A 72,089-nucleotide genomic window follows, 5' to 3' on the forward strand; every position below is an offset into this window, starting at 1 on the left:
TCATGCCTCAGTGTCCATTTCATGCCTCAGTGTCCATTTCATGCCTCAGTGTCCATTGCACGCCTCAGTGCCCATTGCACGCCTCAATGTCCATTGCATGCCTCAGTGTCCATTGCATATCTCAGTGTCCATTGCATACCTCAGTGTCCATTGCATACCTCAGTGTCCATTGCATATCTCAGTGTCCATTGCATATCTCAGTGTCCATTGCATGCCTCAGTGTCCATTGCATGCCTCAGTGTCCATTGCATGCCTCAGTGTCCATTGCATGCCTCAGTGTCCATTACATGCCTCAGTGTCCATTGCATACCTCAGTGTCCATTGCATATCTCAGTGTCCATTGCATATCTCAGTGTCCATTGCATGCCTCAGTGTCCATTGCATAACTTAGTGTCCATTGCATACATCAGTGTCCACATTGCAACCTCCCTGTGCCGATCTGCATAGCTGATCTCCGTGTCATTCAGTCAGACGGCAGCCATTCCAGTGTACAAAAGCCGTGCCTCCACCTTGTCCTCGTCCATGATAGGCGGAACACTCAGTTTCCCAGCAGTCATTGTAAAGTGTTCCACCTATCACGGACATCCTCTCATCCTCGTCCATGGGATGAGGACGAGAGGACATCCGTGATAGGCGGAACACCGACTCACTGCTGGGAAACTGAATGTTCCCCTATCATGGACGAGGACAAGGTGGAGGCACGGCTTTTGTACACTGGAATGGTCACCGTCTGACTGCATGACACGGAGATCAGGTAGGCAGACAGCAGTGACTCGACTATAAGCCGAGGGGGGCACTTTCAGCACAAAAAATGTGCTGAAAAAACTCGGCTTATACTCGAGTATATACGGTACATTGGATATATATAATATTATTTTTAATATACAAGTTTACTTTTTTGTGTGTTGTTATTGTAATGTGAATACAGTAGGTGCCTTTTGAAGGTTATTAAAATAACATATTATGAGTACAACGTTTATATTTTCTATATTTATATAATTTAATTGTGGTTTTGCCTTCTTGATTTGTTTTCCATGTATTCATTTACTGTATATATGAAGTCATAAGTCTCCAGTCTAACCACTAACCACTCCACTATCGCCATAAGTCTTTAAACAGAGAAGTGACGAAGTGTTATTTACCCAGTTCCATTTAAAACTGCACTGGGTAAAGTAAGGCCAGATGGCCTTTGCGCTTGTAAATGTCTGTGAATAGGGATAAGCTCAAAGTTCAGTCCAGACCAGACTTTTACTGTTCGGGCGTTTATCTAAACGCTGGGCTTTTTATCTGTTCAGTTGAGCGTCATATAAAATAGCGATATTTCTACCACTACTATCTATTAACCCTTTCACTGTCATTTTTGTGGTTTTTGGCACATATGTTTAACCACTTCAGCCCCGGAAGATTTTACCCCCTTCCTGACCAGAGCACTTTTTACAATTTGGCACTCGCTTTAACTGACAATTGCGCGGTCATGCGATGCTGCACCCAAACAAAATTTGTCCTTTTATTACCCACAAATCAAGTATTCTTTTGGTGGTATTATAAACAAAAAAAAAGCGACAATTTTGAAAAAAAAAACTATTTTTACTTTTTGCTATAATAAATATCCCCAAATAAAAAAAAAACAAAAAACAAATTTCCTCATCAGTTTAGGCCAATATATATTATTCTACATATTTTTGGTAAAAAAATCGCAATAAGTGTATATTGACTGGTTTGCACAAAAGTTATAGCGTCTGCAAACTATGGGAAAGATTGCATTTTTAATTTTTTTTTTTTTACTAGAAATGGCGGTGATCTGCGATTTTTAGCTGTATTGCGACATTGTGGTGGACAGATCTGAGACTTTTGACACTTTTTTTTAGACCATTGGCATATACAGCAATCAGTGCTATATAAATGCACTGATTACTGTGTAAATGGCAGGGAAGGGGTTAACACTAGGGGGCGATCAAGGGGTTAAATGTGTTCCCTAGGGAGGTGTTTCTGTGGGGGGAGGGGAATGATTGGGAGTACAAAGAGATTGCTGTTCCTGATCACTAGGGGGCGATCAAAGGGTTAAATGTGTTCCCTCAGTGTGTTCTAACTGTGGAGGGATAGAATTGACTAGGAGAGGGGACATATCGTTTTTCCTACTTAGTAGGAACAAACGATATGTCTCCTCTCCTCTGATAGCACAGGGATTTGTGTGTTTACACACACAAATCCCCATGCTGGCACTCGTGCACATGATCGCACGTGGCCGGAGGTCCCCCTGCCGTGCAGCCCTCTGGTGGCTAAAAAAGGGTAGGACGTAGCCATATGGGATTTTGTCCAGGGGAGCCATTCTGCTGCGTGACATGGTCCGGAACTGGTTAAAAAATTGTTTTAGCCCTGATGATTGAAAAAAAAAAAAAAAACATATTTTCTGAAAACAGGCACCCTAGAGAATAAAATATTGGTAGTTCCAATTTTTATGTTACATTTCAGAAAAAAAATACAGTTAATTAAAGGGCACAATTAAAGTTAATTTTAGTGCACGCAAACACAATAAATTACCAGTTTTTCATTTAAAAATATAAATGATGAGGTTGCGCCAAGTAAAAAGATACCCAACATGTGAAGCCTTAAAATTGCATGCGCCTATGAAAAGGCAACAAACTTCAGTATCCAGATTTTCCCAAGGTGGTGCTTTAAAAGCCCCTACAGGTCATTGGTTTAGAGCTACGCAGGAGCTCTGGTGCTAAAATGATTGTTCTCACTTCAGTGTGCGCGGCGTTATGTAACAAGTGTATTGTAATCAACGTGTGACGCGTGTGTTTTCATTAAACATGTGTGTATGTGGGGGTGCCTCCAAAATTATTTTGGGGGGGGGTTTGTGTGCCGAGTTGTAGCTTTAATTTGATTTATTTTGTATTGTAACAATATTGTCATCATATAATGGACCAAAAGTCCCCATGAGATGATTTTTTGGTGACAGGTTCTCTTTAATGAGACCCCAGGGTTCTATAAGACCTTGATGTCTCACCTGTCTTTACATTAATCTAAAGTAGTGCATATCGCATATGCATTCGATTCTTCCCCGGCCAGTATGGTGGGGAAAGGGAGACCTGGAAGTGAGGTCATACACATCGCTTACAGGTCAACAAGAAGAAGGGGAAAAGAGCAGAAGCATGTCCACTCAGCTCCCTCCCTTCTACCTGATGGTGCCTGTCATGTCGGTCCTGGGCCCACAGATGGGCAAGCAGAACCCGAGATACATGGTGGGGGTGCACCTGTGGAGGAGGGGGCTGCCATTTCCAGGGAGTTTGGAAGCAATCAGAAGTGATTACTTTCAGATAGCTGCAGCCACCAGGAGTGTATGTAAAACCCTCCCACTCTCAGTTCCATACAGTATACGGACCTGCCAGTAAAAAGGGTAAAGGCCCCTGTCAATGGTTGCTTAGGAAGCCAGTGACATCACCTGTCCCTATTCATTTACTGTTTGGGAATCCCTGGCCATGTAAACGAAGGGGCAGGGATAACTTTGACATCACTCTCCAAATATGTCCACTTTTTAGTGAATGAGTACTATATTTAGTGAATGGGTACTATAACCCTTGCCTGCAGACCTCCACAGCTACTTGACCAGGATGGTGGCCACACTCATCCCACCCTTTCCTGGATAAAGGTCTGGTATGGATTTTTGAGGGTGTCCTCATGCTTTTTTTTGTGGGGTTCTCCCTTTAAATTCATACCAGAATTTGGCAATTGGAATTTGGGGCACCCCATGTGTTTTGTTTTTTTTTGTTGTTCTTTTTATGCGAGGTCCCCTCCAGACCAAACCCACATTAAGGATAAGGATCTGGTATGTATTTTTAGGGAGATTTTTTTTTTGTGTGGGGGTCCTCTAATAACATCTCATCGAGGATAAGGATCTAGGGAGCTGTCATTAACAGGCAATTTAAATGTCATTCATTTTTCTTTTGTAAATGTCATCATTGTTGCAGTAGGGTGTATGCATCATACAGATGCACCACTTTACAGGCAGGTTCAGAGAACCCACAGGCATGTTATTAAATGTGATACTAAAGTCTCAGTTTTTTTTTTCCTATATATAGTAACAGTTTTGACCACTTGAGCTCCGGAAGGTTTTACCACCATCATGACCAGACCATTTTTTGCGGTACGGCACTGCGTTACTTTAACCGCTTGCCGACCGCTTCACGCAGATATACTGCGGCAGAATGGCACGTAGAGGCAAACTAACGTACCTTTGTGTTTCCCCTTTAAAAGGCGGCCTGCGGGCGCGTACGCGCCCGCGGCAAGGTCCGTGAGTAGGATCGTGGGTCCCGTGGACTCGATGTCCGTGGGGATACCCGCGATCGTCTCACGGAGAGAAAGAACTGGGAAATGCTGATGTAAACAATCATTTCCCCGTTCTGCCTAATGACACTGATCACAGCTCCCTGTAATCGGGACCGGTGATCAGTGACGTGTCACACGTAGCCCCTCCCCCCACAGTTAGAATCATTCCCTAGGACACACTTAACCCCTTAACTGCCCCCTAGTGGTTAACCCCTTCACTGCCAGTGTCATTTACACAGGAATCAGTGCATTTGAATAGCACTGATTGCTGTATAAATGACAATGATCCCAAAAATGTGTCAAAATGTCCCATGTGTCCACCATAATGTCGCAGTCACAATGAAAATCGCTGATCGCCGCCATTATTAATAAAAATTATTAACAAAATTATTAATAAAAATGCCATAAAACTATCCCCCATTTTGTAGACGCTATAACTTTTGCACAAACCAATCAATAAACGCTTATTGGGACTTTTTTTACCAAAAATATGTAGAAGAATACGTATCGGCCTAAACTGAGGGAAAAAAATGTTTTTTATATATATTTTTTGGGTATATTTATTATAGCAAAACATTAAAAAAAGTGCGTTTTTTTTTTTTTTTTTTTTAAATCGATGCTCTTTTTTTGTGTATAGCACAAAAGATAAAAAAACTGCAGAGGTGATCAAATACCACCAAAAGAAAGCTCTATTTGTGGGGAAAAAAAGGACGTCAATTTTGTTTGGGAGCCATGTCGCACGACCGCGCAATTGTCAGTTAAAGAGGCGCAGTGCCAAATCGCAAAAAGTGCTCTGGTCTTTGGCCAGCCAAATGGTCCGGGGCTGAAGTGGTTAACTGACAATTGGGGAGTTGTGCAAAACTGAACACAAATACAATTTTTGTCCTTTTTTTCCCCACAAATAGAGCTTTCTTTTGGTGGTATTTGATCACCTCTGCAGTTTTTCATTTTTTGCTCTATAAAACAAAAAAAAATAGAGACAATTTTGAAAAAAAAAAAAAAAACAATATTTTTTACTTTCTGCTATAAAACAAATCCAATATATTTTATTTATTTTTTAAATCAAATTTCTTCATCAATTTAGGCCAATATGTATTCTGCTACATGACTTTGGTCAAAAAAAATCCCAATAAGCGTATATTGATTGGTTTGTGCAAAAGTTATAGCGTCAAAAAAATAGGGTATATTTTTATTTATCTATTTACTAGTAATGCTGGTGATCAACCACTTATAGTGGGACTGTGATATTATGGCGAACAAATTTGACACCTAACTGATACTTTTGACACTAAAACAGTGATCAGTGCTAAAAAATATACACTGTCACTGTACTACTGACACTGGCAGGGAAGGGGTTAACATCAAGGGTGATCAAATAGTTAAATGTGTGCCTGACCAGTGCTTTACTACTGTGGGGGAGGTGCTTGTCAGTCAAACTATTACAGCCCTGAAAATGGAAAAATGGCTTGGTTACAAAGGGGTAGTACAGGTTGGTACTCAAGTGGTTAATAACATTTCATACTTTTAATTGGAATTCATTGTTCCTTGTCTAAATAAGAAAAATAGTCTTCATCATTCCCCACTCTATCCAAAAAAATAAAAAATAAATACAGTAAATACAGTAAAGTGTTGTCTTTACATAGACTTTCAGTGCTTCTACTGTGAACTTGAGGATGAGTTGCTCCAGGTATCTGCAGCTACAGAGGTCAGTAGGGGGTTCATTTAAAGCTCATTTACTGCTTGCCAAGAATATGTAAATCTCCATCGTCCGGCCACAGGTCTACTTTAGATAAAACATTCTTGGTAACTTTGCTTGCCTGGCCAAACAGATGTTTTTGTAAATATTTCAGTCTCTCTTTGAGTTAATGGAAGCATCCAGATTGTGTTACCTGTGACATTAGAATGTCAGCATAGAACTGGAATAAAAGACAAGACACTTTAACTGCTTGACATCTTTTATTTATGTTTACTACACTGTTATCAAGTCCATTTGTGTTTCAAGAATACATAAAGAAAAGTATAATATTGTCAAAATGAAAGCATTCAGTGGCTAAATAAACACAATAAAAAAAATAAAAGCTTTTACCACTTTAACCACTTTAGCCCCGGAAGGATTTGCCCCCTTAATGACAAGGCCATTTTGTGCGATATGGCACTGTGTCACTTTAACCCACAAATAGAGCTTTCTTTTGGTGGTATTTGATCACCTGTGCGTTTTTTATTTTTTGCGCTATAAACAAAAAAAGAGCGATTTAAAAAAAAAAAAAAAACAATATTTTTTTACTTTTTGCTATAATAAATATCCCCCAAAAAATATAAAAAAACCCAATTTCTTCCTCAGTTTAAGTAGATATGTATTCTTCTACATATTTTTGGTAAACAAATCTCAATAATCGTATATTGATTGGTTTGCGCAAAAGTTATAGTGTCTACAAAATAGGGGATATATTTATGGCATTTTGATTATAATTTTTTTTTCTTTACTAGTAATGGTGGCGATCTGCGATTTTTAGGGGGACTGCGACATTGCGGCGGACAGATTGGACACTTTTGACACTTTTTTGGGACCATTAACATTTATACAGCGATCAGAGCTAGAAATAGCCACTGATTACTGTATAAATGTCACTGGCAGGGAAGGGGTTAACACTAGGGGGTGATCAAAGGTTTAAATGTGTGTCCTAGGTAGTGATTCTAACTCTGGGGGGGATGGGACCGATCCTTGTTATACTTAGTATGAACAACAGATCAGTCTCCTCTTCCCTGACAGAACGGAGATGTGTCTGTTTACATTGACAGATCTCTGTTCTGTCTCTCTCAGGAGCGATCGTGGGTGCGCGCCCCCTAGTGGTCTTAAAGGGGCCGATGTTTAGCTATGGTGATTTGCCCAGGAGAGCCAACTTGCCGCAGTATATGGTCTTCTAGTGGTTAAAGCTCCATTTTCAGGAATTATAACAGATATAAAGATGAAAATGTCTACGTGATTTAGTCATATAAAAGTGTTCCAGCCATCAGTACCATGATGAACAAAATAAAACGACTACAATTATAACAATAAGAAGAAGAAGACATTAAACTACTACAATATTTCTCTACTTACATTTATTAATAAGAGAAATTCCAACGCAGAATTTAGAAATGAACATATATTCTATTTGTCATGATTTACAGTGCTTCCCTAGACAAGCCTTTTTTATGGTTTGCATAGAACAGTGAATGGTTAGAATCTCTACTTTATTTTCCTATTTGTGTCCTATTTGGGAGATTTTACTTCTTGTTCTGTGTACAAAACATGATGTTTATGGACATTTCTTCAAATTGAAATTAAATCCCATTTTAGTTGTCCTTGAAGCAGGTTTCCCCTTTATTTCTATTCTAGTAACAACTGTAACAATTTTGATTTTTCATCCCTTTAATAGTACAATTCATGGAGAGGGTGAATTTCCCCAGAAAGGCGACAGAGAACAATAAACACCAGAGAAAGTGAAACAGACTGGAGCTCCACACTGATGAACTAAAGTCCAAAAATAAGTTTATTCCAATAAAAGTTCTGTAGAATCTGTACAAATATTCAATGGGTTTCAGGGGTTCAAAGGTACCCCTTCTTTAGAACTTGAGAATAAATGGAGAGTCTTAGTTATTGGACTTGGGCTAGGAAAGGCTATACTCAACAGCAGCTGTTGGTTGCATTGGATATTTATTTGGATTCCACATTCAAGGAAATGCTTTTGTTTTCTTGGTTTCAGTTCTTAGGAGTGGAACTCCAGTCCATATGTCTTTCTCCAGTCACAGTCCATGAGAGCCTTTAAAGTAGGAGAACACTATCACATCATCATCATTTCCACACCATCAGGTGGAAATAGATACAGATCAGGGGTTCAGTTATCTTCCCTTCCAGCAATAAAAAACAGACCAGGGTTCTAACACTTCTGCATTCTGATTTGTAGGAACACCTGGATGGATTATGCTTTGTTGTCAGCAAAATCCTTATTAAGCATGCCTGCCTGTATTTATCTCACATATTTTTATCATCTTTATTGCCCTGAAGAACTGAAAGGTTGTAAATAAAACAATCAGTGACAGCTAGATTATTCTTGGGAGAGTGTTTTCTGTGCATTTCTCTATAGCACTCACCATTTTAAAGAAAATAAAAGCCTTCTGTATGGGTTGAGAATATATCTATCAAATCCATAACGATACACCATTTCTAAGCTGTAAAGAGCATGCTCTTTGGTTATTTCCTTCCAGTAATAGGGCAGTACAGCTGGCTCACATTCATATTCTTTTGCAAACTCCTCATTAAACTTCACAAAAACGAACTTCCAGTAGTATGTTGACCTAGTGAACATGAAAGGTCTTATCTCCCAATCTGGGTAAATTTCTTTGTACTTTTTATATTCGTGAAATTCCCACTCTGTATCTGGATTCTTGAATTTGTCTCTGGAAGACACAGAAGTGGTGCAGATCTCAGTGGCCAGTGTGTTTGCTTCATCCATTTTTAATCTTCCCAATCCCTCTGGTCTGTGGAGAAAAGCAGAGTGTTCTTGATGATTTTCACCTCCGTCCTCACAGGGAGCTTTACAGAATGGGCACTGCTTCCTGCAACCAATCACCTTCCTGAGCAGTTCCTCCTGAGGCTTCGGAGTGACCGCTTCAAGTATACACTCAATTTCTATAGCCTGCACCTCTGACAAAATACTTTTTTGTTTTTCCTTTAGCAATGACATGATGTATGATGAGAACTTTGCAACATTTGCTTTGTTGTGGAATGTGATGAGCTTCAATCCCTGCTTGCTAATTACTAAATCTCTGTTTAGCATCTCACAAACATTGTCTAAATATTTGCCTATATCTTCACTCTGGAGACACCTTTCATCACTAAGAACATCTGCGATCCTTTTCTCAATGGAATTGAAAATTTCCTCTTTGAATCTTGTGAGATTCGATACATTTCGGTATTTGTTTAAGATGTACTGTAGTATCCAGTCAGCTAAAAATTCTTCGTATGAGTGAATGTAGCGGAGATATTTCTTAAATGACATTTCTTCCAGGAGACTCTGCAAGACGGTAAACTGAAAACATTTTCTGCTCGTGAAGACCTCCTTGTCAGAACTGCTTAGAATATCATCAACAATTTTTCCACCAATCTGTTTAAAAATGTACTCAACAATAGCCGGCTCCAGATAGCTCTCATAGAAGAGTTTGGCTCTGCTCTGACATTCATCTTTTTCTTGGAAAATGTTCTGAAACATTAAAAAATACTGAGGCTTCAGTTTATTCAGGCACATTTTAGGGTCATTCTCCTCTATGAATTTCTCATGCATCTTTTCAAACTTTTGAGCTGCATTTCCTAAAATGTAAAGTTTGATATCCAACTCAAATTTTGTAGAGAATTTTAGCTTTTTACGGTCAGTTTCCTCCAACTTTTCATTGATCATGTGCAGCAAATCCTTACAGTACACATCTGTATAATCTTCTGAACTGTTCATCTTTCCTGTCACATATTTATTGCAACTATCAATCAATAGTTGTGCAAAATCTTCAGATTTTTTATTGGGACCTTGAATATAATTTGTAACAGCTTCCAATGGTTTGGTCCAGAAGGAATCAATATACTTTTTGTTCATTTCAAATGTTTTTGTAGAGGTCACTAAACGGTTAATTTGTTTTATTTTTTCTTGTACAGCGGGACTTTTATTCTTCATGTCTAGCTTGAGTTCCGATAACATTTTCCCACTAACATTGCTTGTATTTATTTTGTCAAAGTGTAAACCTGACAGTGTATTTTCCCACATTTTGTCAAACTCTTTCTGTAATTCATCGTCACTGACTTCTCTCCTCCTACTGTTGATTTGCAGTAATTCTGTGATTTTATCTTCCATTAATTTCTGGTATCTGTTCTGCATATTTTGAATCTCTATCTTTCCTTTCTGGATAGAAACAGCCTCCTCGCACTTTTTTAGTGTGCTGTTTTCATGACTCTCTATTAGAGAAGTTATACTTAAAAAAAACTGTGTCCTGAATTCTTCTATTAGATGGGCATTCTCTGCTTTATTTTCATAATAGCTTTCTAGCAATTTCAGCATGTTTTTTTTTTCTTCTTGTAGAATGTCTTGAAGTTCCTGTTTGAATTTATCACATGTCTCTGCAATAAGAGTGTCTGTAGACTGATTTTTAATAAATGTGTATGTGCCGCTAAACCAATTGTGCACCTTTTGGCTCAGTTGCCATTCCCATTGTTTGAACTGAATGCAAAGTTTGTTGTAAGCATCTGCTACCAGGGTGTTTTTGAAACTAAATATAAATGTTTCATACTTAACTGCTGTCCATAAATCTTCCATCCAGGTTTTGAATTCATGAATCTTGAGTGGTTTGAAATTATTTTTGTCAGTTTTCATGAAGTCAAATAAAGACATTTTTAACTCAAAAACATGCTCACTGTAGCCAATATTGACTGAAGCCATAGGCGACACTCCTTGAAATAATGCTGGAATGTACCAGTTGTGTTTCTCAAAATCATAATCCATGACATCACGAAAAGTCATTATATCAGTCTTCTTTTCCATTTTTGCTGCTACTTCTGTCATTTTGTCCAAGAGATCAAGAATTTTCTTCCTGTCTCTCATGTTCATTTCATGAGCAGATATGTCACTGACACTCTGATGTACAAACTGGCAGTTGGGTTTTTTTCCTACTTCTTTAATCCGAAGAAAAGCATGGACCACAATCTGTAAAATGTCGTTCATTTCTGTACTGGCTTCCATGGCCATGGTGAATATGGTAATGTCACTCAAACCTGCCACCAGTGTGGCCAGCTCATTGTCATGTTCATAACTGTCCTCCAAATAGGCCAACTCTGGAGCTTTCAGCCCCTCAGTGTCAATCACCAGGATGAAGTCACAGCCCAGCTCCTCCTGGAAGCTCTCTTTCACTTTTAGAAAGGTCATGAAGGCTCCTCGTGTGCATCGTCCACTGGCCACAGGGAACTGCAGACCAAACATGGTGTTCAAAAGGGTGGACTTCCCAGTACTCTGAACCCCCAGTACAGATATCACTCCCATTTTGCGTTGTCCCCCTGTCTTCTTGTCCAGCTCAGTCAGAATATCAGTTATCCATTGTATAGGGATGTTAGAAACATCTCCATCAACCAGCTCCACTGGAAATCCTTCCATCAAGAGATCCGCAAATATTCCTGGAAGTCTCAGAAATTGTTTTTTCTGTTCTCCATCACTGATGCATCTAGTTGCGTAACACTCAGCCTCATATATTTGTCCTATCTCCCGTATGAAGTGTTCGATTCCTAAAGAGCTGCTATAGATACTTTGATCTAGCTGCTTCAGTTCTTCGCTGTTCAGCCTGGTACACTCCATATATTTTTTTTGTAACTGAAAAAAATTATTTCTAGCCATTGAATCCAACAGAAGCTTTGTCCATTTTAAAAAGAACTGTCTCTCTTTCTGAGTCAAATTAGTTATTGCATTTATAAACAACAGTATGCTCTCTGGTATGTCTTGCTCATGTTGCTTAGTGCGTAATAAAGACCAACGTGATTCCAGTTCAGATTTATATTCTTCTGTATCTTTTCCTCCTTGCTTTTTCATTCTGCACATCTCCTTTTCTATTTTAGACAATTCTTTCCATGGATGTCCTTGTATCAGTGTTTTCTTAAACTCTTCAACATCACCTATTGTGGAGATAACATTACGAACAAAGTCTGCTGCTTTTTGACATTCAGGAGAGTTTTCATCAACACGTATTGAAAGTTTATCTATTTCTTTACTCACATTCTCCAAGGTTACTTGTTTTTTGTTGTTTGAGGAACAAATGCATTGTTGTATTTTCTTAACAAACTCTGTATTATTTCCTTTGTCTTTATTTACTATCACATTTGTTTTATCAATGCTTAACTCTGACATCAGATTTTGCAGATATTTCCGTGTCTCTGGCTTCATTTGATATCCTGGAGTAAAAATCAGAAAAAAACGGCTGTGAGTATTCTTTCAGGATGATAACAGCCTGAACTGTGCCTCAGAAATATTCTCAATGAATATAAATACAGCTGATGAGACTCGAGTCTGAAACATGAACTGGTCCCAGTTGGACTCCAGGTCTCCGCGTAAGTTAGCCACTGCGATGGGCTCTGGGAAAACATCAGACTTACCACAGGGAAAATACCAGGACATTTCCACCAGTCCATCAGATATTTTCCTCTCAATGTTTCCCCCTTCCATATCATGGTAAATGAAGTAGCTGTTACATTGCTGAACTGGATTAAGAACTTGGTTCAGGACTTTAGATTTGGATAATTTGTTTTCCCCCAGCCTAACAAAAGAAAAAATGGACATGGAAATATTCACTAAATTCTCCTCTTTGAACCCTTTACTGTCAGCTAGTGACTGAGGTCTCCATTTCTTCACTATATCTCTCATTGCCCAAAGCATGAGGGTGCAGTGTGACTCATCACCAGGAGGGAGCAGCAAAGGGACAGCAAACTGACACATGGCCATTTTGGTTACAATCTCTTGTTGTAGAAAACTGTCTGAACAATGAAGAAGAGCACACAGGACATCCAAGGGGTGAACTGATGGTGGGGAACGTTTAACTTGTATTTCTAAGAAGTCTAATGAGTTATCATCTTCATTTGCGTCTACACTTGAATTATTTTCAATGACTGTGTTTCTTGCAGTTATGTTCACAGCCATTAACTTCTGTAGGACATGTTGGGGAAGGTCTTCTATCTTCTGGGGTTTCTTATTCTCTAGATTCTCTGGACCAATGCAAAGAACATTGTTCAATGTTAGTTTTGACTTCTCATCACTGTTCAATTTCAGCTGTGTTAGGAGGTCTAGGAAAATCTTTCTTCTGTCTGCAAAACACAAGAGCACATATTAGTGTTCAATACAAAAAAAAATCCTGTTTGAAAGACGTTTTGCAAATATCTGAAAAATCCAAATAAAAATCTTTGAATTGGAAAAAAAAATAAAAAAATATCTGAAAGATGTTTTACATATAAATGTTCACAGGAAACAAGGATGGGCCAATCTGAGAAAAATCTATTTTATGGGTAGTTTGACATAATCTTGTCATTACGATCTGATATTACAGTCTTTGGACAATTATGTTTAAAGTTACCAGTGACTCTATAATGTTCACATATCCATATAGGCAGTTCCTTGCACTGCATAGTTTTTAGTAAATCTAAAGGCGATTATAATATCAGATTGTAAAGTGTATAATCAGTTTATTCTGCTCCTGTGATCGAGTTTGCTGTTGCAATTGACCAATATGATTTTTTTTCCCACTTCTTTATTAGAACAAGAAAATAAAATAATTTACAAATAATACATTTGCGTAGGAAATGTCAGGTGTGGTTGACAATCTTACAAACAGTTATTTGGTCAGACATCCCATAAACAATATGTTACATGCTGAGACACATATTGGCACGTATAGCGTGGAAATAATAAAATCATGCATGATACATCATGTAATTATTTTACCCCAGTACATAGATGATATGTCGAAAACAATAAAAGTAAATAATCACTAAACAGCAAACATCCACTTTCCCTCGGCACTCATGAATCTGTTCAAATCAACAGGTCACAGACCCTTCAGATGCTGCTATTAAGTGAATCAGGAAGTAATATGTCTACACAGCCCTTTCACACTGGGGCAGGGGCGGCGTTGGCTTTACCGTCGGTATTCGGCCGCTAGCTGGGCGGTTTTACCCCTCGCTAGCGGCCGAGAAAGGGTTAAAAACCACCGCAAAGCGCCTCTGCAGAGGCGCTTTGCTGGCAATATAGCCGAGCTGCCCCATTGATTTAAATGGGTAGGAGCGGTGTATACATGCTTCTGGGCCCACCCACGCGCCGCAGCGGCGCCGGCCTCTGGAACGGAGGACCACGAGGTAGCACTCTAACGCATACCTGTCGGCCAGGAGGGCCAGCAGGTGGCTGTAAAATGAACCCCAAAACATTTCGTCTGCCCCATAAATACCCTCTCCCAGAATGCAACTCGGAGGAGTACCTCCACCGAGTTGTCTCCGGGACAGAGGAGCACTCTTACGCTTCGACACGTTGCCTTTCCAACACCAGCTAATGGTAACAGTGACACCCACCGACTCAGTGTGGAACCACACGCAACGTCAGCCAAGCTGGAACAGAGGCAAATCTAACTTCCCTAAAGAGCAATTCACTAAATTTACCATTTATCAGATGGTAGATCACAAATCTACCAGTGCTACATACATATATATATATATATATATATATATATATATATAAAAAAAACCAGCACAATGTCCTCATTATAAACAAGAATAAAAAAGTCTCTAGAGTAATCAGCTGTAACAAAATAACTAACAGTGCGTGGGGGAGTGTTGAAATTTTTTTAATTATAATGAATTTCTCAAAATCTCCATCCCTTCACCACACCACATGGGACACTGCTCCCTTAAGATTTTACACTCACCAGAAATCAGGTGAAAATCAGCCTTAAACTCCACAAATAAGCAGACTTCCTCCTCTGGTCATCGGATCATGGTACGATCTACCTCTTCTAACGTAATTTCACCAGTATTAGGTCTGTATGGGTTCACACTAAGTTCTATCCTGGAATACCAGACTCCAATACATTGCTACTGGATCCCAAGCTCCTCAGCGATCATGCCCAAAGGATAAAGAAGCTCTCATAGCATAATTCTGTTTTAAACAGTTTTTAGTTAAACCCCAAATCCCCTTTACATATTGCACTTACAAATATAGGATTAAAAACGAGCATGTAAAGAGTAGCTTGCCTGCCTGGTGTCACTCCACCGCTCCTAGTATTGAAAGGATCGCAGCCATGCCCGGGTTGAGCTCCACAAGGGTAGACAAGCTGAGTGGCCATGTAGCCCTATCTTAACGCATATTGTCGTAGACTTCATCAGAGGGTGTGGCTACACGGCACGGCTCACTCTATTTATGGGCTGTCTTCAGGTAATTTAACAATGCACTGAACTCGGGTGGGGTGGTCCTCATCCACTGTTTTGCTATGACTTTTCTTGCAGAAAAGAGTGTTTTGTTCAGAAATATTTTAGTAAATGTGTCCATATCAGGTTATGGGTATATTCCCAAAAGACACGACTTACACGGAGTGTAAGGTAAGGGGAGAACCCTTGGTGTCATGAAGAAACTGTACAATCTGTGTCCAAAAGCCATGGATCTTGGGACAGCTCCAGAGTAGGTGATAAAATGTTTCTATTACCTGGTTACACATCATACAGTTAGCAGGTTGGTCACATTTATACTTAGATACTCTAAGTGGAGTAAGGTAAGAACGGTGAATTATATAGATCTGCGTGAGACAATCAGAAAGTTTAGGAGAAAATAATTTGCAGGTGTCTAGAGCATCACTCCATTCCTCATCCTCCGTTGCTCCTATATCCTCCTCTTATCTAGCTTCCAATGCATATGCTGACCTGGAGGAGGAAGGTAGTAGCAAGATGTTATAAAAAACAGAAATCAGTTTTTTGGGGTCAGTTTTTTATCACCTGCATAAAGGTGTTAGTGTCCAGTTAAGGGGTACAAGCCGGGAATTGTGCTCTGAAAGCATGTTGAGCATCGAGGCCAGCATCCTGGAACAACAGGCAGATGCAGCAGACTGGAGCAGCAGGCAGGTGCAGCAGACTGGAGACTGGAACAGACAGGAACAGCAGGCAGGTGCAGCAGACTGGAGCAGCAGACTGGAGACTGGAACAGACTGGAAGGAGATTCCCACTGGACTGGGACTCAGAAGGGTCAGACAAGCTGGGTCATACACAGACAGGAGTACTGGAACAAGGCAGAGGCAGAAGCAGGGTCACTGGAACAAGCTGGGTCGGTATCAGGCAGGCAGCAGAAAGACCAGAGGAGCAGCCAGGAGCAATGTCAAGACAGGCCAGGGTCAGATGCAGGCATACAGATGGGATAGTCAGAGGTAAGCCGGGTAATACACAGGAACTGGTTCAGATAGCAGGGTCTACATGGGAATGCTGTAGATCAGACAGCAATGTTTCTGTGTGTCAGCCTGGTTTAAATAGCCCATCAGGCATCAGGGGCCGCACGCGCGGGCTTCCATGCGTGCACGTGCATGCTCACGCATGCGCATTGGCACCCGCAATCACACACCAGCTAGACCGGATCTTCTGTTACTGGCAGGATCTTCTTGACATTGCCCCCCCCCAAGGGGCAGCCTCTGAATGCTGAACCGGGCTAACTTATCAGGATGTGACCTCCTGAAAAATTGGATCTGACTCTTAGCATGGATGTTACCTTCAGGTTCCCATGAGTTCTCTTCAGGTCCGTATCCCTTCCATTTAATCAAAAATTTGATTTGGATACTTCTCTTCCTACAATCCAGGATTGCTTCCACTTCAAATTCCTCTCTCCTGCTATTACAGGCTCTGGAGGATCCAAATTCCGGTCTGGAAAAGAGTTGGGAACAGAGGGTTTCAATAGCGTCACATGAAAGACGGGGTGAATCCTGAGTGAGTCTGGAAATTCCAGCTCATAGGCCACCTTGTTAATTTTACTCTTTACAAGAAATGGATCCATAAACTTAGGGCCCAGTTTTTTTGAAGGGCATGCCAACCCTAGGTTTGTCGTGGACAACCACACTAAATTACCGGGTTCAAGCATTATTTCTCCTCATCTTTTCCTGTCGAAGACTTCTTTGTTATGTTCCTGTCTTTGCCATGGTTTCTTACAGCAATTTGTTATTGGAGCTGAAAAAATGTATTGTTTCAAGGACAGCTGGTACAGAGCATTCTGGGATGGAGTTAGGCAAAAATGATGGGTGGAAGCCATAGTTGGCAAAAAATGGAGTTTGTTTCGTGGGCGAGATGGGTGGAGTTGTTGTAGGCGAACTCGGCCAATGCAAGCAGGGAGATCCAACCATCTTGGGAAAATTATGAGAAACAAGGCAAGTATTGTTTGAGAGTCTGGTTGGTCCTCTCCATCTGCCCGATTGTCTGTGGATGGTAGGCGGAGGAGAATGATAGTTCAATTCCAAGAGCCTCATATAATGCCTTCCAGAATCTGGAGGTAAATTGTACTCCCCGATCCGAGACAAAGTTAGCCGGCACTCCATGAAATTGAATGATTTCTCTGATAAAGACTTGCGCTGTTTCAGGAGCTGAGGGCGTTCCTTTCATTAGGATGAAGTGTGCCATTTTAGACAATCGGTCCACCGCCACAAAGATGGTGCTATGACCCTCTGCCGGGGACAATTCAACAATAAAGTCTATGGATAACATCTTCCATGGTCTGTCTGGGACAGGCAATGGTTTTAGCAATCCCCAGGCCTTGGTTCTACTATTTTTGCTTCGAATGTAAGTGGTGCAGGATTCCACATATCTTTTACAGTCTTCAACTACTTAAGGCCACCAAAATGTGCGTTGCACAAGATAAGCAGTTTTAGTTATACAGAAGTGTCCAGCCAGTACATGGTCATGTCAGAGTTCCAGTATAGTGACCCGCAGAGTCTAGGGTACGAAGATCTTGTTTTTGTACCAGAACAGAACATCTCTGGCTCGTAACTCTGTTCCAGCGGGGGGTGCTAACCTCGTGGAAGCTTGTTTGATTTGTGAGAACAAATCTTCTTGTACCAAAAGAACATTTCCTGGAGACAGGATGGTGTCCGTGGGAGAGATTTCCTTAAAATTCGAGACAAGGTGTCAGGCTTCGTATTTTTCGAGCCAGGCCTGTAGGTGACTTGGAAAGAAAACCTGGAGAAAAATAATGCCCACGTGACTTGACGTGGCCTTAATCACTTTGCAGATCTTAGGTACTCCAGATTTTTATGATCTGTATAGATCAGGATTGGGTGGGCTGCTCCTTCTAACAGGTATCGCCATTCCTCCAGTGCGGACTTAATTGCCAACAGTTCTCGGTCTCCCACGTCATAGCTCCTCTCTGCTGTTGATAACTTACAAAGAAGAAAGCAATTGGGTGTAACAGGGCTTTGGTCCCCTGTCGTTGGTAAAGTACTGCTCCAACAGCGATTTCAGAGGCGTCAACCTCCAGGACAAATGGCAGAGTATAGTCGGGATGCTTCAAGACAGAGGCAGAGGTGAACAGTCTCTTAAGGGATTCAAAAGCAGTCTGAGCCTCTGGAGATCAATGGAAATGGACTCCCTGTTTGGTTAGCTGAGTAATAGGGGCGATGATGGCTGAGAACCCTTTAATACATTTTCGATAGAAATTAGCAAATCCTACAAAGCGTTGGATTCCTTTCTTGTCAGTGGGAACTGGTCAATCTAGGATTGCAGCAATTTTTTGAGGGTCCATCTTGATTCCTTCAATTGAGATGATTAGTCCCAGAAATTAGATACTTCTTTGCTTGAACGCATATTTCAGGCTTAGCATACAGGCCGTACTGCCGGAGCCGAGCTAACACACATCTGACATGCTTGCTGTGAGAGTCAAGGGAAGATGACAAGATCAGGATATTGTCCAAGTATATGATGACGAACAGATCCAAATAATCTCGAAAAATATATCATTGATGAAGTACTGGAATGTAGCAGGGACATTGCACAACCTGAAGAGCATCACCAGATATTCAAAGTGCCCGAATCTAGTGCGAAAAGCTGTCTTCCGCTCATCTCCCTCTCTGATGCAGACCAAGCTGTAGGCCCCTCAGAGATAGAGTTTGGTAAAAACGGTAGCAGCTCCCAGTCTCAGAAACAGTTTGGGCACCAAGGGGAGAGGGTATTGATTCTTACGATGATTGTGTTAAGCTCTCGGTAATCGGTGCAAGGCCGTAGGGTGTGATCTTTCTTTTCGACAAAAAAGATACCTGCTCCTGCCGGGGATGTGGATGGGCAGGTGAACCCTTTTTCTAGAATCTCGTCAATGTACTCCTTTAATGTTCCCAGCTCCAACTCTGTTAACGGGAAGATTCTCCCAAAAGGGACTTCGGCTCCCGGAAGGAGCTAAATGGGACAGTCGTAGGCCCGGTGGGATGGATGGGTCTCTGCTCCCTTTTTACTGAAAATGTCGATAAGGTCATGATAGGCTTCTGGGACAGATTGGCATATTTCTGTGTCGGTGTCTAGGCACAACAGGGTAGGTGGTTCACAGGCATTTTAGGGAGACAGAACTGCTGACAGTAAGGAGATGGGAACGTGATCTCCCCCTTGGCCCAATTGATATGTGGATTGTGGGCCTGCAGCCATGGCATGCCAAGGATGACTGGTAATAAGGGTGAGGCAATGATATCCAAGCTTAATAGTTCTTGGTGTAAACTGGCAATGGTGACAGGTAGTGGCGTGGTTTCCTGCGTAACTGGTCCAGACTTAATAGCTGATCCATCAGCCAGATGAATAGAAAGTCCTTGGGCCTTGAACAATAAAGGAACCTGGTGTTTGGCTGCAAAGGATGAGTCCTTAAAGCAGCTACAGGCTCCTGAATCAATAATGGCGGAGACTTGTAAAGTCCTTCCTGGAAGCTGCAACAAGATAGAGAGAGCAAGGTGAGAAGAGGATTTGTCCACAGCAGATGCATGATCAGAGGAAATTGACAGGTGCTTACGAAGCTTGGCAGGACAAGTTCTGATGTAATGCCCAGGTTCTCCACAATACAGGCACAGGTTATTCAACTGACGACATTGGCGTTCTTCCACTGTAAGGGAAGGGTGGAGTACCCCCAGTTGCATGGGTTCAGATGTGTCAGGTGTGGAAGCTGGCTGTGCTAAAGTCAATCTGTACGGTTAAATTCACAAGTGCATCCAAGGTCTGGGGTACCCCAACTCGGGCCAGTTCATCTTTTAAAGGGTCCGACAGTCCCATACGGAACTGGTAACGGAGGGCGGCATCATTCCTGTTGGTGTCCGCGATCCAACGTCTGAACTCAGCGACATAATCTTTCCTTGCTGTAGAGTATGCAGTGCGGCTTCTGTGGTTGTGGAAAGCTGAGGGTCCTCGTACAACTGGGCCATAGCATCAAAAAAGTTGGTCAGGTTAGTTAAAACTTCTGCCTTCTGTTCCAAGAGTCGGTGATCCTAGGTTTGGGGTTCACCCTGAAGCAGGGAGACTACAAAGCCCACTTTAGTGGCTTCTAGGGAGAAGGTACATGGCTTTAGAGCGAAATACAGTTCACATGCATTGCGGAACGCCCTGAATTTAATATGTTCCCCGGATAACTTTTCAGGAGTGAGAACTCTTTGTTCAGGAGGAAGCATAACTATTGCAGGAGGGGAGGCTGTACTAGCTGAAGAAGCGGAGGTATGAGGTGACCCCTGGGTGCCAGTTGAATATAAAAGTGCTAGGACCCGTTTCTCCAATCGGGTGTAGCCTTCTTGAAGGTTTTTAACAGCCTGTGTCAGGCCTGCCAGATGTTGACATAGTTCCTCCATAGGAGAGGCTCCTCGTTCAGCGCAGACATGGCTGTTTGATTCTGTCACCTACCTAGTAGATGAGCCTGAACTGCAAAGGAAGGCCTCTCTTACTCCTCTGACTCGAGGCCCCCGATAGAGTAAACACGGGACACAGGAGTGTAGAGTAGCACGAGTGCCTGCCAGGATCAACAGCAGGGAGGATAGTCCTGCATTCCAGAAGGCACTGTGCAGGGAAGTCAGCAGACTGGAACAACAGGCAGGTGCAGCAGACTGGAGACTGGAGCAGCAGACAGGAGACTGGAACAGACTGGAGCAGCAGGCAGGTGCAGCAAACTGAAGACTGAAATAGCAGACTGGAGACTGGAACAGCAGGCAGGTGCAGCAGACTGGAGACTGGAACAGACTGGAAGGAGATTCCCACTGGACTGAGACTCAGAAGGGTCAGACAAGCCGGGTCATACACAGACAGGAGTACTGGAACAAGGCAGAGGGAAAAGAAGGGTCACTGGAACAAGCCGGGTCGGTATCAGGCAGGCAGCAGAAGGACCAGAGGAGCAGGCAGGAGCAACGTCAAGACAGGCCAGGGTTAGATGTAGGCAGACAGCTGGGATAGTCAGAGGCAAGCTGGGTAATACACAGGAACAGGTTCAGAAAGCAGGGTATACACGGGAATGCTGTAGATCAGACAGCAATATTTCTGTGTGTCAGCCTGGTTTAAATAGCCCGCCTGGCGGCAGGGCCCACTGCTCGTGCATGTGCATTGGCACCCGCAATCGCGCACCAGCTAGACCGGATCTTCTGCTACTGGCAGGATCTTCCTGACAGTGCCACAGCGGAGTATGTTAATGCCTTAGGGGTAGTTGAAGCTTGTCTGTTACAATGTCCCATATGCGCCTATAGTGGTAGAGTAGTGATGTCCCATCGATTCTGCGCCCCTCACTCGCCCAGTGACTGCAAGAAATGGATCCCCTGTTGAGTGCGGCCATTTAGGACACAAAAAGGTCAAAAATCTAACCCTGCCAATTTTATCTATGTGAAACAACTGTGACCTTTGTGCTGCTAGGTAGTACATGTTGAGATCCGGTAAAGCTGTCCCACCCAGATGTGTGGGATTTTTCAACTTGCCCCAGGGAAGTTTATGTCTACTCTTTCCCCATATAAACTTCTTAAAGCGGAGTTCCACACAAAAATGGAACTTCCGCTTTTCGGAACCCTCCCCCCCTCCGGTGTCACATTTGGCACCTTTCAGGGGGGAGGGGGGTGCAGATACCTGTCTAAGACAGGTATTTGCACCCACTTCCGGCATAGACTCCCATGGGAGTCTATGCTTCTTCCTGTCCCTCCGCGCTGTCTCCTGGGAAACACACAGCTCCCAGGAGATAGCGGGGACCAGTTACGATGCGCAGCGCGACTCGCGCATGCGCAGTAGGGAACCGGGAAGTGAAGCCGCAACGCTTCACTTCCTGATTCCCTCACCTAGGATGGCGGCGGCAGCTGGCGAGAACCGAGCGGGTTCTCTGCGGCGCCTGCCGACATCGCTGGACCCTGGGACAGGTAAGTGGCCATGTATTAAAAGTCAGCAGCTGCAGTATTTGTAGCTGCTGGCTTTTAATATTTTTTTTTTTAGGTTGATGTAGGTGGACCCCCGCTTTAAGCAGGACCTCCATGGATTTGAAATGTCTAATCACCAGGTAGACCGGGGAGTGCCAGAGCACGTACAAGATTTTGGGCAACAACACCATTTTAACAAGGATTATGCGCCCCATAACTTCTAATGGTAACCTGGCCCATGACTGGGTCTTGTGCTTGAGCATTGCAAATAGGGGTTGTATAGTGAGCATAATGTAGTCAGCAGGTGCGTGAGTGATTCGTATGCCCAGATACTTGATGCAGTCTACCCTTTGTAAAGGAAGATGGGCCTGAGTCTGTGGTGTTGGGAAGCTGTCTAAGTATTTGAGATTTATCCCAAATAATTTTGAGTCCTGAGAAGGAGCCAAAATGTTCTATCATAGCCAGGGCTGTGGGTAGTGCTTCTGTGGAGCCATTGATGTATAAGAGGGTGTCGTCAGCATATGTGCTAACCTTCGCGGTCAAAGATCCTACATGCAGCCCCACTACACCTGGATGAGAGTGTAGTGCTATGGATAAGGGTTCCACTGCAAGGGCATACAACGTACAGTGTAGCAAAGAAAAGGGGCATTAGGATTCTGGTAGATGTGGGTCTAGGAATCAGTACAATTGAGGCCTTTCACATAGAAGCGGGTAATGAGGAGTCCTCAAAAATATGACTATAAAGCTTAAGGTGTTTAGGAACCAAAAATTCTGGTTAATATAGTTCCACTGGGAGGCCATCAGAACCCGGCGATTTAGATCAGGGAAATTTCACTATGGCTTCAGCTATCTCCTCTGCTGACAACGGTTTCTCTAACTCCGCCGTTTGTTGCGCCGTGAGTTGTGGGAGCTGCACCTTATTAAAGTGGTTGTAAACCCTTTACAACCACTTTAAACTACAGGCAAGCCAATAATTAGGCTTTCCTGTAGCTGCCCCTGATATCTCCTAAACCTGCACGGTTTAGGAGATATCCCTGTATTTGCATGTGGCGAAGTCATGCGGCACAGGCGCACTTAAGCCAACTAAAGCAATGGCACATACGTGGCGTTGCTTCAGTTGTACTGTGCCATTCGCGGCGGCTCCCGCGCGCATGCGTGGGAGTGACGTCATCGCGGCTCCAGCCAATCACAGCGCTGGAGCCATGATACCCGAAAGCAAGCCCCGGGTGACATGTCGGCGGCCTGAGGGGGAGACGAGAACGGCTGCGGGGGCTTCGTTCTTGGGTAAGTAATTCATAATGAGCTAGTATGCATACTAGCTCATTATGCCTTTATCTTGCAGGGTGTGTTTTTAGTTTTTTTTTTGCAGGAGGGTTACCTTCTTCTTTAAGAAAAGAATCAATAGTAGAGTTGTCTTCCGGGACCGTGGAAGTATATAGCGAGGCAAAGAAGTCCCTGAAAATGTCAGTAAGTTTCCTAGGCTCACACACAAGCTCACCTCCCCGGGAACTAAGTGAGATCACTACCGCTGGTCTCTCCTCGCAGTGCACCAAATAAGCCAATAGTTTACCGGCCCTTTCTCCATGTTCAAATAATTTCTGTTTATGAAAGAACAATTTACATTTGGACTTTTCATATTGCAGTTGTGTGATGACCCTAGAATATAACCTATAAGTGTTCGCCCTGTCTACCGACGGGTTGTCTATAAACGCTCGTTCAGCCACTACCAAGTCAGCTCTCACTTTCTCCATATCAGTTTCAGAAGCTCTTTTCAATCTATTTATACGCATTACCACGGTAGATCTAGCATGTAGCTTAAACGCATCCAAAACAGTGTGTAGTGGAGCTGCCCCCGCATTGTCTAGGAAGTAGTGCCCCCAGTCCGTCAGAATGTCATCATCTTCAGGAAGTAATGTGAACCAGAAGGGATTTAACCTCCACATGGCTGTGCGGCAGGGCTAACGTGGCCCAACAGGGACTGTGGTCCAAGAGTGACCTGGGAGAGAAGCATGCATCCTGTAATCTGGGTAGTAGTGAGCTGGAGATAAGGATTAAGTCTATTCTAGACATAGAGTGATGCAAAGAGGAGAAACATGAAAAGGCTTGGGCATCGGGATGCACAGATCTCCATGTATCAATAAGGTTGAAGCCAGCAATTAGTTTTGCAAATCTGGTTGACTTGGGGGGAGTTTGTACTGGTAAGTTTGTGTGTAGTTTATCCAGGCTAGGGTTAAGGGTCATGTTGAAGTCGCCCAACCAGACAGCCGGAGCTGTTGGGTGCAATGCCATAAAACTAAAGACATCAGATAGAAGTGCAGAATTGAAAGGTGGAAGGAGATAAAATGTCAATATCCAACATGGTTCCCCATATATAGCTGCATGCAAAAAAACACCCAACCAGTGGATCAACCTCAGAACCCCAGGGCTCAAAATTAGTGGATTTAGCTATAAGTACAGAAACGCCTCTAGAATGGGTGGTATGGGCAGAATGGTATGCCTAGCCTATCCAAGGGCGTTTAAGCGCCAAGTGTAAATGACCTTCTATATGGGTTTCTACCAGCATTATTATGTCAGCTCGCTGTTTTAAGGAAGGAGAATACAGCTGACTTCTTAAAAAAGAGGCCATCGATCAAACAGGAAGAATTGTGAGGCTCCAGGGTTCTTGGTGTCCACGTCACATCTTATATATATGTATGAAGAGTGCAGAGAAAAAACTCTCAGCAATGACCCATATTGTTTGCTGTACCATATATCGCTGACCTGTACTCTGCATAACAACATGTCTTTAACCAACTTAAAATATAACCCCGCCCCCCCCGCTTTGCACTGTCCCCGTGTGCGGGCATCATACCCAAACTGCCAACATGTGGACAACATTGTCCAACCTGTGAAACAAACATAAAGTAACCACTGTATGCATGTGACAAAAATAAGTGAAACTGGGAGCATTCACCTCTGACACCCAGACAATTTCCTGTGGAGTCCCCCAGGGTTCACCCTTGTCGCCAGTGCTGTTCAACATCTACATCCGCCCACTCCTCAAAATCTTAAAAAAATCAGACCTCTGCTTCCACTCATACCCTGACGATACCCAAATCTACTTTCGCATCACCGGACAAAAAGACCACCATCAACAACTAGAGAAGTGTCTCACTTTGATAGATGACTGGATGACCATTGGTTCCCTCAAACTCAACGGGTCAAAAACAGAACTTCTCCTCCTACACGCTAACCAAAATCCTGAATCCAAGACTCCATGGATACCTCCCACCATCTTCGGACAGACCATCTCTCCGAGCACCAAAGCCAAGAGTCTCGGAGTTATCTTTGACTCAGAAATGACAATGAATGCACAAATAGGTTCAGTAGTTAGCGGTTCTCACCATCTCCTCCGCCTGCTACGCAGACTCATTCCCTTTATCCCAGAAAAGGACAAAGCAGCAGTAGTTGGAACAATCATCAATTCCCGTCTTGACTACGCAAACTCACTCTACATAGGCTTACCCCAATATCAGCTTGCGCGCCTACAGGCCATTCAAAACGCGGCGGCAAGACTGATAACAGGAAAAAAACCCTGGGAGTCCATCTCCCTATCCCTGAGGAGCCTACATTGGCTAACGGTAAAGAATCGGATCACAGTCAAGATGCTCTGCCTCACCCACAAATGCATACAAGGTAACGCCCCTCAATACCGCCGAGAGAAAATAAAACACTAAACACCTAATCGCAATTTGCGATCATCCAACCAAAACCTCCTCCTCGTTCCCAAATACCGATACAAAGCAAGGGGAGAACGCAGATTCACAGTCCAGGGACCTCGGCTATGGAATACTCTTCCAACTCACATCCGCATGGAAGAAAACCATCTGGCCTTCAGGAAAAAACTCAAAGCCTTCCTCTTCTAAGAAGCTGTTCAAAACTAAACCCATTTAGCGCCTTGAGGCGATTCAGTTCGCATTTGCAGCGATTTAAAAATCATTCATTCATTCATTCATTCAAGTACAGATGAGTACAGTGCAGCTGTGGAAAGAAAGGATATAGAGTAGAACATGCCTGTTAGTATGTTCCAGCACTGGTCTCATAAAAATTCAAGTGGGGTGAAACTTCACTGTTTAACGAAACACAACTTAGGACAAAGCCCACGTGGTGAGATGAACATCTTAGAGAGTTACTTGTCCGCTTCCGCCGGAAAGAACTGCATGCTGGACTAGTACAATAAAAAGGGTGAGGAAAATGGTCTGACCCTGGGATGGCTAGATGATTCCAGACTCATCTATAATAGTTAATAGTGTGGATGCTGGCAATTGTTGGGCAACAGTGACCCCCAGTGGCAGATGTAGGTGAACACCGGAGATATTTCAGCTGAATATGCATCTGTATGGATGGAGATGACGTAGTAAACCTCCTAATGTCTAGTCAGTAGTAAATCAGACAGGAGATTAAATCCTTGCGTTCATGGAGAATATGGGGTATAGAGAGCAATGAGTAATCCAGTAGCATTGAGGGGAATAAAATGAGTAAGGAGAGGTCCCAGTACCAGGACAGGTGCAGTAGGGTGCCCACGTGTCCCGGATCAGGCAAGCTAAATGTATCTAAATTTATCTAACAAAAACACACCCATAGTTGCCAACAGTCCCGATTTTCCCGGGACAATCCCGAATTTGGGACCTCGTCCCGATTTAAGATTGTCCCGATAATTTTCCCGGGGTTTTGAGTTTGTCCCGAGAAAATCGGGAATGTTTTTGCTAAAAACCGGCAGCGGCTACACAAACATGGCCGCCGCCGCCACCACGAGTGTTATTCCCCCTTGTGTTCAGTGCAGAGGAGAGGGGCAGCCAATCGGCTTCTCTCTTCAGTGTGCCTATTGGCTGCAGGGATTGGCGGCCCCACCCCGCTCTCCACTGAACACAAGGAGGATGTAATCATCTGCCGCTGCCCTTCCATTTCAGCTGCACAGAGAGATCATCCCAGGTGTCTTTTGGATGAGGTACAGGGAGAGATGGAGCTGGCTTCTGTTAGACCAGGCTCCGCTGGGGACTCATGATGTGAGGGGGGCTCCGCTGGAGACTCCTGATGTGAGGAGGGGGCTCCGCTGGGGACTCCTGATGTAAGGGGGGGTCCGCTGGGGATTCCTGATGTGAGGAGGGGGCTCCGCTGGGGACTCCTGATGTAAGGGGGGGTCCGCTGGGGACTCCTGATGTAAGGGGGGGTCCGCTGGGGACTCCTGATGTAAGGGGGGTCCACTGGAGACTCGTGATGTGAGGGGGGCTCCGCTGGGGACTTCTGATGTAAAGAGGGGCTCCGCTGGGGACTCCTGATGTGAGGGGGCTCCGCTGGGGACTCCTGATGTAAAGGGGGGCTCCGCTGGGGACTCCTGATGTAAGGGGGGGCTCCGCTGGGGACTCCTGATGTGAGAGGGGGCTCCGCTGGGGACTCCTGATGTGAGAGGGGGCTCCGCTGGGGACTCCTGATGTGAGGAGGGGCTCCGCTGGGGACTCCTGATGTGAGGGGGGCTCCGCTGGGGACTCCTGATGTGAGGGGGGTTCGCTGGGGACTCCTGATGTGAGGGGGGTCCGCTGGGGACTCCTGGAGTGAGGAGGGTCTGCTGGGGACTCCTGATGTAAAGGGGGGCTCCGCTGGGGACTCCTAATGTGAGGGGGGTCCGCTGGGGACTCCTGGTGTGAGGGGGGTCCACTGCGGACTCCTGATGTGAGGGGGGGTCCATTGGGGACTCCTGGTGTGAGGGGGGCTCCGCTGGGGACTCCTGATGTGAGAGGGGCTCCGCTGGGGACTCCTGATGTGAGGGGGCTCCGCTGGGGACTCCTGATGTGAGGGAGGGCTCCGCTGGGGACTCCTGATGTGAAGGGGGGTCCGCTGGGGACTCCTGATGTGAGGGGGGCTCTGCTGGGGACTCCTGATGTGAGGGGGGGTTCGCTGGGGACTCCTGATGTGAGGGGGGCTCTGCTGGGGACTCCTGATGTGAGGGGGCTCCGCTGGGGACTCCTGATGTGAGGGGGGCTCCGCTGGGGACACCTGATGTGAGGGGGGCTCCGCTGGGGACATCTGATGTAAGGGGTGCTCTGCTGGGACAACTGATGCATGGACGGACTCTGCTGGGGCACCTGATGCAAGGACGGACTCTGCTGGGGCACATGATGCAAGAATGGACTCTGCTGGGGCACCTGATGCAAGGAAGGACTCTGCTGGTGGCAGGGGACGTGGCAGGTGACACACTCAGGGATCCCACTGATTCGGCATTATGGTGAGTTAAATGATTTAATTTTATATTACAATGTAATAATAGAAATAATGCACTTCAATCATCCTGACGCCATAACAACCATGGTGCCGGGATGATTGAAGTGCTAACACCAGGTGTTTGGAGTATCTTTATCTGCTGATTGTTAAACTTTCTAGAATACACATATTTCCATTGTTGTGTAGGATCTTTGGCTGCTGTCTCTCCATCCCTCTCCCCCCCTTTCCTTCTCCATCCCTCATTCATCTCAGACTCTAACCACACCCTCTTTGAGCCACACCAATTTAAGACACGCCCACTATTTCGCGTAAACCACGACCATGCTTTGCACACCGCATTTTTACTTTCCCCCTGTGCCATACCCACAAACGCATGCCCCGCCCCCTAATTATAACAAGACTCCGCCTACAGCCAAAAAGTATCCCTAAAAATGTTTTCACAATGTTGGCAACTATGCACACCCAGCTCCACTGAACACAGTGAGCCAGCACTAAATCTAACTAATCCTAGCATCTATCTAGAAGGGTGCTACAAGTATATGAGAACACAAACATTTAGCTCTCTTTCTGTGATGTAGTGCTTGTGGATCACCCTTGTCTGAGGAGCGCAGCAAGGCTTATTGGAGACTGGTGGACTCAGGATACTGGAAATAGAGAGCATCTTCCTTCATCACTTGTCCCACACTTGAGCTGAGTTTTTTTGGTTGTAATATAATTACATCACTGCAGCATAATACACATTGAATGAAATGTGTAATTAAAAGGTGTGCTAAATACACTACTTCAATTGTGCTAAAAAATATATTAAGTTATATGATTGTGCTCTAAAAACTTATCATAAATAAATCATAACAAATACAGTCCATAGAAACAGCCTTGCAGCAGTCTGTTGGAAATCACAAGTCCATCTACTGCATTATAAATGTTAAAACAAATGTGGTATAGGACACAGAAAAGTCAGAGGACACTCAGGTAAAATAGATGTCTCCTTTAAGGCATATGTTAGAATTGCAATCTCTGTCAGCTCACTGTTTATGCTGGTGATCCACTGTTAATCATCTCCAGTAGGGATGAGCTTCGAGTTCGAGTCAAACTCATGTTCGACTCGAACATCGGCTGTTCGCAAGTTCGCCGAACAGCGAACAATTTGGGGTGTTCGCGGCAAATTCGAATGCCGCGGAACACCCTTTAAAAGTCTATGGGAGAAATCAAAAGTGCTCATTTTAAAGGCTTATATTCCTGGTATTGTCATAAAAAGTGTTTGAGGACCTGGGTCCTGCCCCAGGGGACATGGATCAATGCAAAAAAAAGTTTTAAAAACAGCCGTTTTTCGGGGAGCAGTGATTTTAATAATGCTTAAAGTGAAACAATAAAAGTGTAATATCCCTTTAAATTTCATACCTGGGGGGTGTCTATAGTATGCCTGTAAAGGGGCGCATGTTTCCCTGTTTAGAACAGTCTAACAGCAAAATGACATTTCAAAGGAAAAAAAGTCATTTAAAACTACTCGCGGCTATTAATGCATTGCCGGTCCGACAATACACATAGAAGTTCATTGATAAAAACGGCATGGTAATTCCCCACAGGGGAACCCCCGAACCAAAATTTAAAAAAAAATGACGTGGGGGGTCCCCCTAAATTCCATACCAGACCCTTCAGGTCTGGTATGGATATTAAGGGGAACCCCGCGCCAAAATTAAAAAAAAAACGGCGTGGGGTCCCCCCAAAAATCCATACCAGACCCTTATCCGAGCACGCAACCTGGCAGGCTGCAGGAAAAGAGGGGGGACGAGAGAGCGCCCCCCCTCCTGAACCATACCAGGCCACATGCCCTCAACATTGGGAGGGTGCTTTGGGGTAGCCCCCCAAAACACCTTGTCCCCATGTTGATGAGGACAAGGGCCCCATCCCCACAACCCTGGCCGGTGGTTGTGGGGGTCTGCAGGCGGGGGACTTATCGGAATCTGGAAGCCCCCTTTAACAAGGGGACCCCCAGATCCCGGCCCTCCCCCTTGTGTGAAATGGTAAGGGGATACAAAAGTACCCCTACCATTTCACTAAAAAAGTGTCAAAAATGTTAAAAATGACAAGAGACAGTTTTTGACAATTCCTTTATTTAAATGCTTCTTCTTTCTTCTTTCTTCTATCTTCTATCCTCCTTCGGTTTCTTCCCAAATCTTCTTCTTCTTCTGGTTCTTCTGGCTCTTCTGGTTCTTCTGGCTCTTCTGGTTCTTCCTCCGGTGTTCTCGTCCAGCATCTCCTCCGCGGCGTCTTCTTCCCTTCTTCTCCTCGGGCTGCTCCGCATCCATGGCATGGAGGGAGGCTCCCGCTCTTCTCTTCATCTTCTTCTCTTCTTCATCTTCTTCATCTTCTTCTCTTCTTCATCTTCTTCTCCGGGCCGCTCCGCATCCATGGCATGGAGGGAGGCTCCTGCTGTGTGACGCTTCTCCTATTCTGACGGTTCTTAAATAACGGGGGGAGGCCACCTGGTGACCCCGCCCCCTCTGACGCACTGTGCCTTGACGGGACTTCCCTGTGACATCACGGGGAATGCCACAGGGAAGCCCCGTCATGTCCCCGTGCGTCAGAGGGGGGCGGGGTCACCGGGTGGCACCGCCCCCCGTTATTTAAGAACCATCAGAAGAGGAGAAGCGTCATACAGTGGGAGCCTCCCTCCATGCCATGGATGCGGAGCGGCCCGGAGAAGAAGATAAGGAAGAGAAGAAGATGAAGAAGAGAAGAAGATGAAGAGAAGAGCGGGAGCCTCTCTCCATGCCATGGATGCGGAGCGGCCCGAGGAGAAGAAGGGAAGAAGACGCCACGGAGGAGATGCTGGACGCGAACACTGGAGGAAGAAACAGAAGAGCCAGAAGAACCAGAAGAAGAAGAAGAAGATGAAGGAAGATAGAAGAAAGAAGAAGCATTTAAATAAAGGAATTGTCAAAAACTGTCTCTTGTCATTTTTAACATTTTTGACACTTTTTTAGTGAAATGGTAGGGGTACTTTTGTACCCCCTTACCATTTCACACAGGGGGTAGGGCCGGGATCTGGGGGTCCCCTTGTTAAAGGGGGCTTCCAGATTCCGATAAGCCCCCCACCTGCAGACCCCCACAACCACCGGCCAGGGTTGTGGGGATGAGGCCCTTGTCCTCATCAACATGGGGACAAGGTGTTTTGGGGGGCTACCCCAAAGCACCCTCCCAATGTTGAGGGTATGTGGCCTGGTACGGTTCAGGAGGGGGGGCGCTCTCTCGTCCCCCCTCTTTTCCTGCGGCCTGCCAGGTTGCGTGCTCGGATAAGGGTCTGGTATGGATTTTTGGGGGGACCCCACGCCGTTTTTTTTTTTAAATTTTGGCACGGGGTTCCCCTTAATATCCATACCAGACCTGAAGGGTCTGGTATGGAATTTAGGGGGACCCCCCACATCATTTTTTTTTTTATTTTGGTTTGGGGGTTCCCCTGTGGGGAATTCCCATGCCGTTTTTATCAATGTACTTCTATGTGTATTGTCGGACCGGCAATGCATTAATAGCCGCGAGTAGTTTTAAATGACTTTTTTTCCTTTGAAATGTCATTTTGCTGTCAGACTATTCTTAACAGGGAAACATGCGCCCATTTACAGGCATACTATAGACACCCTCCAGGTATGAAATTTAAAGGGATATTACACTTTTATTGTTTCACATTAAGCATTATTAAAATCACTGCTCCCGAAAAAACGGCCGTTTTTAACACTTTTTTTTGCATTGATCCATGTCCCCTGGGGCAGGACCCAGGTCCCCAAACACTTTTTATGACAATACCATGACTATAAGCCTTTAAAATTAGCACTTTTGATTTCTCCCATAGACTTTTAAAGGGTGTTCCGCTGCATTTGAATTTGCCGCGAACACCCCAAATTGTTCGCTGTTCGGCGAACTTGCGAACAGCCGATGTTCGAGTCGAAGCTCATCCCTACTGGAGATGATTAACAGCGGATCACCAGCATAAACAGTGAGCTGACAGAGATTGCAATTCTAACATATGCCTTAAAGGAGACATCTATTTTACCTGAGTGTCCTCTGACTTTTCTGTGTCCTATACCACATTTGTTTTAACATTTATAATGCAGTAGGTGGACTTGTGATTTCCAACAGACTGCTGCAAGGCTGTTTCTATGGACTGTATTTGTTATGATTTATTTATGATAAGTTTTTAGAGCACAATCATATAACTTAATATATTTTTTAGCACAATTGAAGCAGTGTATTTAGCTCACCTTTTAATTACACATTTTAAGTTTCTAATAGTGGCATTAGAGCACTAAGTAAAGGTGCAGCTTTATACAGATTATTTTAATTTGATTATTTTAATTTGTTTGTGTATATGAAAATACATCTGAGTGTAATATTAGCACGTAAGAAATTTGAATCACCATGATTTAGCACATATTAATTTTAGGAATTCTTAAATAGCCACATAAATGCACAATTTTTCAAAGCTACTAATTACCCACTAATAGAATCCATAAAGTACTTTAGTTTTATTATTTTAAAATTGAATGAAATGCTTTTCCTTTTGCACAAGTGTACAATCTGTTGGCCAAGACAAGGAGACATAAACACAGTAGGTTCAATTTACAAAAATGTACATGTAATATGTGCGCCATTTTCATTATTATGGATTGCTTCATTTTTTACAAGGTTTATTCACAAATACCACATGGATCAGATAGTATTACAGTACACATGAACTAGATAGTGGAAATGCACATAGGCTTTGAAATGTTATTGGCCAGAAATTACTCACATTCATTCAGGCACGGTGACAAGGCAGTCAGTTCAGGATAGCTGGGTGTCATTGTCTGTAAATATCTGAGAAATTCTCCACAAGCCTCTTCTCCTTTCTCTTGTAGAATGTGTAGTAACATTTCAGTCCTCTCTTTTGGTGTCTTTGCTGCATCCAGACCTTTTCGATCCTCCAGAGTGATGGAGTGCAAGTCATTATATAGCCAGCGCACATCTTTCTTCAATATTTCGGGTAATTTTTCCCTCAGTTCAGTAATGATACATAACCCCGACCTGGCTGTAGTCATGGCTTCTTATAATCAAAGCCTGGTAGAAAAGAGGCAGAATGGTCATAATGAAGTGGTTTTCGTGTTCACATTATTCTGTAACATTATTGAGAAAACAAATATGCTGGGTCATGCAAAGTACTTAATTTTCTCCCTCCCACTTGTACAATAGGATTCTGGACTGCCCAGTTAAGTCTGCAGTGTTCCCAGGCTTTTCTGGGCTCTGCCCTCCACCCTGTGGTTCTTATAAAAAGGTGGAAGGCTCAGTCCAGATAGGGGCTGGGGGACCCCATGGGAGAAGAGTGAGAGGTCTGAAGAAGAGGATGTAACCAGGATCAACCCACCACTACTACCCTAAGGGAACCTAAATTGCAGCGTATGGACTTTTATCTGCAAAGGAATGCTTGGGCAGCCTAAGAATAGCTAGTTAGGGACTTGAGTGTTGAACTGAACTGTTGTAGAGTTTTGGAGTAAAGTTTCATTAACCATTTCAAAGCCTGGTCTTAAGTTTTTTTTCTTTTGAAAAGCCAGTGGCGTGTGAAACACACCCAAAAACTCCACCCGGTGCCAAAAAAAGTGCGCACACATAAAGAGTGACACAAAACGTGCAACGGGTGTTACACTGTCCTCCACTAGGAAGGACCTTACCCTAATCCCCTGGGGCGTTAGGCTCCTGACAGGGACTGGGGTACTCACTAGGTCCATCTGACCAAGTCCTTTCTCTGGAGGCTCTGCCAAAACAGACTCACCCAAGTACTCGGTGCGGCTCCCCCGAAGGGAGACCCCATGAAAGAGGGCGAACTAAGCCAGAAGGCCATGTCCACCCCCTCCCAAGATGTTCAGGGTAGGCCCGAGGACCCCACACCCTACTAATCACACTGTGACAAACGTGTAACGTAATGTGTAAACACACAACCAAAAAAATACAAAAAAGTGACAACACAGGGGTAAATAAATAGAAAGTGGGGAGAAGGAAGGTGGGAGAAGTGAAAGTGGCCATTGTGCAATACAATGGTCGGCCCTTCGGCCAGGAATATCCTGTTCTGAAGTTGCTACCAAGAACAATGGGGTAGTGGCGCTGCCAGATTTGTTCATGAGTAAATACACAAGTTCATCAGATTAGTCCTTTAAGGCAGTGGTCATCAACCCTGTTCTCAGGACCCACTAACAGGCCAGGTTTGCAAGATAACTGAAATGCATCACAGGTGATATCATTTGCTGCTCAGTGATTGCAGTATTCTAGTCTGCCTCTCCCCAAGGTAATACATAAAACCTGGCCTGTTAGTGGGCCCTGAGGACAGGGTTGATGACCACTGCTTTAAGATCTCTACAAAAACTCCCAGCATGCTTAGGGAGTTGCTCCATCCTGAAACCAGTTTTGTGCCTGTTTAGACTGGGGAGTGTGATGAGACAACACCTGTGTGGTAAGCCCCTGTAATAGAGAGATAGGTGCTGGGGACAGCACAAGGCTGCGACTAGCTGATAGCCAGGGAACCTGTGTGTAGTAAGTGGCCAAGTTGGCAAGGATTTATTTTCATGTTTCTTTTTGTTTTGCTGTTTTTGAACATTGTGAATAGCCAGTTGCCGACCGCCGCACGAACATATACGTCCTCAGAGCGGCACGGGCAGGCAAAAGGGCTTACAGGTACGTCCTTGCCTGCACGCGGGGGGGGACCCCCCCCCCCGGTGCCTGCGGCGGTCGGCAAATCCTCTCCGGCGATCGGTGGTGAGGGGGAGGCCATCCATTCGTGACCCCCCCCTCGCGATCGCTCCCAGCCAATGGGATCATTTCCCTGCCTCTGTATTGTACACAGAGGCAGAGGAAATGATGTCATCTCTCCTCGGCTCAGCATTTTCCATTCCGGCGCCGAGGAGAGAAGACTGTAATGTGAGTGCACAAACACTACACACACAGTAGAACATGCCAGGCACACATTACACCCCCGATCCCCCCCCAGTCACCCCTCCCCCCTCCCTGTCACACTGACACCAAGCAGGTTTTTTTTTTTTTTTCTGATTACTGCATGGTGTCAGTTACTGTGTTAGGTCAGTTAGGGTTAGCCCCCTTTAGGTCTAGGATACCCCCCTAACCCCCCCTAATAAAGTTTTAACCCCTTGATCACCCCCTGTCACCAGTGTCGCTAAGCGATCATTTTTCTGATCGCTGTATTAGTGTCGCTGGTGACGCTAGTTAGGGACGTAAATAATTAGGTTCGCCGTCAGCGTTTTATAGCGACAGGGACCCCCATATACTATCTAATAAATGTTTTAACCCCTTGATTGCCCCCTAGTTAACCCTTTCACCACTGATCACCGTATAACCGCTACGGTGAAGCTGGTTAGTTAGTTTATTTTTTTATAGTGTCAGGGCACCCGCCGTTTATTACCGAATAAAGGTTTAGCCCCCTGATCGCCCGGCGGTGATATGCGTCGCCCCAGGCAGTGTCAGATTAGCTCCAGTACCGCTAACACCCACGCACGCACTGTACGCCTCCCTTAGTGGTATAGTATCTGAACGGATCAATATCTGATCCGATCAGATCTATACTAGTGTCCCCAGCAGTTTAGGGTTCCCAACAACGCAGTGTTAGCGGGATCAGCCCAGATACCTGCTAGCACCTGCGTTTTGCCCCTCCGCCCGGCCCAGCCCAGCCCACCCAAGTGCAGTATCGATCGATCACTGTCACAAAAATACTAAACGCATAACTGCAGCATTTGCAGAGTCAGGTCTGATCCCTGCGATCGCTAACAGTTTTTTTGGTAGCTTTTTATTGAACTGGCAAGCACCAGCGGCCTAGTACACCCCGGTCGTAGTCAAACCAGCGCTGCAGTAACACTTGGTGACGTGGCGAGTCCCATAAGTGCAGTTCAAGCTGGTGAGGTGGCAAGCACAAGTAGTGGCCTGCTGCCACCAAGAAGACAAACACAGGCCCGTCGTGCCCATAGTGCCCTTCCTGCTGCATTCGCCAATCCTAATTGGGAACCCACCGCTTCTGCAGCGCCCGTACTTCCCCCATTCACATCCCCAACCTAATGCAGTCGGCTGCATGAGAGACATTTTCTTTATGTCCTCCCGAGTACCCCTACCCAGCGAACCCCCCCAAAAAAGATATGTCTGCAGCAAGCGCGGATATAGGCGTGACACCCGCTATTATTGTCCCTCCTGTCCTGACAATGCTGGTCTTTGCATTGGTGAATGTTTTGAACGCTACCATACACTAGTTGAGTATTAGCGTAGGGTACAGCATTGCACAGACTAGACACACTTTCACAGGGTCTCCCAAGATGCCATCGCATTTTGAGAGACCCGAACCTGGAACCGGTTACAGTTATAAAAGTTACAGTTACAAAAAAAGTATAAAAAAAAAACAAAAAAAACAAAAACACAAACAAAAATATAAAATAAAAAAAAATAGTGGCGTTTTATTGTTCTCTCTCTCTCTATTCTCTCTCTATTGTTCTGCTCTTTTTTACTGTATTCTATTCTGCAATGTTTTATTGTTATTATGTTTTATCATGTTTGCTTTTCAGGTATGCAATTTTTTATACTTTACCGTTTACTGTGCTTTATTGTTAACCATTTTTTTGTCTTCAGGTACGCCATTCACAACTTTGAGTGGTTATACCAGAATGATGCCTGCAGGTTTAGGTATCATCTTGGTATCATTCTTTTCAGCCAGCGGTCGGCTTTCATGTAAAAGCAATCCTAGCGGCTAATTAGCCTCTAGACTGCTTTTACAAGCAGTGGGAGGGAATGCCCCCCCCACCGTCTTCCGTGTTTTTCTCTGGCTCTCCTGTCTCAACAGGGAACCTGAGAATGCAGCCGGTGATTCAGCCAGCTGACCATAGAGCTGATCAGAGACCAGAGTGGCTCCAAACATCTCTATGGCCTAAGAAACCGGAAGCTACGAGCATTTTATGACTTAGATTTCGCCGGATGTAAATAGCGCCATTGGGAAATTGGGGAAGCATTTTATCACACCGATCTTGGTGTGGTCAGATGCTTTGAGGGCAGAGGAGAAATCTAGGTCTAATAGACCCCAATTTTTTCAAAAAAGAGTACCTGTCACTACCTATTGCTATCATAGGGGATATTTACATTCCCTGAGATAACAATAAAAATGTAAATTTAAAAAAAAAATGAAAGGAACAGTTTAAAAATAAGATAAAAAAGCAAAAAAATAATAAAGAAAAAAAAAGCACCCCTGTCCCCTCTGCTCTCGCGCTAAGGCGAACGCAAGCGTCTGTCTGGCGTCAAATGTAAACAGCAATTGCACCATGCATGTGGGGTATCACCGCGAAGGTCAGATCGAGGGCAGTAATTTTAGCAGTAGACCTCCTCTGTAAATCTAAAGTGGTAACCTGTAAAGGCTTTTAAAAATGTATTTATTTTGTTGCCACTGCACGTTTGTGCGCAATTTTAAAGCATGTCATGTTTGGTATCCATGTACTCGGCCTAAGATCATCTTTTTTATTTCATCAAACATTTGGGCAATATAGTGTGTTTTAGTGCATTAAAATTTAAAAAAGTGTGTTTTTTCCCCAAAAAATGCGTTTGAAAAATCGCTGCGCAAATACTGTGTGAAAAAAAAAATGAAACACCCACCATTTTAATCTGTAGGGCATTTGCTTTAAAAAAATATATAATGTTTGGGGGTTCAAAGTAATTTTCTTGCAAAAAAAAATAATTTCCTGACAGACTCCATGGCAGCCTACGTGTGGGTTAACCCCGCCTCCTCTCCAATGCTATAGGACCCCCTACCCTATAAGAATGAGCTCACCTGTACAGACTGTGTTCCTTTTTTGTCCTCCTCCATGGACCTACATCACAATTGTTCCTGTTGACGTCCGGTCGGATTGTTCCAGAATCTAGCATACCATGGTACGGTGTGGCTCAGGGCCCAGCTATGAGCGGGCGAGTAGCTTTCATGGCACTAAAATACCCCACTCGTGGAGGGTGGATGCCTCATTATGCTTGAAGGTGGACGCATCATCGGCTGGCAAAGTCTGCAAATTTTTTACTTCTTCCATGGCAGTCGTTTCTTTGTATATACTATTATGTTGTTTGTCTCCCGGTTCTCCGCGGTACTCCCCGGTACCTCTGTGTCCCCTCATGGCATTCGGAACGCTTCTGCGTTCCAGGCCGCTGCGGTGCTTCCGGGTAGCGGCCGCCGCAGTCGTTCTGCGCGTGCGCGGGGCCTTCGTGAAAACTAGGCTTGGCTCGCGCATGCGCGGAGTGGCGAATCTTCCGGCGGCCGCACAGGCACCGTATGGCTGTCTCCCACGGCGCAGGCGCGTGGTGGGGGAGCGGTGACGTCACTCAGGCGGGGGACTTGATTGTCTGTCATCGCCTGTCAAGGACGGGATTTCCCGCAGACAGTAAGCGGCAACTTCCCCCAGCCTGGTCAGTGTTGGTCTAACTGAGTTTTCTCCCCTTAAGGGTAAAATTGAAGATAAAATAAATAAAAATTTATAAACATATATGCATATATTGAAGAAAATATATAAAGAAATAAAAGTGGACTTTATACTTCTATGTACTCGTTCTTACTTTATACAGCATGTATCTACACTCCTGTTTGGATTGTGAGTAAAAAAAAAAAAAAAAAATAAATAGATATATATATATAATAATAATCATAAATAAAATATATATGTAAATATATATATATCTTATATAATATTTCCGGTTGGCTCGGTTTGTGTAGCATTTCCGGGTCATCTGTAGACCATCAGTGTCATGGTGACGTTCTGTCCAGCGGTTATGGATAGGTCACTGCCTTCATACAGCCAGCCCTTATGCACAAGGTGCGTGCAGGCGAGGGGAGGGGCCGAGGTTGAAGTCTCAAGGGATTGAGATTGCGTTTTGTCCCCCCCCCCATTCTTTTTTCAGCTCTTTTTGAGATCAGATGACAGAGACCTTGCCAGGCCACAACATTTACAAGAGGAGATGTCACCATTCCTCCTCCAACTAGAGGATATGTTGCCATTCCTCCTACAACTAGAGGAGACGTTGCCATTCCTCCTCCATCTAGAGGAGACGTTGCCATTCCTCCTCCATCCAGAGGAGATGTTGCCATTCCTCCTCCATCCAGAGGAGATGTTGCCATTCCTCCTCCATCCAGAGGAGATGTTGCCATTCCTCCTCCATCCAGAGGAGATGTTGCCATTCCTCCTCCATCCAGAGGAGATGTTGCCATTCCTCCTCCATCCAGAGGAGAGGTTGCCATTCCTCCTCCATCCAGAGGAGATGTTGCCATTCCTCCTCCATCCAGAGGAGATGTTGCCATTCCTCCTCCATCCAGAGGAGATGTTGCCATTCCTCCTCCATCCAGAGGAGATGTTGCCATTCCTCCTCCATCCAGAGGAGATGTTGCCATTCCTCCTCCATCCAGAGGAGATGTTGCCATTCCTCCTCCATCTAGAGGAGATGTTGCCATTCCTCCTCCATCCAGAGGAGAGGTTGCCATTCCTCCTCCATCCAGAGGAGATGTTGCCATTCCTCCTCCATCCAGAGGAGATGTTGCCATTCCTCCTCCATCTAGAGGAGATGTTGCCATTCCTCCTTCATCTAGAGGAGATGGTGCCATTCCTCCTCCAGTCACCGTACCCACCGCCCTATCAGCCGCTCGGATGGCAGAGCCTGCTGGAGATGTGGGACACGAGTCTCGGAAGGCGAGTCTGTATGTGTCCACTGTTGTGCCTGGGCGGTTGGGGATAAGATACAGAAAACAAGATTATGGAGGCTCTTGTGAAAGAGGTGAGGAAGCAATCCCTAGGAGATGGGAGACATCCCTCACATGGAGCCAGTTGTCCATTCCACCCGGCTCCTTGACTGGTATAGCCCAAGGGTTTCAGGTCCTTCCCAGCCCTACGCTGCTTCTCCGGATTCTTCTGACATCAAGTTGGAAGGGGATGAATGTGTCGGAAGCTCTGATGTCTCTCTGATTCCTTCACGAGTCAAAGCGATTTAAGGAAGCCCTTAAGTGAGTAGACCCTTCCTCCCCCCCTAAGCATAGTAGTTCTTTAAGCACCTGGGGGAAGGGCGCTCTCTCTCTCTCTCTTTCTGCTCCTCACGGATGAAAGGATGAGGAGTGCATCTAAGTGGACGAGAAAACTTCCACATCAAACTATACCTCCAGAGTGTATCCCTTCAAGTCAGAAGAAGTGGAGTGTCGGGGAAACACTCCCCTTATAAATGCAGCGTTGTTGCGTCTGACATTACAGGTTGCTCTACCTTAGAAGATGCCGTGTCCTGCAGGACAGGCTCGAGAGAAGTCAGATCAAGATCTCAAGGAAGCTTACAGGTTTGTCAGTATGGCTTGTAACCCTGCCCTAGCAGCTATGTCCAAAGGTTATGGAAGCCTGGACAGAGATTGCAGTCTTCGTACTCAGGGAGCTTCGGAAGAGTTCTCCAGAAGATTAGCAGTAAAGGAGCTGAAGCCGGCGACAATCTGCTTCACCTGTTGGCCTGGACTAAATGATCCTCGGTCATGGTTCAACGGGCCTTATAGTTACGTCTTCCCCAGATTAAGCGTCTGCTCGGTCAGAAGAATCCCCAGTACGGGAGGTGTTGAACGCTAGTGAGAAGCTTGTGTTTTAAGTCCCGGCTGGGTCTTCATAAAGAACTGGAGCAGAGTGCAAGCATCCTTCCGTAAAACCCGCTAAGAGTAGGGCGTCTGTTGGTCGGGAACCAGCCGAAACTTTTGGGTTACACCCGCCCACGGGTGCCTGGGCGGGGAGGCTCGTCTGCTCCTCTTCCGGCATGTCTGGGTGGCCTCCATCACTGGTTACTGGACTGTCAAGATGGTTTTATCGATCCACACATGGTCCTTCACTAATACCCCTTTCCCCAGATTTATTCCACTCTGCTAACTCAGTTGGAAGAGCAGGAGCAGGTGTTACTGTACACGCCCCGAGGGACGTAGAATTCCAGGGGTATACTTTCCTCTCTTCTCAAACACAAAAGTAACAGTTTTGGTGTCTAGTATTAGATCTATCTTACCTATACAAGTATATAAAATTTGTAGATACGTTGGAAGGCTCTGTCGACCTTCTATACGGCCAGGACATTGGCTAATCCCAATTGACTTAAAAGATGTTACCTCTGGTTCCAAATTGGGCGAGACCATCTACAGTTCTTCTTCTTCCTTATCGGGCTGATGACCTCACACGTGTCTTCTTAAAATTTCTCCGGCCATAGTGGCCCTCATTTAAACGAGAGGGGTACGTCTTTATCACTATTTCGGTGACCTCGCCTTGCTATCCTAACACAAAGACCAGTTGCTGGTTCTCAGGGAACTGGTTTTCTCCACCCTGACCAGCTTCAGGTGGCTCCTAAAAAAAAAAAAAAAAAAAAGAACTACCGCCTCGACGGTCTTCACGACCCCTATGGTCAAGTGGTCTCTGCAGAGGTTATACCCGCTCCAGTCAGGTTTTCTGCAGCGAGGGAGATCAAGGGGCAACAGTCAACCTATTTACATATCAACGGCGTGGAGCAGCCTCTTCTGGTGTCTTCAGCGCAAAATCTGCTCAATTGCCACTTCATTGCCCCATCTCATGGTCAAGGTCACGACTGATGCCAGCGGTTCCGGTTGGGGAGCCATCTGCAGTTAGGATCTGGCTTAAGGCAAGTTGGGTACGCGTCTTCTCAACCCGGGCTAGAATGTCCCGGATCTTCGGACAGCCTAGTGTGCCCTTCAGTTCCTCTCCCATCTCCGGAAGGGAGAGTCAGTATTATAAAGAATGAATGACACAATGGCGATCTTCTATGTGAAGAGTCATAGGGGCACTCGAAGCTCCACACTATGCCGGAAGATCAAGCCCATCATATCTTGGGCCCAGCCTGACTGGCATTTCAATGGCCTATATTCCTCGAATCTAGATCGTCTGATCGTATTTCTATACGCAAACACTAAAGAATGGTCTTCTCGTGTGCAGACATTCAAGCGGATTCTGTTCCTAGGAGTCAATCTCGAAGTGGATCTTTTTCTTTTTCTTCACAGGCAACCTCAAGCTGGTGAGGTGTTACAACCTGGGGTCATTACAGCTAGGCCTCTGGAGTGGATGCCCTGACAGATCGTTTTTAGCTTCAAGAGGGCATACGCCTTTTCTATCAATCCCAATAATTCTCAGGTTCTTACGAAGATCTCATGAGGAAGCAGTCAAAGTGGTGGCAGTAGCCCCTTACTGGCCAATCGCCCTTGACTCCCCCTCCTGAGCCAGCTCAGCTTCCGGGATCCGGTGTCTCTCCCTCTCAGGCTGGTCCTTCTTTCTCAAGGGACAGTTCTGCACCCTTGTCCGGCTCGGATGCGCTTCAAGGGTGATTGCCACTCTCATGAACTCTACTGGGACGAGCATGAATTAGGTCGACAGGAGAATTCAGGACAAGTCGGTTGAGTTCTCATTCTCTGAGCAGGTCATGTAGAAATCCAAAAGCTCAGGATATCTTCAGCTTTTTCGGCCTAGATTTATCTCTATCCATCAGCTCTCTTAGGGTCCAAGTCTCAGCCTTGTTGGCCTTCTCCAGAACTTCGTGGGCTGTTTACCCTTTAGTCCACCAACCATCCCATGGGCAGCTAAAGCTTAGCCCTCAAAAGGAAACCAAGATTTCCCAATTGAGACCTTCCCCTTGTCATTGGCTCACTGTCTGAACTCAGTAATACGGGGTCCTCCCCGCTTTCTATTGGAGGCCTTTTTAACTAAAATCAATGTCATAGTAGCCATTACCTTGGCTAGAGGGTCTCGGAGGTCACGTCCCTAGGTTACGAAGAATCTTTTTTCTGTCCTTCTTCCCGGACCAGATGGTCCTTTTTCCCATGCTCAGCTCAAATCCAAGAATTACCTCAAGGTTCCATAGGATCCAGGAAATCGTCCTATACTCTGGTCATAGACGAAATTCTGAAAGTATACCTGCAAGCTACTTCCTTCCTTCTGGACATTCTGTCTACCTGTCCATCCTGCATTTCGGCAGTAACAAACTGAATCAAGCCTCGTCCAGAACTGTACAGTTTGTTCATCAGCCTTATAGAGATAGGATCCTGACTCCTCCGGAGGCGATGACGGCACGTTCCACCAAGGGTATAGCGGCCTCATGGGCAGCAGCCCGGTACGTGTGTTCAGGCGTTATCTGCAAGCGACCTCAAGGGCCCCTATTAAAACCTTAATGTCAGATTACTTTACTGAGCCTGCTTCGCTTTCTTCTGTGAGCTTTGGTTTATAAATCCTGTCGGTTGACGGGTCAAATTATATTATTGCTGTTCAGCATACCCACCCGTGTGGAATGGCTAGTTATTTCCCACACGTAGGCTGCCATGGAGTCTGTCAGGAAAAAGGAAAATTTATTATCAAATACTTACCGTAATTTTCCTTTCCTGATGGACTCCATGGCAGACGGAGTTCCCACCCATCGGTCAATGAGTAGGCTAGTTACGGAACACAGTCTGTACAGGTGAGCTCATTCTTATAGGGTAGGGGGTCCTATAGCATTGGAGAGGAGGCGGGGTTAACCCACACGTAGGCTGCCATGGAGTCCATCAGGAAAGGAAAATTACGGTAAGTATTTGATAATAAATTTTCCTTTTTTTTCATGTAATCAAAAAGTGTCAGAAAGGGCTTTGTCTTCAAGTGGTTAGAAGAGTAGGTGATGTGTGACATAAGCTTCTAAATGTTGTGCATAAAATGCCAGGACAGTTCAAACCCCCCCCCAAATGACCCCATTTTGGAAAGTAGACGCCCCAAGCTATTTGCTGAGAGGCATGTCGAGTCCATGGAATATTTTATATTGTGACACAAGTTGCGGGAAAGAGACAAATTATTTATTTATTTTTTTTTTTGCACAAAGTTGTCACTAAATGATATATTGCTCAAACATGCCATGGGAATATGTGAAATTACACCCCAAAATACATTCTGTTGCTTCTCCTGAGTATGGGGATACCACACGTGTGGGACTTTTTGGGAGCCTAGCTGCGCACGGGACCCCGAAAACCAAGCACTGCCTTCAGGCTTTCTAAGGGCGTAAATTTTTGATTTCACTCTTCACTGCCTATCACAGTTTCGGAGGCCATGGAATGCCCAGGTGGCACAATCTTGTCTTTCTTCATTTTCAAAAACAAATGAGAGCTGCAAAATACTCACCATGCCTCTCAGCAAATAGCTTGGGGTGTCTACTTTCCAAAATGGGGTCATTTGGGGGGGGGGGGTTTGTGCCACCTGGGCATTCCATGGCCTCCGAAACTGTGATAGGTAGTGAGGAGTAAAATCAAAAATTTACGCCCTTAGAAATCCTGAAGGCAGTGATTGGTTTTCGGGGCCCCGTACGCGGCTAGGCTCCCAAAAAGTCCCACACATGTGGTATCCTCATACTCAGGAGAAGCAGCTAAATGTATTTTGGGGTGCAATTCCACATATGCCCATGGCCTGTGTGAGCAATATATCATTTAGTGACAACTTTATGAAAAAAAAAAAAAAAAAAAAGTGTCACTTTCCCGCAACTTGTGTCAAAATATAAAATATTCCATGGACTCAATATGCCTCTCAGCAAATAGCTTGGGGTGTCTACTTTCCAAAATGGGGTCATTTTGGGGGGTTTTGTGCCACCTGGGCATTCCATGGCCTCCGAAACTGTGATAGGCAGTGAAGAGTGAAAGCAAAAATTTACACCCTTAGAAATCCTGAAGGCGGTGATTGGTTTTCGGGGCCCCGTACGCGGCTAGGCTCCCAAAAAGTCCCACACATGTGGTATCCCCGTACTCAGGAGAAGCAGCTGAATGTATTTTGGGGTGCAATTCCACATATGCCCATGGCCTGTGTGAGCAATATATCATTTAGTGACAACTTTTTGTAATTTTTTTTTTTTTGTCATTATTCAATCACTTGGGACAAAAAAAATGAATATTCAATGGGCTCAACATGCCTCTCAGCAATTTCCTTGGGGTGTCTACTTTCCAAAATGGGGTCATTTGTGGGGGTTTTGTACTGCCCTGCCATTTTAGCACCTCAAGAAACGACATAGGCAGTCATATACTTATTGACATTTTTTTTACCAAAGACATGTGGCCGAATACATTTTAGCCTAAATGTATGACTAAAATTGAGTTTATTGGATTTTTTCTAGAACAAAAAGTAGAAAATATCATTTTTTTTCAAAATTTTCGGACTTTTCCGTGTATAGCGCAAAAAATAAAAATGGCAGAGGTGATCAAATACCATCAAAAGAAAGCTCTATTTGTGGGAAGAAAAGGACGCAAATTTTGTTTGGGTACAGCATTGCATGACCGCACAATTAGCAGTTAAAGCGACGCAGTGCCAAATTGTAAAAAGTGCTCTGGTCAGGAAGGGGGTAAATCCTTCCGGGGCTGAAGTGGATAGTGTAAATAAACCTTTGTTTTTTCACATTCACTACTGTTTGCTGTACCTAATTTTTGTGTAGTGAACTCTTCCAGGGGGGCACACACACCCGCTGCTGAGCTAACCCCCTTACAATATATATATATATATATATACACACACACACACACACATACTATATATAGAAAAATACCGGTAAATAAAATTGAAGATGGTATGTCGCCCAGGCAGTAAAGAGTTCATCCAGTATATCAGGAATTTAACCTGCAGATATTATTGGTCATCAAAATTTAAATAATTGTGGGTTAGTCAAAATCTGGTACAATCTAAAATAAACCCAGCTTATCCATATCTCATATATGGGTCATGGGATAAAAAACGGTCCAAGGCTGCTAATGCAAATTCATGGGGGATGGATGTGTATAATGAATTCACATCTAGAGACATCCAGATGTAATTACTATCCCATTTGTATGATTTCAATTGTTTTAATAAATGGGTACCATCTCTGATGTAAGACTGCAGACCTTGGGCCAGAGGCTGTAGATAATAATCAATATATTTGGTCAGGCCGGAGGTGATGCTGTCCATTGCTGCTATAATTGGCCTACTCGGAGGATCAACTAAACTTTTATGAATTTTTGGGACGCGGCAAAAATAATACTGACCTCTCACACCGAGTTCTTTACCTTAACCACTTGCTTACTGGGCACTTAAACCCCCCTCCTGCCCAGACCAATTTTCAGCTTTCAGTGCTCTCACACTTTGAATGACAATTACTCAGTCATGCAACACTATACCCAAATGATTTTTTTGTCCTTTTTTTCATACAATAGAGCTTTCATTTGGTGGTATTTGATCACCTCTGGGTTTTATATTTTTTGCGCTATAAATGAAAAAAGACCGAAAATTTTGAAAAAAAATGCTTTTTTCTTCGTTTTGTGATAAAATTTTGCAAATTAGCAATTTTTCTTCATAAATGTTGGCCACAATTTATACTGCTACATATCTTTGGTAAAAAAATAACCCAAATTAGTGGATATTATGTGGTCTGTGTTAAATTTATAGAGTCTACAAGCTATGGTGCAAATCATAAAAAAATGATCACATCTGATGTACACTACTGAGGCCCATCTCATTTATTAAAAACCCTAACAAGCCAGGAAAGTATAAATTACCCCTTTTTGGAAAGTAGACATTCCAGGGTATTTAGTAAGAGGCAAGATGAGTTATTTGAAGTTGTCATTTTTTCCCACAATTCTTTGCAAATTAAGATTTTATTTTATTTTTTATATTTTTTTCAGAAAATTGTCATTGTAATAGCTTATTTCTCTCACATGGAATGTGCATACCACAAATGACACCCCAAAATACATTCTGCTACTCCTCCTGAGTATTACAATACCACAAGTGTGGGACTTTTTCACTAACTGGCCACATACAGAGGCCCAACATGCAGGGAGCATCATCAGGTGTTCAAGGAGCATAAATTACCCATCTAGCTTGTAGACTACATATTACAATTTTGAAGGCCCTAGAGCACCAGGACAATGGAAATGCCCACAAAATGACCCCATTTTGGAAAGCTAACACCCCAACGTATAATCTATGAGGCATAATGAGTCTTTTGAATGTTTCATTTTTTCCAGAAGTTTTTGGAAAATGTGGAAAAAAATGAAAATGCAAAAAATTGTCCGTTTATAAGATATTTCCAACACATAGCATTTACATAGCAAAAATAACACCCAAAATACATTCTGCTACTCCTCCTGAGTATAACGATACCACATGTGTGAGACTTTTACACATCCTTATCACATACAGAGGTCTAACATTGAAGTAGCACCTTCAGGTGTTCTAGGAGCATTAATTACACTAGGATAAAAAAATAAAAAATAATAAAACAAAAAGTGACCCTAAACACCCCTAATATGGCAGAGACATACCTCCATTCCTAGAAAGTACATACAAGTAAAAAGAAAATGGATGCGGGACTTTAAATGAGGTTTGTCTCTGTAATAAAGGTACATTGTAGCTAGGATATATTAATAAACACTTTTGATTGTAACCAATCCCCAATGGGTAGTCCCTATAATGGATAAACCAAACAATTATTACGTGTGTACAATATAGGCATGATATAAACATATTCAATTCACAATAGTCACATATTTATTCAAGTATAAACATAGAAGAACATGATTGGTACTAAAGACAATAGTGAATAAAAATCTGATACATAATTGTAATAATGATAAACAGTGCATGGTAAAGCATAAAAATGTACAGAGTATAATAAGATGAATTCATCATAATACAAGCCATAAACCTGGCACCCTTGAGTATGGACTCAACGCGTTTTATGGCGTTTAAAGCCAATCATCAGGAGTAGGATGCTATAAAAATGAACAAAATGAGGGAAAAATTAGTAAATGGACCTAGGTATAGTGTATTAAATACATACGGCTCTAGTGAAGAAATAAAAATAAAATAATGATGGTACTTAACCTATAAAGTATCTAAAAAATATGAGCCTGCAGTAGCTGTATATAGTTAGACATAGCCAGGAATAGTTTGTCTCCTCCGGGGTTGAGGCGGGAGAACTCAGACCAATGAAAGCCTCCCACTGTGCCACCCGGTGGATCGGGCATACTGAGTGGGAGATCACAAGGCCAAATAGCCGGGGGCAGGAGCGGACGACCACCAAGCGGGAAGCAGAGTATGAGGTCTAGAGGCCCAGGGTATAATGACATGCCCATTACTCAGGGCACTACACTATACCTAGGTCCATTTACAAATTTTTCCCTTATTTTGTTAATTTTTATAGCATCCTACTCCTGATGATTGGCATCATCAGGTGTTCAAGGAGCATAAATTACCCATCTAACTTGTTGACTACCTATTACACTTTTGAAGGCCCTGGAGCACCAGGACAATGGAAACGCCCACAAAATAACCCCATTTTGGAAAGCACACACCCCAACGTATAATCTATGATTAGATAGATATTTCCAACACATAGCATTTACAAAGCGAAAATAACACCACATAATACATTCTGCTACTCCTCCTGAGTAAAACGATACCAAATGTGTGAGACTTTTACACAGCCTGACCACATACAGAAGCCTAATATTGAAGTAGCACCTTCAGGCGTTCTACGAGCATAAATCTCATTTCTCACCCACCTATTACACTTTTGAAGGCCCTGGAGCACCAGGACAATTGAAACGCCCACAAAATGACCCCATTTTGGAAAGCTAACACCCCAACGTATAATCTATGAGGCATAATGAGTCTTTTGAACGGTTCATTTTTTTCCAGAAGTTTTTGGAAATTGTGGTAAAAAATGAAAGCGCATTTTTTTTTTTTTTACACAAAGTTGTCCGTTTATAAGATATTTTCAACACATAGCATTTACATAGCAAAAATGACACCCCAAAATACATTCTGTCATTCCTTCTGAGTATGGCAATACCACATGTGTGAGACCTTTACATAGCCTGGCCACATACAGAGATCCAACATGCAAGGAACACCGTCAGGTGTTCCAGGGACACATAGCATGCACATACCAATAATTACACCCCAAAATACATTATGCTGAGCAAAGGGTAAACAAAAGATTACCTGTGGTTTTAGTAGCACAGTTGTCCACAGGAGGATAGCACTGGTCCAGGCAGCAGGCAGGGACTTGGTCAGCAACAGCGAACACAATTTTTCAGGCAGCAGGCAGGGATACTGTCCATATACAGTCCAGGGTCAGTGCAGGCAGAGATTGTCAGCAGTGCCAAAATATTGGTCTTGGTAGTAGGCAGGAAAATGGTCCATGTTCTGTGGTCAGTGCGACAAACAGAGGAATGACGGCAGTAAGTCCTACAGGCAGTAGGCAGAAGTAGGGCCTCGTTCAGGACAGAATGGGGACAGGGGTAGAGGCTTCTCCCAAACAAATCTCTTGAAGCCTCCGAGTCTCCAGACCCTAATCTAGGAATGAGAAAACAAAGAAAATTGTTTTCTTCATCCAGAAAAACTATTCTGGAGCCCCTCACATATGTGAGACCCCTGTGTTGAATCCTATTAGTCCAGTTGCAGGGTACAAGATCAGTCCAAGAGGCAGGCAAGAGGCATGGTCAAACAGTCCAAGGTCAGTTCCAGATCAGGCAGAGGTATATACAGAATCGTTAGGCAGAAGCATGGTCGAATAACAGTCCAGGGTCAGTTCCAGATCAGGCAGCGTTATGTACAGAATTGTTAGACAGAAGCATGGTCGAATAACAGTCCAGGGTCAGTTCCAGATCAGGCAGCGGTATGTACAAAATCGGCAGGCAGAAGCGTGGTCGAATAACAAGCCAGGGTCAGTTACAGAGCAGGCAGTGGCATAAGGAGTGTGAAGGCAGGAACTGAGGATTACGTTTACCATACTTCACTAATAATTTAGTGAAGTATGGTAACGGCGGAAACATTCACCTATGCAGAGGCCTGGTTGGGAAGGACATTGTGCACAATAATAAGATGTGTCTCTTCTGCCTCCTGCTATGGTACACATCTTTTTTGACGTCTTTGGCCTGTTGGTTTGGGAGGGAGTTTATCTGGAAAGTGGCGTTCGGCGAGTCTACTAACAACATCTGATCAGATGTTTTCTGGTGGGCCGTTCGGGAATATAAGGGCAGTGTAAATTTCCTCCTGGTAGCCAAGGAACGGTTGGGGGTTTTGGGTGGAGTTGCGGTAAATGATATAGGAATTGAATATGGCCAATCGAAAAAAAAAAAATTGCTACTTTTTTGCACCAATGATATGTCCGTCTTGTGGTAAGGTATGGTTCCAACATTTGATCGTTGAAGTCGACTCCCCCCATAAACAAATTGTATTCATGGATGCATGTTGGTTTTTGGATGGGGCCATGCCTTCTGGGGATTTCCACATAGGAGTTACTGTGGATGGAAGACAACATGTACACATCCCTTCTGTCCCTCCACTTCACTGCCAGAATCTCTTTGGTACGCAGACTTGCTGTTTCTCCTTTTCTCAACTTCTTATTAACAAGACTTTGAGGAAAGCCCTCCCGATTCTTTTTTATCATGCCACATGCTGGCATCTTCTGCCGGTGAAGGTTGTGGAACAGGGGCAGAGAAGTGTAGAAGTTGTCTACATACAGGTGGTAGCCTTTCTCCAGTAAGGGGTATATGAGGTCCCAAACAACTTTCCCGCTGGTTCCCAAGTAGTCTGGGCAATTAGGGGGCTTCAGCTGGGTGTCCTTCCCTTCGTACACTATGAAGGCATATGTGTACCCTGTGGCTCGGTCACATCATTTGTACACCTTCACCCCATAGCGGGCCCTTTTGCTGGGGATAAATTGCTTAATTTTAAGCCTGCCACTAAATTTAATAAGGGACTCATCCACACACATGTTTTGGTCCAGGGTAAACAGCTGGGGGAATACTTCAGAAAAATAATTTAATATTGGCTGAATTTTGTAAAGCCTGTCATAATTTGGGTCATTTCGGGGAGGGCACTGGGTATTGTCACTAAAATGTAGGAACCTCATTTTCATCAGATACCTGGTTCTGGGCATTACCGCGGAGAAGAGCGGCATGTGGTGAAGGGGGTGGGTTGACCAATAGGAACGTAATTCATTTTTTTTGGTGAGTCCCATATTAAATGTGAGGCCCAAAAAAACCTTGAACTCCTCCACTGTTAGGTCTCTCCACTCGTAGGGATGGGCATAATATGATGTGGGATTTTGCAAAATAAATTGCTGTGCATACAGGTTGCACTGGGCCACAATTGACGCCAACATGTCCTCCGTAAAAATTAAATGAAAAAAATGAATTGGGGTAAAATTCTCTGTGTCCACCTGGACTCCTGGCTGGGCAGTGAAAGGGGGAACGCTAGCTTCTCCTGAATTAGGAGGAAGCAACAAGGGGTTCTGAAGGGCATAGGGAAGGCTGGCATGGGACCTAACCCTTTGGGGCTGAGGTGACACCCCACTGGTACTTGGCCTTTCTTGCCAAGGTACTGCGGTGCTAGTGGATGCCACTACGGTGCTGGTGGATGCCACTACCTCCTCACCAGAACGCCTTCGTTTGGCGGGCCGAATTTCTTCCTCCTCTGAGTCTGTTAGTGTTCCACTACTGAGGACTGGCTCGTAATTTACGTCAGACTCAGAATCTGAATTGGAAAGGGAATCCGAAAAAGAAAGCTCCCGTTGCTCTCGACGGCCGTGGAAAGAATTTGGTATGCCTCCTTGGCGGAAAAGCTTTTTTTGGACATGGCTGCTGGTGGTTATGAGATTGCACAGGTGTGCACTGATGAGGCGGCACAGATGGGCACTGATCGCACAGATGGGCACTGACGAGGCGGCACAGATGGGCACTGATGAGGCGGCACAGATGGGCACTGATTAGGTGGCACAGATGGGCACTGAGGCAGCACAGATGGACACTGAGGAAGCAGCACAGATGTGCACTGATTGACTGCACAGATGTGCACTAATGAGGCAGCACAGGTGGGCACAGATATGCACTGATGTGGCACTGGTGAGGTGGCACAGATGGGCACTGATGAGGCAGCAGAGATGGGCACTGATGAGGCAGCACAGAAGGGGATTGATGAGGCAGCACAGATGGGCACTGATGAGGTGGCACAGATGGGCACTGATTAGGCGGCACAGATGTGCACTGATTGATTGCACAGATGTGCATTGATGAGGCAGCACAGATGGGCACTGATTGGTACAGATGTGCACTGTTGAGGTGGCACAGATGTGCACTGTTCAAGTGGCACAAATGGGCACTGTTGATGTGGCACAGATGGGCACTGATGAGGCGGCACAGATGGGCACTGATGAGAGGCGGCACAGATGGGCACTGATTGGTACAGATGGGCACTGATGAGGTGGTACAGATGGGCACTGATGAGATGGCTCAGATGGGCACTGATGAGGTGGCACAGATGGGCACTGATGAGGTGGCACAGATGCGCACTGATTGCACAGATGGGCACAGACGGGCACAGATGGCACTGATGGCACAGATGGGCACTGATGGCACAGATGATGCACTGATGACACAAGTGGGCACTAATGCGCACAGGTGGGCACAGATGGCACTAGATAGATGTCACTGTGGGCACTGTTGGGCACTTTTTGGGCACACTTTGTGTTTTAGACCGAAAATTTTACTCACACACTGTTCACAGAAGCTCTCTCTCTTCACACGCTGTCTCTGTGTGAGGAGAGAGAGCCGGTGTGTTGCGAAATAAGTTCCCTCGGCGGATAAGTTCCCCCCTGTACTGCGCAGGCGCAGCGCCTGCGCAGTACGAACTAGTAACAGCCGCCGGAGATAGCCGAAGCTCAAAATCCACAATCAGCTGTACACAGCCCCTGCGCTCTGGGTCCAGGTTCCTTCCCTACCATCCAAGTGAACCTAGAGGGGGGAATCTAAAAAGGGGGAATCTAAAAGAGCCGAGTGCAGCAAGGCCGTGCCCGAAGCGTGGCAAGCGGAGCGAGCCCGCGAGGGGCCCTCTTACAGGCGCCGTGTACAGCTGATTTGGACCTATTCCCCTTCGGCTATTTCCGCAGGATCCTACTGCGCAGGCGCAGCTACTGCGCAGCTGTTGCCGTCATTTGGCAGTAGAGCGGATATGAGGAGGTTAAAGAACAGTGTAAAAAGAAAAAAGAAAGAAAAGGTAAAATAAATAAGAAAAAAAAACACATTTTTTTAACGCGCCACGTTCCAACGAGCTCGCGTGCAGAAGCGATTGCATACGTGAGTAGCGATCACATATGAAAACGGGGTTCAAACTACACATGTGAGGTATCACTGCGATTGTTAGAGCGAGAGCAATAATTCTAGCCCTAGACCTCCTCTGTAACTCAAAACATGCAACCTGTAGAATTTTTTAAACATCGCCTATGGAGATTTTTAAGGGTAAAGGTTTGTTGCCATTCCACGAGCGGGCACAATTTTGAAGTGTGACATGTTGGGTATCAGTTTACTCGGCGTAACATTATCTTTCACAATATATAAAAAAAATTGGGCTAATTTTACTGTTGTCTTATTTTTTCATTAAAACTTTGTATTTTTTCCAAAAAAAAGTGCGCTTGTAAGACTGCTGCGCAAATACGGTGTGACAGAAAGTATTGCAATGACCACCATTTTAATCTCTAGGGTATTAGAAAAAAGAAAAAAAAAAAAAAATATATATATATATATATATATATATATATATACATATAACGTGTGGGGGTTCTAAGTAATTTTCTAGCAGAAAAAAATTATTTTAACGTGTAAACAGCAAGTTTGAAAAATAGGCCCGATCCTTAAGTGGTTAAAAGTCTGCTTTCTCCTACAGACAGTTCTCTGTACATTTATGGATGTGGTACCCAAAATCTGTATTTACCCGCTTTTTTATACTCTGTACTGTAGCTTTTCACCATTTTATGGAAGTGTGCAATTTTAAATCTTGATATATTTGGGGGTGCAGTTATAAAAAAAAATTTTTAAAAATTAAATTACATTCTGCGTGAATGGGGGCAAAAACAAATATTATTAGAATATTTTCTCTCCTGGTGGAATGTTATTCTTAATACTGAATAGAGTGAATTGGGAAAATACCACATTGTGACCACTAGATGGAGCTGATGTCATTAGAGAATAAATATTTTTTTCCTACCATCATCAGCTCCATCCAGTGGCCATACTGATGTATTTTCCTCATTCACTTTATTCTGTATGAAGAAAAACATTCAACCTCGAGAGAAAATAGCCTAACATTCAATTTTGCCTCATTCTCCAAGAATGAATGTACATGAAATTTCATTAATAACTCTGCAAATTTGTTTTAAATACATCCCTGTAGTGTCTATTTACTTGACTCAACCTCATCATGTGACACACACAGAAACATGTATATCGGATATAAGCACCAGAATAAAATTAGGATTCTCATCCATACAGAGTTTCATCACTTCCGATCACACTGAGCTAATTTACTAAAGGAGGAAAACGTTCACATTCACAGAGAATGTTCTGTTTTCTGTTTTCAATGGAAATGGTCACTGATCCTAATAAATGAGGTGGAGCTGTGCACACTTCAATCATCCAATCATGTGTGGGCAAAAATTCAGTTTTTTTTCAGTTTTTCTCTGCACATGATTGGATGTTCTCTGCAAAGAGGAATTGTGTTTCACTTCATTCAGTAAGATTTCCTAAACATAACTCTATGATCTGATTATATTATACCAGTAAAACCTTGGTTTGAGAGTAACTTGGTTTGAGAGCGTTTTGCAAGACAAGCAATTTTTTTTAATAAATTTTGACTTGATATAAGAGCAGCGTCATGTCACAACTGAGTATAAAGGAGAAGAGAGGCGCCTCTAAGTGTAGCAATAGGGTTACAATTAATGAAGGTACAACATTTAGCAACATATTGCTACACTTATGCCCTGTACACACGATCGGACATTGATCAGACATTCCGACAACAAAATCCATGTTTTTTTTCCGACGGATGTTGGCTCAAACTTGTCTTGCATACACACGGTCGCACAAAATTGTCGGAAAATCCAATTGTTCTGAACGCGGTGACGTAAAACACGTACGTCGGGACTATAAACAGGGCAATAGCCAATAGCTTTCGTCTCTTAATTTATTCTGAGCATGCGTGGCACTTTGTCTGTCGGATTTGTCTACACACAAGTTCGAAATTTAAAGGATTGGATTTTGTTGTCGGAAAATTTTATAGCCTGCTCTCAAACTTTGTGTGTCGGAAATTCCGATGGAAAAAGTCCGATGGAGCCCACACACGGATGGAATTTCCGACAACAAGCTCCGATCGCACATATTCCGTCGGAAAGTCCGACCGTGTGTACAGGGCATTAGAGGCGCCTCTCTTCTCTTTTATACTCTGGAGCTCTTGCTGGATTTTGCTTCTAATCCCCTTGTGGAGGCTTCCATTTGTGGATGGACTTTTTTTGGTTACACAATCTGGTCACATTGCTATAATCTTTTTATATGGACTATAAACTGAAGGACTTATAAATAAATGGTTGTGGAACGAATCATCTGAGTTTCCATTATTTCTTTAGAGAAATTCGCTTTGATATACAAGTACTTTGAATTACAAGCATGTTTCTGGAACTAATTATGCTCGCAATCCAAGGTATTACTGTACTAGTTTTCAATAAATAACAATTATGTTCATAATAGTAAATAATAATAATATTAATATTAATAATAATAATCAGTATTAAAATTCTATATCATATTCCACTAAGGATACATTTCCATAGATAACACATGATCAGAATAGGAAGGATGGTTATAATTACCTGGACTGGATTAACTGCAGTCAGCTTTATATTGATTCTGAATTGGATAGAGGAGGGGAGAATTTATTACAAATTATATTATATATTATTATATAATTATTTATTTTACCTATCTTAGTGAATGTGGTGAAGCTGTGCAAACTTCAATCATCCAATCATGTGTGAGCAAGCATCCTGTTTTTTTCATTTGTTCTCTGCAAAGAGGAATTTGGTTTCACTTCATTCAGTAAGATTTCCTAAACATCACAATAAGATTTGATTATATTATACTAATATATAATAATAACAATAATAATACTCAGTATTAATACCCTATATTATATTCCACTATGGATACATTCCCATAGATAATACACGGTTAGAATAGGAAGGACGGTTATAATTACCTGGACCATGTTCAGAGGACGGAGCTCTTCTGTCTTGTGAAGTTGCAAAACAATTGCAGCCCTCTTATAGGAGATGAGGTGGGGTGGGGCGGAGAGGAGAGGGGGGCTTTTCCTGGAAATGGTAGCATTTCAGAAAACAGAGAAATGTTAATTTCACTCTATGTTGAGAAATGTTTCATCCCTCTTATCTGTTCTTATTCTGTATGTATGGACTCTGCACAGTACCACTTCTCTTGTCCTGTATGCCGGGTGTAATTCTCAGTATCTATTCTTATCCTGTATGTATGGACAGTGTTGCCAACCCCCCGTATTTTTACATTACCAGACTTTATCTTATCAGTATTATCGGTACTTTTCATACAAACATTTCCATATCTACTTACAGTCTCTGCAAGTGTCTTTCCATTCCCAGGGCCCTGTCCTCCTGCTTCACCACTAGGGATGAGCTTCGAGTTTGAGTCAAACATGAGTTCCACTTGAACATCGGCTGTTCGATCGTTCGATGAAGATCGAACATTATGGAGCATTTGCGCCAAATTCGAGCGGCGCATCACACCCCTTAATGCACTGCGTCATCGCAGTGCATTGTTGGCTGATGATTGGCCAAGCATGCATTATGACCCACATGCTTTGGCCAATCACAGCGCCGTAAGCAAAGAGAGCCATAATTGGCCAAAAGCAGGGTGCCTTTTGGCCAATTATGGCTCAGGGGTTAAGTCCACGCCCCACACTATATAAGGCCGCCTGTAGGTCGACCTTGTGTAGTGTGTTGCTGGCGGAGAGTGAGATAGAGAGAGAGAGAGAGTGTCATTTCATTTACTTTGAGCAGGCAGTTTATTCAGTTAGCTAGATCTCACATCTCACTGCAGACCGTTCCTGCTGTACTATTTGTAATCTACTTCAGGCAGGCAGTTGATTCAGTTAGCTGCAGTGTATTTTGTATATATATACATCCCGGCTTTGTATATATATATATATATATATATATATATATATATATATATATATATATATATATATATATATATATATTGTATTCAATTCAGCTAGATCTCACTGCAGACCATTCCTGGTGTACTGTTTCTAATATACTTCAGGCAGGCAGTTGATTCAGTTAGCTGCAATGTATTTAGTATATATATATATATATATATATATATACATCCCGGCTTTGTATATATATATATATATATATATATATATATATATATATATATATATATATATATATATTCACTGTATCCAGTTTAGCTAGATCTCACTGCAGACTGTTCCTGGTGTACTGTTTCTAATCTACTTCAGGCAGGCAGTTGATTAAGTTAGCTGCAGTGTATTCAGTATATATATATATACATCCCGGCTTTGTATATATATATATATATATATATATATATATATATATATATATATATATACACTGTATCCTGTGTAGCTAGATCTCACTGCAGGCCATTCCTGGTGTACGTATTTAAATACACTTTCAGGCAGGCAGGCAGGCCAGGCAGGCGATTCAGTGATATGCAGTGCATAAAATATATATACTGTCTCCTACATATATATCCACTGCATTCTAGTTTAGCCAAGCCCATATCTGACTGCAGGTAGTTCCTGGTGTACGTTTTCAAATACATTTTCAGGCATGCAGGCAGGTGATTCAGTGATCTGCAGTGCATAAAATATATATATACATATATACATATATGTATACATATACATATATATATATACATATATATATATATATATACATATATGTATACATATACGTATATATATATATATATATATATATATATATATATATATATATATATATACACAAGCCTATACCTGACTACAGGCCATTCCTGGTGTACGTTTTCAATGACACTTTCAGGCAGGCAGGCCAGGCAGGTGTGGTTCAGTGATCTGCAGTGCATAAAGATAAATATACAGTCTCCTACATATATATCCACTGCATTCTAGTCTAGCCAAGCCTATATCTGACTGCAGGTCATTCCTGGTGTAATTTTTCTAGTAAACTTCAGGCCAATTTTACACCAAGGAAAGGCAAATGCTCACAGGCCACTAAAAGAGGGCAAGCAGGCTCTGTGTCTACAACCAACAGTGCTGGTCATGGACACAGTGCATCCTCAGCACATGGCTGCATCCTCAGCTGGCCATGTTGAGCCACCAGATGCAGAAGAGTTTGTAGAGTGGATCACAAAGCCGTCCTCATCCTCCTCATCCTCTGTCACCCAGGCTTAGGCAAGTTTGGCTGCCAATGCAGCTGCCAAAGCGGCCTATTCTATTGGCTCAATGGCATCAGTCACTCCTTCCCTAGCCCCACCATCATGTCCTGAGGAGTCCTCCGAACTGTTTGACCACAGTGTCGGGTACATGCTGCAGGAGGATGCACAGCGTTTTGAAGGCTCTGATGATGGTACCCAGGTTGAGGATGAAGGCAGTAACGTGAGCCCAGAGAAAGGGGGTGCCCAAGAAGGACAAGAAACTGGCAGTCATGTTCCCCCAGTTGCAGCATACTGGCAGCTTTGCTCCAGTGGCGAGGAGGGAGGGGATGATGAGGTCACTGACTCACATCTTCAAAGAGGCAAGATGCCCTCCAGGGGCCAGCTTAAGGACAGCTAACTGACTGCATCACACCGCAGAGCTCCGCATGTGCAGGGCGCTGCGTTTTTTCAAAAGTTCTTTGGTGTGGGCCTTTTTGAGACCTGAGCAGCAGATCGTACCATTGCTGTTTGCAACATATGTCTGAAGCGTATCAAGGATGGCCAAAAAAGCAGCCGCTTGGGCACCACATGCTTGACCAGACATATGTTGAGCTCCCATGCAGTCCGTTGGCAACAGTACTTAAAAGACCCACACCAAAGAACAAGGCAGACCTCTCCTTGCTCCTCATCAGCTGTGATCTTCAACCCCACTATACCTTCAGTCCTCTCAGAGACCTGCACTGAGAGGAATTGTGTAGAATTAGGTGTCCCAAGCACTTGCGCACAATCTGCTAGCGGTACACCTAAATCCGATTGTAGCAGGCAAATTTCCCTACCCCAGTTGCTAAACCGGCAAAAGAAATTCGGTCCCAGCCATCCACATGCTCAGCAGCTGAATGCTAGTTTGGATAAATTGCTAGCACTCCAACTGCTGCCTTTTCAGCTGGTAGACTCTGCCCCTTTCGAGAATTTGTGGAATGTGCGGTACCTCAGTGGCAGGTTCCCAAACGCCATTTTTTTCTCGGAAAGCCATTCCGGCTCTCTACCGGCATGTGGAAGGCAATGTCTTGGCCTTGTTGGACAGGGTGGTCAGCAGTAAGGTGCATATAACCGCTAACTCATGGTCCAGCAGGCATGGACAGGGACGTTACCATTCTTTCACGGCACACTGGGTAACCCTGCTGGCAGCTGGGAAGGATGCAGGACAGGGTGCAGTAATGTTAAAGCTTGTTCCACCACCACGCCTCCAAAATGCTGGTAGTGGTGATTCTGCCACACCACCCCCTCCTCTTCTTCTTCCTCTATGGCCCCTTCCTGTGCAGATTTGTTCTCGGAACCAGCGGTGCTCCGTAGGTGTTCTAGGGGCTACGCAAGCACTCATGCAAAAAGATGCCATGTGGTGCTTGAATTGGTCTGTTTAGGGGACAGAAGCCACACTGGGGCAGAGATTCTGTCAGCTCTGCAGGGGCAGGTTCAGAGGTGGTTGACGCCACGCCAGCTTCAGCCAGAAATGGTGGTTTGCGATAATGGAACCAACCTCCTCTCCGCCCTCCGACAGGGACACTTCACCCATGTTCCCTGTTTGGCTCACGTCCTTAATTTGGTGGTGCACTGGTTCTTGTGCAGGTACCCAGGCTTACAGGATATCCTGAGGCAGGCTAGGAAAGTCTGTGGGCATTTCTGCTGGTCATATAATGCCAGTGCTCGGCTGGCTGACCTTCAAAAGGAATGCAACCTGCCCAAGAACCGCCTCATCTGTGACATGCCCACTAGGTGGAATTCAACGTTGGCAATGCTGCAGCAACTGCACATGCAGCAGAGGGCCATCAATGAGTACCTGTGCGAGTATGGCACCAGGACAGGGTCAGGGGAGCTTGGCTTGGCCAGTGGCTAATGATCAAGGATGCATGCACTGTCCTGTCACCATTTGAGGAGGCCACGAGGATGGTGAGCAGTGACAGTGCATGCATCAGTGATACTGTCCCTTTTGTCTTCCTGTTGGAGCACATGCTGTGTAGAATAATGGACAGGGCAATTGAGGCAGAACAGAGGGAGGAAGAGGAGGACTTCCTTACCTCTCAAGGCCCCCTTTATCCAGACAGTATTTCTGCAGGCCTGCCTATCATACAGGAAGAGGAGGATTGTGTCAGCATTGAGGTGGAGCCTGGCACTCAGCATCAGCAGCAGTCTTCAAGGGATCGTTTTCAGAGGGAGCAGAGGATGAAACATCTTCAGGAGGCCTTGCAGAAAGGTTTGTGCAATGCGTTTCCAGAGCCTAGGAGGTTACAATTTCCTGGTCCTCCTGGACAACGTGTTGCTGAGGCTTCAGTCAGTCACAGAAGGAGCGATGGAGAAGGTGGCCATCTGACCGATGCGTTCAGACAATTTTTTAGTCGGCAGCCCCAAGGTCTGATCGGCACCAGCAACCATCACCAGCATCTGATTTACATGGTGCAGGAATACCTTGGGGCAAGATCAGACTTGGAGACCTTTCCAACCGAAAATCCACTGGGTTACTGGGTCTTGAGGATGGATCACTGGCCAGAGCTTGCACAGTATGCAATTGAGCTACTGGCCTGTCCTGCATCAAGCATTCTGAATGCACATTCAGTGCTGCTGGAGGCTTTGTAACTGATATCAGACTCGGTTGATCGGCTCACCTTCATAAAAATGAATCAGTCTTGGATTACCAGCTACCAAACACCTGATGCTGATGTAACCGATTAATTTTTTTTATGAATGTGAGATCCCTTGAAGACTGCCTATGCTGATGCTGAGTGACTATCCTGTTATGCTGAGTGACTATCCTATTGCTCCTCAATGTTCGCGTTGATAGCTTCTAAGAACATTTTTGGTTCTGGGCACCAGCACCAGTGCCTAAAGCCCAATTTTTCTGCCCCTGTTTAACAGGGGCATGTAATTACAATTTGTGCTGTAATATTTTGCAGCAGGGCTCGTTCCTGTGCTCAACTAGAGTATCTGTGAGGGGTTGCAGTGTTGTGGCACCAGCACCAGTGCCTAAAGCCCAATTTTTCTGCCCCTGTTTAAGAGGGGCGTGTAATTACAATTTTTGCTGTAATATTTTGCAGCAGGGCTCGTTCCTGGGCTCAATCAGAGTATCTGTGAGGGGTTGCAGTGTTGTGGCACCAGTGCCTAAAGCCTAATTTTTCTCCCCCTGTTTAACAAGGGCGGGTAATTACAATTTTTGCTGTAATAATTCACAGCAGGGCCCGTTCCTGCGCTCAACAAGAGTATCCGTGAGGCTTTACAGTGTAGTGTCATCACCACCACCGCCGCCTAAGGCCCAATTTTTCTGCCACTATTTAACAGGGGCATGTAATTACAATTTTTGATCTAATATTTCACAGCAGGGCCCGTTCCTGCGCCCACCTAGAGTAACTGTGAGGGCTTACAGTGTTGTGGCAACACACCACCACCAAAGGCCCAATTTTTCTGACCCTGTTAAACAGGGACATGTAATTACAATTCTTGATATAATGTTTCACAGCAGGGCCCATTCCAGCGCCCACCAAGAGTAAGTGTGAGGGCTTACAGTGTTGTGGCACCACCACCACCACCAAAGGCCCAATTTTTCTGCCCCTGTTTAACAGTGGCATGTAATTACAATTTTTGATCTAATATTTCACAGCAGGGCTCGTTCCTGCGCTCAACAACAGAATCTGTGAGGGGTTACAGTGTTGTGGCACCACCACCACTGCCCAAGACCCAATTTTTCTGCCCCTGTGTAACAGGGGTGTGTAATTACAATTTTTGATCTAATATTTCACAGCAGGGCCTGTTCTTGCGCCCACCAAGAGTAACTGTGAGGGCTTACAGTGTTCTGGTACCACCAACACCTAAGGCCCAAATTTCTGCAGAGTATATAGGGCAGGCCGTATAGTATATACAGGTGGTCCCCTACTTTCAAACATCTGACTTACAAACGACTCCTACTTACAAACGGTGGGAGACAACAGGAAGTGAGAGGAAATCTACCACTAAGAAGGGAAATTCTCTTCTGTAAGAGTTAATATGGGAATAAGGTGTCTCCCCTGATGCTTTATCACCAATCCTTGTTTCCCTAAAAATCCCAAATTTTCAAAATCCAATTGTCATTGGGACAGCAAAACAAATGCTACAGGGGTGATGATAACCCTTCCCTATGTTATCCAAAAAAGCTTAAAAATAGATTTTTTGGCTGGAGCTTCACTTAAAAAATGTACCTGTTCCAAACTGTGTGGGTATGTGGAAGTCCCAGTGAGCCTGTCTGCATGACCACTGCAGGGCATATAAAGATGCACAAGTTGATGGATGATAAGGGAAGTCCTTCATTCAAATGAAAAATCACAGCTGATCATGCCACTACAGAACACCCAGGGGTTGATCAGAAGAAGACTGTTCCCACAATATGTATGCAACCAATCAATGTCACATAAGAGCATGGATAATTACATCTGATCAAGCCAGTATAAAAGTGGGTCCCAGCACTCCGGGTACCCAGTTGTAACTGCCGATATGATTGGTCATGTAAAATATAGATGTACTCACTGTCCTGCTTCCTCAAATGGTGACCTGATGTTAATATAGTGGTAACAGTCCTCCAATGCTCTAGATCAGGGGTAGGCAACCAGTAGGCCTCCAGTTGTTGTGGAACTACATATCCCATGAGGAAATGCAAGGCTGGCAGTTACAATCACTCCCAGAGGCATGATGGGATCTGTAGTTCTGCAACAGCTGGAGGGCCCCAGGTTGACTACCCCTGCTCTAGATCAACACAACAACTGGATGTACGTAATTGGATGGCTATGCTGTGGGTTAGATAGGTGATTCAATGCAGGTGATACACATCATTCCTATGATGAACTCCAGTAAGCCAATTCCTATGTGCAATGAACAGTTGTCACTAAATGATATATTGCTCACACATGGTATGGGTACAGTATATGTGAAATTACACCCCAAACTACATTCTGCTGCGTCTCCTGAGTATGGGGATACCACATGTGTGAGACTTTTTGGGAGCCTAACTGCGTACAGGACCTCTGAAAAACCAATTACCGCCTTCAGGTTTTCTAAGGGCGTAAAATGGTGATTTCACTCCTCACTACCTATCACAGTTTTAGAGGCCATGTAATGCCAAGATAGCACAATCCCCCCCCCACCCCCAAATGACCCCATTTTGGAAAGTAGACACCCCAAGCTATTTGCTAAGAGGCATGTTGAGTATTTTGCAGATCTCATTTTTTGTCACAAAGATTTGAAAATTTAAAAAAGATAAAAAAATTTCCTTTCTTTCTTCATTTTCCAAAGCAATACCTTGGGGTGTCTACTTTTCAAAATGGGGTCATTTGGGGGGGGGGTGCTATCTGGGCATTTTATGGCCTCCAAAACTGTGATAGGTAGTGAGTGAAATCACCAATTTACGCCCTTAGAAATCCTGAAGGCATGCTTGGTTTTCAGGGGTCCTGTACATGGCTAGACTGGCAAAAAGTTTCACACGTGTGGTTTCCCCATACGCAGGAGAAGCAGCAGAATGTATTTTGGGGGTGTAATTCCACATATACCCATGGCATGTTTGAGCAATATATCATTTAGTGACAACTTTGTGCAAAAAAAAAAAAAAGTTTATAACTTTCCCAAAACTTGTGACAAAATATAAAATATTCCATGGACTCAACATGCCTCTCAGCAAATTCCCTTGGGGTGTCTACTTTCCAAAATGGGGTCATTTGTGAGGGTTTTGTGCTATATTGGCATTTCATGGCCTTCAAAACTGTGATAGGTAGTGAAGAAGTGAAATCACCATTTTACGCCATTATGCCGCGTACACACGATCGGAATTTCCGACAACAAATGTTCGATGGGAGCTTGTTGTCAGAAATTCGTGTGTAGGCTCCATCGGACATTTGCTGTCGGAATTTCCGACAACAAAAATTTGAGAGCTGGTTCGGAAATTCCGAGTATGTGTGCACAATTCCGAAGCACAAAATTCCACGCATACTTGGAATCAAGCAGAAGAGCCACACTGGCTATTGAACTTCATTTTTCTCGGCTCGTCGTACGTGTTGTACGTCACCGCGTTCTTGAAGTTCGCAATTTCCAACAACATTTGTGTGACCGTGTGTATGCAAGACAAATTTGAGCCAAAATCCGTCGGAAAAAAATCCACGGTTTTGTTGTCGGAATGTCCGATCGTCTGTAAGCGGCATAAGAAAGCCTGAAGGCGGTGTCTAGTTTTCGGGGTCCTGTACGCGGCTAGGCTCCTAAAAAGTCCCACTCATGTTGTATCTTCGTACTCAGGAGAAGCAGCAGAATGTATTTTGGGGTGTAATATCACATATACCCATGTCATGTGTGAGCAATATATCATTTAGTGGCAACTTTGTGTAAAGAAAATTAAAAAAACTATTTTTTTCCGAAACTTGTGGCAAAATATAAAATATTCCATGGACTCAACATGCCTCTCAGCAAATAGCTGGGGGTGTCTACTTTACCAAAAGGGATTATTTGGGGGGGGAGGTTGAACTGTCCTGGTATTTTATGCACAACATTAGAAGCTTATGCCACACATCACCCACTCTTCTAACCACTTGAAGACAAAGCCCTTTCTGACACTTTTTGTTCACATGAAAATTTTTTTTTTTTTTGCTAGAAAATTACTTTGAACCCCCAAACATTATATATTTTTTTAAAGCAAATGCCCTACAGGTTAAAATGGTGGGTGTTGAAATTTTTTTTTCACACAGCATTTGCGCATCGATTTTTCAAACGCATTTTTTTGGGAAATAAAACATGAATTTTAATGTACTATAACACACTATATTGCTTAAATGTTTGGTAAAATATAAAAGATGATATTATGCTGCATACATAGATACCAAACATGACATGTTTTAAAATTGCGCACAACCGTGCAGCGGCAACAAACTACATTTTTAAAAGCCTTTAAAAGCCTTTACAGGTTACCACTTTAGATTTACAGAGGAGGTCTACTACTAGAATTACTGCCCTTGATCTGATGTCCATGTTGATACCTCACATGCATGGTGCAATTGCTGTTTACATACGACATGAGACCGGCGCTTGCGTTCGCCTTTGCGCGCAAGCACGGGGGGACAGGGGTGCTTTATTTTTTATTTATTTTTTTTATTATTTATTTAGATTTTTCTTTTAATTTTACACTGTTCCTTTCATTTTTTTCATTTTTTTAATAATTTTTATTGTCATCACAGGGAATGTACATATCCCCTATGATAGCAATAGGTAGCGACAGATACTATTTTAAAAAAAAAATGGGGTTTATTATATTTTAGATCTCTCCTCTGCCCTCAAAGCATCTGACTGCACCAAGATCGGTGTGATAAGATGCTTTCCCAATTTCCCAATGGCACTGTTTATATCCAGCGAAACCGAAGTTATGAAATGCTCATAACTTCGGATTTCTTAGGCCATACAGATGATTGGAGCCATTTTAGTCTTCGATCAGCTCTATAGTCAGCTGGCGGAACCACCGGCTGCATTCTCAGGTTCCCTGTTGGGACAGGAGAGCCAGAGAAAACCATGGAAGACGGCGGAACGGGTGGGAATGTTCCCTCCCACTGCTTGTAAAAGCAGTCTAGCTGCTAATTAGCCACTAGGATTTCTTTTACATAAAAGACGACTGCTGACAGAAAAGAATGATAGCAGGATGATACCTAAATCTGTGGGCATCATTCCGGTATAACCACTCATAACTACTCGATACCAGTACGTCGCAGGTCTTGTTGGGCATATATTGTAATGTTCTTTTTTTTCATGCAGCCTTTGAGCTGAACGAAAAAAGGGATTAATCGGTGGGTATGCCCACCATTAGAATACCGCCCTTCATCCACCCGCCTCTAATGATGGGCATACATGCACCGTTTTCTTTTTAACTGTGGTGGTGAAATCACCTCCTACAGCGCTGGAGTCACTGATTTACGTATCTTGATAGCAAACCCTGTTGCTGTCAAAATAAATAAATCTGTGCTGCAGCTGAATGACATACCTGAAAAGCAAACAATCGTAACAATAAAACATTAACTCAATAAAACAACAATCTGTGTCAAAAAAGAGTGAAAAATATATGGTCGAAGCATGGGAGCAATCTGCCCCTAATGTTAGGGTCAAATCGCCCTTCCACCCATGCCTCCAAGCTTCGGCATGTATGCTCTTTTTTTTTTAACTGTGGTGGTGAAATCACCTCCTACAGCGCTGGAGTCGCTGATTTACGTATCGTGAGTGCAAACTAGGTTGCTGTCAATATTAATCAGTGCTGCAGGTGAATGGCATACCTGAAAAGAAAAAATGGTTAACAATAAAACACAGTAAACAGTAAAGTATAAAATAAGTACATACCTGAAAAGCAAACATGTTAAAACATAGTAACAATAAAACATTGCAGTTAGGCATAAAATACAGTAAAAAAAGAGCAGAACAATAGAGAGAGAAGAACAATAAAATAACAACTATTTTTAGCTTTTTTATTTTATATTTTTTAGTTTTTTTTAACTTCTTTTTTTTTCTACACTTTTACTTGTAACTGTAGCTGTAATGCCGGGTACACACGATTGGACATTCCGACAACAAAACCGTGGATTTTTTTCCGACAGATGTTGCCTCAAACTTGTCTTGCATATACACGGTCGCACAAATTTTGTCGGAAATTCTGATCGCCAAGAACGCAATCACGTACAACACGTACGATGGCACTATAAAAAGGAAATTCAATTCCAAGCGCGCCACCCTTTGGGCTCCTTCTGCTAACCTTGCAGGCGGTCCTCTTTTGTCCCCCGGCGATCGGAGGTGAGGGGGAGGCCATCCCTTCGTGACCCCCCCTCGCGATCGCCGCTGGCCAATCAGAACATTCCTTTGCTGCTGTATGCTAAACAGCAGCAAAGGAAATGATGTCATCTCTCCTCGGCTCGGTATTTTCCGTTCCAGCGCCGAGGAAAGAAGACTGCACTGTGAGTGTAAAACACAAACACACACAGTAGAACATGAACACACAAAACACCCCCAATCCCCCCCGATCGCCCCCGATCACCCCCCAAACACCCCTCCCCCCTCCCTGTCACGCTGACACCAAGCAGGGTTTTTTTTTTTTTTCTGATTACTGCATGGTGTCAGTTTGTGACAGTTACTGTGGTAGGACAGTTACTGTTAGCCCCCTGTGGGTCTAGGGTACCCCCCTAACCCCTCCCTAATAAAGTTTTAACCCCTTGATCACCCCCCGTCGCCAGTGTCGCTAAGCAATAATTTTTCTGATCACTGTATTAGTGTCGCTGGTGACGCTAGTTAGGGACGTAAATATTTAGGTTCGCCGTCAGCGTTTTATAGCGACAGGGACCCCCATATACTACCTAATAAATGTTTTAACCCCTTGATTGCCCCCTAGTTAACCCTTTCACCACTGATCACCGTATAAGTGTTACGGGTGACGCTGGTTAGTTCGTTTATTTTTTATAGTGTCAGGGCACCCGCCGTTTATTACCAAATAAAGGTTTAACTCCCTGATCACCCGGCGGTGATATGCGTTGCCCCAGGCAGCGTCAGATTAGCACCAGTAGCGCTAACACCCACGCACGCAGCATACGCCTCCCTTAGTGGTATAGTATCTGAATGGATCAATATCTGATCCGATCAGATCTGTACTAGCATCCCCAGCAGTTTAGGGTTCCCAAAAACGCAGTGTTAGCGGGATCAGCCCAGATACCTGCTAGCACCTGCGTTTTTCCCCCTCCGCCCAGCCCACCCAAGTGCAGTATTGACCGATCACTGTCATTTACAAAACACTAAACGCATAACTGCAGCGTTCGCAGAGTCAGGCCTGATCCCTGCGATCGCTAACAGTTTTTTTGGTAGCATTTTGGTGAACTAGCAAGCACCAGCCCCAGGCAGCGTCAGATTAGTGCCAGTACCGCTAACACCCACGCACGCACCATACACCTCCCTTAGTGGTATAGTATCTGAACGGATCAATATCTGATCCGATCAGATCTATACTAGTGTCCCCAGCAGTTTAGGGTTCCCAAAAATGCAGTGTTAGTGGGATCAGCCCAGATACCTGCTAGCACCTGCGTTTTGCCCCTCCGCCCGGCCCAGCCCAGCCCACCCAAGTGCAGTATCGATCGATCACTGTCACTTACAAAACACTAAACGCATAACTGCAGCATTCGCAGAGTCAGGCCTGATCCCTGCGATCGCTAACAGTTTTTTTTGGTAGCGTTTTGGTGAACTGGCAAGCACCAGCGGCCTAGTACACCCCGGTCGTAGTCAAACCAGCACTGCAGTAACACTTGGTGACGTGGCGAGTCCCATAAGTGCAGTTCAAGCTGGTGAGGTGGCAAGCACAAGTAGTGTCCCGCTGCCACCAAGAAGAAGACAAACACAGGCCCGTCGTGCCCATAGTGCCCTTCCTGCTGCATTTGCCAATCCTAATTGGGAACCCACCACTTCTGCAGCGCCCGTACTTCCCCCATTCACATCCCCAACCAAATGCAGTCGGCTGCATGAGAGGCATTTTCTTTATGTCCTCCCGAGTACCCCTACCAAATGAACCCCCCCAAAAAAGATGTTGTGTCTGCAGCAAGCGCGGATATAGGCGTGACACCCGCTATTATTGTCCCTCCTGTCCTGACAATCCTGGTCTTTGCATTGGTGAATGTTTTGAATGCTACCATTCACTAGTTGAGTATTAGCGTAGGGTACAGCATTGCACAGACTAGGCACATTTTCACAGGGTCTCCCAAGATGCCATCGCATTTTGAGAGACCCGAACCTGGAACCAGTTACAGTTATAAAAGTTAGTTACAAAAAAAGTGTAAAAAAAAAAAAAAATATATATATATATATATATATATATATATATATATATATATATATATATATATATATATCAAATAAAAAAAAATAGTTGTCGTTTTATTGTTCTCTCTCTCTCTCTTTTCTCTCTCTATTGTTCTGCTCTTTTTTACTGTATTCTATTCTGCAATGTTTTATTGTTATTATGTTTTATCATTCTTATTTTTCAGTTATGCAATTTTTTATACTTTGTATACTGTGTTTTATTGTTAACCACTTTTTTGTCTTCAGGTACGCCATTCACAACTTTGAGTGGTTATACCAGAATGATGCTTGCAGGTTTAGGTATCATCTTGGTCTCATTCTTTTCAGCCAGCGGTCGGCTTTCATGTAAAAGCAATCCTAGCGGCCAATTAGCCCCTGGACTGCTTTTACAAGCAGTGGGAGGGAATGACCCCCCCCCCACCGTCTTCCGTGTTTTTCTCTGGCTCTCCTGTCTCAACAGGGAACCTGAGAATGCAGCCGGTGATTCAGCCAGCTGACCATAGAGCTGATCAGAGACCAGAGTGGCTCCAAACATCTCTATGGCCTAAGAAACCGGAAGCTACAAGCATTTAATGACTTAGATTTCGCCGGATGTAAACAGCGCCATTGGGAAATTGGGAAAGCATTTTATCACACCGATCTTGGTGTGGTCAGATGCTTTGAGGGCAGAGGAGAGATCTAGGGTCTAATAGACCCCAATTTTTTCAAAAAAGAGTACCTGTCACTACCTATCATAGGGGATATTTACATTCCCTGAGATAACAATAAAAATGATTAAAAAAAAATGAAAGGAACAGTTTAAAAATAAGATAGAAAAGCAAAAAAATAATAAAGGAAAAAAAAAAAAAAGCACCCCTGTCCCCCCCTGCTCTAGCACTAAGGCGAACGCAAGCGGCGGTCTGTCGTCAAATGTAAACAGCAATTGCACCATGCATGTGAGGTATCACCGCGAAGGTCAGATCGAGGGCAGTAATTTTAGCAGTAGACCTCCTCTGTAAATATAAAGTGGTAACCTGTAAAGGCTTTTAAAAATGTATTTATTTTGTTGCCACTGCACGATTGTGCGCAATTGTAAAGCATGTGATGTTTGGTATCCATGTACTCGGCCTAAGATCATCTTTTTTATTTCATCAAACATTTGGGCAATATAGTGTGTTTTAGTGCATTAAAATTTTAAAAAGTGTGTTTTTTCCCCAAAAAATGTGTTTGAAAAATCGCTGCGCAAATGCTGTGTGAAAAAAAAAATGAAACACCCACCATTTTAATCTGTAGGGCAATTGCTTTAAAAAAATATATAATGTTTGGGGGTTCAAAGTAATTTTCTTGCAAAAAAAAATAATTTTTTTCATGTAAACAAAAAGTGTCAGAAAGGGCTTTGTCTTCAAGTGGTTAGAAGAGTGGGTGATGTGTGACATAAGCTTCTAAATGTTGTGCATAAAATGCCAGGACAGTTCAAACCCCCCCAAATGACACCATTTTGGAAAGTAGACACCCCAAGCTATTTGCTGAGAGTCATGTCGAGTCCATGGAATATTTTATATTGTGACACAAGTTGCGGGAAAGAGACACATTTTTTTTTTTTTGCACAAAGTTGTCACTAAATGATATATTGCTCAAACATGCCATGGGAATATGTGAAATTACACCCCAAAATACATTCTGCTGCTTCTCCTGAATACGGGGATACCACATGTGTGAGACTTTTTGGGAGCCTAGCCGCATACGGGACCCCGAAAACCAAGCACCGCCTTCAGGCTTTCTAAGGGCGTAAATTTTTGATTTCACTCTTCACTGCCTATCACAGTTTCGGAGGCCATGGAATGCCCAGGGGGCACAACCCCCCCCCCCCAAATGACCCCATTTTGGAAAGTAGACACCCCAAGCTATTTGCTGAGAGGTATAGTGAGTATTTTGCAGACCTCACTTTTTGTCACAAAGTTTTGAAAATTGAAAAAAGAAAAAAAAAATGTTTTTTCTTGTCTTTCTTCATTTTCAAAAACAAATGAGAGCTGCAAAATACTCACCATGCCTCTCAGCAAATAGCTTGGGGTGTCTACTTTCCAAAATGGGGTCATTTGGGGGGGTTTTGTGCCACCTGGGCATTCCATGGCCTCCGAAACTGTGATAGGCAGTGAAGAGTGAAATCAAAAATTTACACCCTTAGAAATCCTGAAAGCGGTGCTTGGTTTTCGGGGTCCCGTACGCGGCTAGGCTCCCAAAAAGTCCCACACATGTGGTATCCCCATACTCAAGAGAAGCAGCTAAATGTATTTTGGGGTGCAATTCCACATATGCCCATGGCCTGTGTGAGCAATATATCATTTAGTGACAACTTTGTGCAAAAAAAAAAAATTGTGTCAAAATATAAAATATTCCATTAACTCAACATGCCTCT

At 44.0% G+C, this 72,089-nt stretch overlaps 1 protein-coding gene across 6 annotated transcripts; it reads right to left on the reverse strand.

The window, feature by feature from the left end:
- Window positions 1–6,272: 6,272 nt before the first annotated feature.
- Window positions 6,273–56,683, reverse strand: LOC141148336 (interferon-induced very large GTPase 1-like). Of its 6 annotated transcripts, none has more exons than XM_073635714.1 (5): window positions 56,619–56,657; window positions 56,342–56,468; window positions 56,233–56,269; window positions 33,287–33,591; window positions 6,273–13,195 (listed from the first exon to the last, which is right to left on the reverse strand). In XM_073635714.1, exon 5 carries the CDS (start codon window positions 12,279–12,281, stop codon window positions 8,460–8,462), a length of 3,822 nt encoding a protein of 1,273 aa, XP_073491815.1. In that variant the 5' UTR covers window positions 12,282–13,195; window positions 33,287–33,591; window positions 56,233–56,269; window positions 56,342–56,468; window positions 56,619–56,657; the 3' UTR covers window positions 6,273–8,459. The 6 variants fall into 6 exon arrangements, with proteins under 6 accessions (XP_073491815.1, XP_073491817.1, XP_073491814.1 ...); XM_073635716.1 differs by having other exon boundaries at window positions 56,342–56,426; window positions 56,619–56,656; XM_073635713.1 differs by lacking the exon at window positions 56,342–56,468 and having other exon boundaries at window positions 56,619–56,683.
- Window positions 56,684–72,089: the final 15,406 nt, after the last annotated feature.

The sequence above is a fragment of the Aquarana catesbeiana genome, linkage group LG06, assembly GCF_042186555.1.
Source record: "Aquarana catesbeiana isolate 2022-GZ linkage group LG06, ASM4218655v1, whole genome shotgun sequence".
NCBI classification, from domain to species: Eukaryota; Metazoa; Chordata; class Amphibia; order Anura; family Ranidae; genus Aquarana; species Aquarana catesbeiana.

Excerpts from the sequence above, each read along its gene's own strand:
- LOC141148336 (XM_073635713.1), bottom strand. The coding sequence starts at position 12,281 with ATGAAGCCAGAGACACGGAAATATCTGCAAAATCTGATGTCAGAGTTA.